At 36.0% G+C, this 72,089-nt stretch overlaps 4 protein-coding genes across 4 annotated transcripts; 2 read left to right on the forward strand and 2 right to left on the reverse strand.

The window, feature by feature from the left end:
- The first annotated feature begins 8,391 nt into the window (after positions 1-8,391).
- On the forward strand, positions 8,392-21,934 carry LOC122042183. The gene is made up of 6 exons (XM_042602172.1): positions 8,392-8,573; positions 8,763-8,939; positions 16,029-17,489; positions 17,857-19,318; positions 19,410-19,476; positions 19,619-21,934. Exons 1-4 carry the CDS (start codon positions 8,556-8,558, stop codon positions 17,887-17,889), a joined length of 1,689 nt encoding a protein of 562 aa, XP_042458106.1. The 5' UTR covers positions 8,392-8,555; the 3' UTR covers positions 17,890-19,318; positions 19,410-19,476; positions 19,619-21,934.
- A 6,252-nt stretch (positions 21,935-28,186) lies between these two features.
- On the forward strand, positions 28,187-34,079 carry LOC122042184 (zinc finger CCCH domain-containing protein 3-like). The gene is made up of 7 exons (XM_042602173.1): positions 28,187-28,664; positions 28,893-29,059; positions 29,271-29,324; positions 29,838-29,954; positions 30,092-30,409; positions 33,263-33,511; positions 33,613-34,079. The coding sequence occupies exons 1-7, from the start codon at positions 28,601-28,603 to the stop codon at positions 33,886-33,888; spliced, it is 1,245 nt and encodes a 414-aa protein (XP_042458107.1). The 5' UTR covers positions 28,187-28,600; the 3' UTR covers positions 33,889-34,079.
- On the reverse strand, positions 33,918-35,152 carry LOC122043966. Its single transcript, XM_042604520.1, has 2 exons — positions 34,283-35,152; positions 33,918-34,217 (listed from the first exon to the last, which is right to left on the reverse strand). The coding sequence occupies exons 1-2, from the start codon at positions 35,150-35,152 to the stop codon at positions 33,918-33,920; spliced, it is 1,170 nt and encodes a 389-aa protein (XP_042460454.1).
- A 3,393-nt stretch (positions 35,153-38,545) lies between these two features.
- LOC122042185 (serine/threonine-protein phosphatase 2A 65 kDa regulatory subunit A beta isoform-like) lies at positions 38,546-58,185 on the reverse strand. Its single transcript, XM_042602174.1, has 13 exons — positions 58,005-58,185; positions 51,905-52,318; positions 50,728-50,974; positions 47,862-47,974; positions 47,617-47,696; positions 47,277-47,418; positions 47,084-47,164; positions 46,106-46,210; positions 43,217-43,399; positions 42,589-42,681; positions 39,206-39,345; positions 39,055-39,121; positions 38,546-38,949 (listed from the first exon to the last, which is right to left on the reverse strand). The coding sequence occupies exons 2-13, from the start codon at positions 52,295-52,297 to the stop codon at positions 38,830-38,832; spliced, it is 1,764 nt and encodes a 587-aa protein (XP_042458108.1). The 5' UTR covers positions 52,298-52,318; positions 58,005-58,185; the 3' UTR covers positions 38,546-38,829.
- Positions 58,186-72,089: the final 13,904 nt, after the last annotated feature.

Raw genomic sequence — 72,089 nt, forward strand, 5'->3', positions numbered from 1 at the left:
TCCTTCTGCTCCTTTGCCAATTCACTTGTTTGTAACCCTTTAATATTTCATTTGCACGTCAGATTTCTTGAAGAGAGAAGGATGGGTGTGGTGTCACTTCCACAACTATCAATGTTAAGGTTTTAAATATAAAGCACTTTGCAGCTTGATATATATCAATTGTAGCTCTAATTGGATGTAACATAGGCACTTTGCAGCCATAAGGTTGGAGAATTCTTTGTATTGATTTCTTGTATGCATTTGAGTTCTTGCAATTAATTCATTCTTTGTATTGCTACATATTGTAAGAAGTTGAGAATTTAGTTAAATTGAGTGATAATGTATAATCTTATTTAACATAATTGTTGTTACTGATGGTACACCATATTTGTTTTCATTAGAACCTTCTTTTTTTGCATTGTTAGATGGGATGTTCTATCTCAATAAAAAGTCTATTTGATTCTACGAAAATTGTGGCAAAAGGAGTTGTTCGTAGCATGGACCAGAATACTAAAGTAGGAAGATAGGTGTTGGGACCAAATTGGTGTGAAATACAAGTTCTAGTTGTCTTAGAAGGGGAAGAGTGCTTGATTAGGTCATATGATCTTTTATAAAAGTTTAAGGATACATTTGGAGGAATGATAGCTTGATCTTGTTATCTGGTATGATATGTAATTTTTTAATTAATTACTATTTATTGTATATGTCTGTCATGTTAGTGTCTTTTAAAACTAATATCAATTATATTTGCAATTGACAGTTAATGAAGAAGACTTTTCTACTAGGTGCATTTGGAGTTTTGTGGCACAATAGCAAGTTAAATGTTAGTGTCTTTTTAAAACAATTATATTGGATGGTGTGGAGCTTTCCTAGTTTATCATTTGCTAAATATTCACTAGTTCAAATTGAATTTTAATCTCTTTATTTTATGCTTCTTTAATTTTATTTTATTTACACAAATATATGAATTTGTATTGCAGGTGACAAGAATATTGGATTTTGTTTAAGATGTGATGGTTGAAGAATGAAGATGCACCACAAGTTTGGTTATATTTTGCTTTACGAGACTTAATATTTTGAGTGTAGTGTGTAATTAGTTTTGGTTGTAAAGAACTTGTCATTAGTTTACATTTGTAACTTTGACTCAAATATTTGTTGGATGAATTTAGAGTATCTATTTGCACTTTAAATTGTATTTTATAATTTTTTTCTATTCTAAATGGTGGATAGATTGCGATAATGTGTAAAATTGAATTTATGTTATATATTCTAAATACATATTATTGACCATTTTAAATGTATTTATAAATTATTATAATGACATTTATTAATATTATTGTAGATTAGTTAAGGTGACATAAATGATCTTATAAATTATCTTTATTGACACTTTTTATTGTCCTTATAAAAAACATAAATGTCATAATAAATGAGTTTTGGTGACATTTAATTTTGTCATTATTATGATGATAACACGACATATATAAATGTCCTTAAAAAAACATTTCCTGACATTATAGAGTGCCATTATATCTTTAAATCGTGACACTTTTGATGTTAGTATTGATATTGTATAATGACATTATAAAATGTCAGGAAATTAAGGGGATCTAAGACGACATCACTTTATAGGGCGTTTTTGGTAGATGTCACTAAAACATTAGTGTCACCATAAATATACTATAAGGACAATTATGTGTGTCATAATAGACTAATTTTCTTGTAGTGAGTGATCTGGAAACTAGATTCTTTCGAATCTCTGAAATATATATCACATTGTTCAGAGTAAGGTCCTTGCCCGAGGTCATCTTCAGCGCCACCTTTTCTTGGCCCATGATGTTCGAGGTTGCTGAGTTCCCCATGAATAGTTTGTCTCTAGTGACTTCTTCAAAGTTGTGGAGCAGCCAATTGTTGCAACACACATTTCTGGTGGCTCCAGTATCGATCCACCATTGTCACGGGTTTGAACTGACTAGGTTCAGTTTTGAGAACACTGCATAGAGGTCATCTATTTATAGTCCCTCATTCAGGTTGGCCTCCTGCTTCTTCTTTGGCTTTTTGCACTCTGAAGATTTGTGACCTACTTTGTGTTGGTCCCTTTGGAGGCCGGCAAGAGGGGAGGGGTGAATTTCCCTGCAAAATAAAATAATCCCTTTCTCGGATTTTCAACTAAAACACTTGCACAAATAGAGTAAACAAAATAGAACAGAAAAGCCGAGGCTCATAATTTACTTGGTTACAACCGGGGAGGTTGTTAATCCAAGACAGATGAAAAGCGTACTAAAAATATCTCCTCTGGGCAGAGAAACCTCTGACAACGTTGACGCGTAAGAAATAGAAGCTTAACTCTAAAATGAAGCGTACAAGTGCTGGAATTGAATTACTTGTGATTATTGAAAAGCTTTTGGACCAAGGCTATATTTATAGCCTTGGTCGGGGCGCCCCGAAAGGGTTCCGGGCGCCCTGGGGGGATAAAACTTTATCCCCAACACAACGGATCACGCTTGACGTGATCTGGTCAAAAAGCCAACTCTGGGCGCCCAGAATGGATCCGGGCGCCCGGACCACTAAGTCAACCAAGTTGACTTTCTGATCCGGGCCTTCTGCTCTGGTGCTGTTCGCCTCGGTCCGGGTCTTCCGCATTCGACTCCGCTTGGTTGGGTGATCTCGACCATCCGGAATAGGGCTTACCCGAACCTAAGTTCCGGACTTCTCCTCGAGCAGCCTTCCTTCTCGGTTTCTCGTCCCTTAAACGTCGCGTACGTTCTTCTCGTCCACTGGTGTACTCTTCCACGGTCACCTCGTCCCTCGGACGCACCTAGCTCGTCGGCTCTCTCCCGTACCATCCTTCTCGCTAGCCGCGTCTTCCGCTCGACTTCCTGTGTTCCTAAGCTCCTGCACATTTAGACATAAGGGTTAAACCACACAGGACCTAACTGAACTTGTTTGATCACATCAAAACACCTTAGAGTTCCAACACTTTGTTACAGTTGAAGCACTTCTCAGAGAACTTCTTCTTTCTGATGCCTCCTTTAGGTCCCATCTTGGAAGACTTGGGGTTCTTTCGTTTTGAGCTTTAACCGTGCTCGACCACGTTGGCTTCACAGTAGCCTGAGAGAATAGTTTCTTCTCTGAACTCTTGTTGTCTTTTTCAATGCGAAGTCTAACAATGAGTTCCTCCACATTCATCTCCTTCCGCTTGTGCTTCAGGTAGTTCTTGAAGTCCTTCCAACCGGGAGGCAACTTCTCAATGATAGCCGCCACCTGGAAGTTTTCACTTAGAACCATCTCTTCTGAGTGGATCTCGTGCAAGATTACTTAAAGCTATTGGACTTGGCTGATCACCGTCTTGGAGTTAACCATCTTGTAATCCAGGAATCGACACACGATGAACTTCTTGGCCCCTGCATCCTCCGTCTTGTACTTTTTGTCTAGGGACTCCCACAGCTCCTTAGCCATTCTCTTCATGCTATATATAGCCTATAAGGCAGTTGAGGATGTAGTTTTGGCAAAGGATCTCAGAATGAGTCCATGCCTCCACTGCACTGATAGTTTGTGCATCAGCTTCCTCAGCACGCTTGGGAGGGTCCTCGGTTAAGAACCGAGCCTGATTGAGCATGGTCAAGTAGAAGAGTATCTTCTGCTGCCACCTCTTGAAGTTCAGTTCACTGAACTTCTCTAGTTTTTTTCCATGACAGATTGGCATAGTTCCAATCGGGGTGGAAGGGGCCTACACGTGTTGAGTCTGCTGTACCTCAACATTCTGTTCTGTGGTTATCTCAACAGAATCGATTCTGTTTTAAGATTGTTGGACGAAACAATCTGTTGTAGGAGATTTTTGAGGGGTTAGCTGAATTTAAATATACAAACTTAAATTCAACTTATCTGTTGAAATGACCTGAGCTGATAATCTCAGGTTGTCAGCAGGGGCTGATGTCTGCCGAGTGCCGACCGCCGAGTGTCGATTGCTGACTGCCGAGTGCCGACCGCCGAGTGCTGACCGCCGAGTGCCGACTGCCGAGTGCTGACTTATCTGTTGAAATGACCAGAGCTGATAATCTCTGGCTGTCAGCAAGGGCTGATGTCTGCCTAGTGGCGACCGCTGAGTGTTGAGTGCCGACCGCCGAGTGTCGACTGGCGAGTGTCGACCGTCGAGTGCCGATCGTCGAGTGTCGATCGCCGAGTGCCGACCGTCGAGTGCCAACCGCTGAGTGCTGACCGCCGAGTGCTGACTGTCGAGTGCCGACTGCCGAGGGATAAGGCTGACCGAGTGAGGAGGCCGACCGAGTGAAGAGGCCGACCGAGCGAAGCTTAAGGCCAACTGAGTGAAGAGGCCGATCGAGTGAAGAGTCCGACCGAGCGAAGCTTAAGGCCAACCGAGTGAAGAGGCCGATTGAGTGAAGAGTCCGACCGAGCGAAGCTTAAGGCCAACCGAGTGAAGAGGCCGATCGAGTGAAGAGTCCGACCGAGCGAAGCTTAAGGCCGACCAAGTGAAGAGGCCGACTGGGCGAAGCTTAAGGCCGACCGAGTGAAGAGGCCGAGGCCTGCGATAAACATAGTTCCTTGAAACAGATTCACCCCACCTTCGGCTATGCTTCGAAGCTTTCTTGGTTCGTCTGTTTTCCAGGATACAACGGCTAACCGTGATTCCCACCAAGCATTGATGGTTACGGCGAACTGAGAGGTATCCGACTGCTATCACGGGCACTTCGCCGAGCAGGAGTTGCATGACAAAGTCGTGGGGGGGGGGGGGGGGGACGTAGGTGGAGAGCTTTAGCTTTTCGCCTGTGTAACCCTTTTGCCTGTAGTCGCAGCCTCTTTTTATAGGAGATCAAATGAACGGCAAAATTAATGATCGATTAATAATCATTACACATCGAGCTGAGAAACGCCAACGTTTCTCTCGATCGTTTTGATTCTGCATTAATCTTCCTTTAATGCATTCGTTACACCAGTAGCAAAAATGTTTACGGTTCAAATGTTGGTTGTTTCACTTGGGTAAATTTTACCTCGATCAGTCTGGCATTCAACGTGCGCAGGTCGCGCTCGAGTCAACATGGTTCAGTGGAATCCGAGCCTTGGATTTGCACCTCTCTGCTCACCCACGCGTGAGAGAGAGCCTCTCCCTATATATTTGTTCACATTATCAAACCATGTGAATCAATATAAACCAACCAATATGTCAAGAAACTCCCAATGTGAGACTAAAGTTTTATTCACAATGGAGCTTCTATCTTCTTCCATATCTTCTCCATTCACTCATATTCAACACTATAATCTCCTTTGTGAAATTATAGGCTCTTTTATATGCTTCTGTTATTTGTCGGAAAAAACTTGTCATAAATTGGATGCCCTCATCTTATCTTGAACAAACTTATACCGAAGAGGTTTACTTTCGCGGTCGACCGAACCTCGGGATCGGTCGACCGAACCCCTAAGCCAGCAGATCAAATTTCCAGAGGTTAGACCGAGCTCGACCAACTGATCGGTCGACCGAACCTAGGATGAACGTTGACTGGATCAGGCCAGGTGGACTAAGTCAGAGCAGCTGATCGGTCGACCGAACATGGCTATCGGTCGACCGAACATGGCTATCGGTCGACCGAACCTCGGATAACAGTTTGACCATATCGAAGCGGAGCGAGTGGATCAGATGAGGTGGAGGTCGTCTGATCGATCGATCGAATCGGTGATCGGTCGACCGATCCGCTTCAAGTCAACTCTGATCCCGAAGTGATCGAATCTGGATCAGTGCTGCAGAGACTATAAAAAGGAGCCTCGGGGTACTGCTTCAGAACAACTCGAACAGAAGAACTTGTGATCTGGTGTGCTGCTCCGAAACCTTCGACTACACGCTGCTGCTCCGACAATCGGCAATCACTTTCATCTTTTGTAGTTTGTCGGTATAACTTCTCTTTTAAGCTCATATTTGTATTCACCTGTTTGTAAAGATTTACGAACTTATAGTTGTTGTCCACCGAAAGCGATCAACGATCGCGAGTCTTGGAGTAGGAGTCGTCACAGACTCCGAACCAAGTAAATCTTGGAGTCTTTTGTGTGTCTGTCTTTTACTTATTTCCGTTGCGTTACTTGTAAGATTTTCGAAACGAAAAGTGAAAGCCACGAGCGTTATTCATCCCCCCTCTAGCGCTTTCGATCCAACAAGCCACACCAATCCTAACACCTCCTTCGACTGAACATAAAAGGGGGGATTAGTGATGAGGAAGTATTTCCTAAGGGCCACTTGGCCAAGAGGGTCAATAATTGAGCTAGGATGAAAGACGTGGTCAATGAGGGCCGACTCATGACTCCCGGCTCTTGGTTACTCTTGACTACTCCCTGACTTCCGACTCCCAGCTATTCCCCGTGACTCACATTTCTTACTTCCTTAAACTAAGCTGAAACAACTCCAACTGTCAATAATTAAAGCAAAGAACCATTGTTCTTTTAATGCAACCGTTATCACAAGAACGACGAAAAACACAGCTAATTACCTCGACATAAATGGGTCGTAATAGTCATTTATTTCAAGGAACGTGGCCACAATAGTGAGAAATGAGGAGGCATGGAAAGAACGTGGAGTAGAGTTTTGATCCTATTGATCCGGTGGTAAGAGTCCGGGACCCCCTAACGAGGGGTCAATGCCACGTGGAGGTCAGAGGGCCAGGTGGTCCGTCGAAGAAGGGTGAGCCGACCGGACGCATGAAAAAAGGGCAGGCCGATCGGCCTGCCCGTAAACGTCTGATAGTGAAAGACGCCCTGACAGGGGTCGGGGTTCCGACGCTCAATGAAATAGTAAGTAATGACCAAGCGGAAGGCCTAAGAGAAGGCAGGACATAATGGGCGCTCCGGCCGGCCGGCGCAGGGAATTAAAGCCGTCCGGACGACGCTCTTCGCATCGGCCGTCCGGACGGACATCCCGGCCGGGCGGTGGATGAAGGATAGGAACATCTTCTGACAGCCGTCAAGTCCTATGGCTAGGCCATACTCTAAGTCTGACAACAAGGTGTTCTGTTGTCCCATCGAAGACGTGATTGAACTGTAGCAGTATGGTGTCAGGTAAGCTCTCTGACAGGTACATACCGAGGTATGGGCTGCGGACACGTATGCGCCTCGGTGGACGTGCATTAGTTCTTTCACCGCTCTATATAAAGAGCCTCTTACTTCGCCGGAGGTACGCACTCTACAAGCTTTGGAGCCACCTTTTGCTGTCCGCTTACCTGACTTGAGCGTCGGAGGGTCGCCGCCGGGAATCCCTTCCCGGCCCGACTTCTGTGCAGGTTCGCCGGAGATCCGTGCGACCAGACGGAGGCCTACACCCTCGACTAGGAGTGCGCCACGTGCCCAGCGTCCTTTGGTTCGGCGATTCAGACAGGATCACCTATAAATGATAGTGAACTCTCATGAACAAAGGTATGTGTACATAACATTCCAAATCATAATTTCCATAACTATCTTTTTCACTAAAGGTTGACTTAAGCGTTAGAATGACCTCGACGGAGACTTTCCTTACTATCCTTCTAACATGTTCTCTTTAAGTATTCTTCCTCATATGATAGAAGCATCTCCATCCTCCTAACTGCCCATAACAATAATGCAATACCGGTAAATCAGACTTCTCTATTATCAGATAAGATCATCATTGATGATGTTAGTTAGTGAATAGCATTGTTCTAAATTTTATAAAGTTTGTGATAATTTTTTTTAAGACTTTGTAAATTTAAAATTCATTAATCTTAATTTATACAATCGAATTCAGATCTAAGGAGATTTACTAAAGTACAGGCTTTTGTTATTTGAAGTGATTGAAAAACTAATATACTTTGCTAACTTTCTTAATTTATTCATGTCCTTGTTTTCGAATTTGATAAGTATAAATTGAGAATACTAAATAGATAGAATAAAAATTTGAAGACACCTGCACAAGTAATTATTTCGTGAGGATAACGGAAGGGAAATAGTGGAAATATGAATTGTTTTTAAAATTATAAAAGTTAGGCATTTCATGGGTAATAACAATTCCCTTCAACATGAGCAAGACAAGAAAAACCCGGTCCACAACGGTCTTTCCGAACCGCAATGGTTCAACTTTCAGTTTGGAAACTGACAGCCAGGCCTCTATTACTCGGACACGAAACATATTTTATACTCCCTACAAGCGCGCCACGTGTACTCGCTCACCATTAATCTTAAAGACCGACGTGGACCTTGCTTGACCCAACACACCGAGGGAACTTAGTTTCGGACCCATTCACTTTGATGTCCAATGGAAATTTTCCACGTGGCGCTCGCTGTGGGGTAATCTTGTGGGGCCGGAGGGAACGGGCGTGATCGAAGCTGTATTCTGTCTGAGAGCAGAGTAGGATATTTTAGGCCGAATCAAACGGCGAGGGTAAAAGCGTAAATAACGTCTGCGGCTGCCCACTCCGCGTCATAACAGACAAGGGCAGAAAACGGAAAGAGAAGGCGAAAGGAAACCCGCAGGCCGTAGCAGTCGTTTCAACCTCTCTTCCTTCTTCTCGTTTCTTCCCTGCTCTCTTGCGTCCGCCGCCTCCCTCAACCGCCAAGCGCCGCCGATGTCCGACGAGGCCCAGGTATGGCTTTGTTACAGCTAAATCGGGAGAGAAAGCACCCACCTTTCGCTCGAGTTTTTTTTTTTCTTTTTCTTTTTCTTCCTCTTTGGTTGCCCTCCGCGATGCTGGTTTTTGTGATGGTTTCGATTGATCGTTTGCCACGATTGTGGTTCTTTCTTATTATGCTCGTGTTTTACGGAGGTTTGGCAGAGAATGACGGCGCTGAAGAGGGCTTACGCGGACATTATCTTCAACACGACAAAGGAGTCGGCGACTCGGATTCTAGCCTCGGAGCGGAGGGCGCTCCAGCTGCAGCAGAACCTGTCGCTAGTTAAAGAAGAGTCGTTGGCGATGCTTCTTCGTCTGAAGGCGATCATGGAGGCAAAGGTGCCGCCTTTATCTTATCCTAGCTCACACTGCTTATTGTTGTTCAGTTACGTTTTCTGGCAAGATCTCTCTTCTTTGGATTTCATTTCTAGATGTACAAGATTTTCTGTGATGCGATTTCTAGGTCGAAATTGGCTCATTATTTTTGGCCATTAGGGCCTGAGTTCTGCTGTTTTCTCTCGTCACTTCCAACAAAATGTTTGTTTTTCGAATTGTAAGAAAAGATCCTAACATGATGTTCTTGTTACGCTCGTCATATAAACCCTTCTTTTACTAACTATTTCGTCTAATGCTAGTTGCCTTTTCAAGTTCTTAAGCAGTTGAATATGTGTTTGTTCCCTACACATGTTTTTCAAAGTGTTTTATTAGCTTTAGTTGCCAAATTACTTATCTTCCATATTGTTGTTGTTTGCTCAAGTCTATTAAGAGTTAGAAGAAAGGTTATGAATGATACTTAGAATCTGCAAAGTTTAGTCAGAACCTAAATTTTAAGTACTCAGATGTCATCAACTTATAATGTTATAGTGATCGAGAAATATCTGTCCTTTATAGTTCCTGCAACCACAAATAGGCCAGGTAATCATTGAGACATTTAATTGGCCAAAATTACTTTGGTCATCTATCATCAGTTGTTATCTCATGATGTTTAATTGTGTTTCTGTTAAATGTCATTCCTTCATTTTATCTTCTAATTCCTAGATGAGTTTTGAGGGAATGCAATCTTATTTTATTTAGCGAGCAAACATTTTGGATTCAAGCGGTCATTCAGTGGGTAAGGTATACAATCAGAAATGCAAAGGTTTATATTTCTGTGCATTTTCAACACATTTTCAACACATTTCTTCAAATTATTTAATTCCATCTCTCAACATTGTTAAACTTGCAATCTGATCTGATTCTAAGGTTCATTTGCTACTAGACAAGAAAGTTTACACATTGATTCTATCTCGAATTACAACAGAGTGTTATCTTGAATTGAGTTGGTATGCTTGATGACTTTGTGTTGTTCAAATTGAGTTTTCCTATTTGACTCTGGTTCATTTAGATGTGTGTGAGGATTGAGGTTGCAACATAGAAAGACTTTGCCTTGAAGTGGTGGATAACAAAGAATTTGGTCATAGTTATTAGATTGGAGTCGGACATCCCTGTCAAGTTCTAATCACTAGATTATTTGACAGATTGATGGGTGAACTAATTGGAACTCATTTAAGTTCACAATATTTGGGGCATGATCTACATGAAAAATAACGTACTGTTATTGTACATAGTTTGAGGAAGAGAGAAGAAAATAAGGTAGAAGAGAAGCACATTGTAGTTAAACATCATTTTTCGTTTTCCTATTGGATCATTTTTTGTCTCCTGCTGGTTGCCATCCCTAGAATAATTTGTTAAGATACAATGAAGTGTTTTGACATATTGTAATATTGAGCAAATGACCTTATTTCAGCATGCTCTACAAACGTTAGACATTAGCACAGACAACCATGATTAATCTTTTATTCTCTTATGAAAAGATGATAATTGAGTTCATAGACATATTATGACATGTTTTGCAAAAAGGAAGGCTATCTAGTAATTAGATTGATGCTATAAAGGACAATTGTTATAATATAGTTTAGTGTTGGAACATTTGAGGATGTATCTACTGAATTTCCTATTATTATATTGTCTTTCCATCTTCCGGAGAGGGTTGCACTTTGGCGAGAGCTGGAGTTTCTCATTCTAGTGAGCATGGCCTGTAGACCAAACCCTATGCAACAAAGCCCATGAAGGAGAACTAGAGGCCTCAGAGAAGTCCTTGGATAAGAGGCCAAAGCTGATTATGCAGTAGATGCCATGGAAGGAGAAGCTGGAATTTGTACTTCCGAATGCAACATAATGGGTTGAAGGCATACATGTAATGTATTGTTTAAAACCTTGAGCTTCCTATGGCAAGAATGTGCCAACTGCGAAGATAATAGGGAATTTAACTATGGATCGACTAATGTTATAAAGCACATTTATAAGTTCAATGCACCAAATTGGAAAATTTGAAAGTTCAAGCTACATCTGTATTAGAAACTTAAGAGTTTAGGTTACTTGGGATTTTTCCCTTCTATCAATGACTGACAGAGCTCATTCCAAGACCAAGGGCCATTGTTGGTGACAACACCATTTTATGTTGCTGTCTGATAGTTTTTCTCAGAATAGTTGTTTCCCCACGAAAAACTTCCATTGCCTATTATATAATCCTACCTTGGTAAAAAAATGTTGATCAAGGCAAAGCTACTTAGTTTTTATTTTGTTTTATTTTATGTTTTTACATTTTATGTTGTGCATCAACCTTTTCTTTTCCCTTCATAGCTTATAGGTGATTTGGATTCTAAAATACTCTATAATTGGTTGTATCTAGAACTTTACCATATTAGACTATCCCCTCCGAAAACAAATAAACCTCGTTCAATAACCAGAAAGCATATGCTTGTCTGATTAGCGAACAGTGGAAACCTCCATCAGCTAATTACTATCTTCTTTAGCCATTAAATATTTCTTATATCTATGTCTTTCATTGCCCTGCCTAATTAGACATACACATATTTTGCCTCTTGGGATGGCCTAGAATGCCCACCCTTGACCATGCAGAATTACGGGTGTGGAGCAACCTTGTTTCACCATGCCTTATTCCTATGAAGTTTAGAGGTACAATTTGAAGCTCTGGTGTGTGATAAAGGCTGGTCCTAAATCCAGATAAAGGAGGAGGGTTGTATTAGATTGCCAACTAGCGTTAAAACTATAGCAAATATTCAATGAATGGATTCATTAAACTATTGTGCTAATGCTAAGTTATTCCCCGGGAGGAATCTATTGCAGGGTTCGACTGTAAAGTCTCAGCAAGGACCGCTACATCTCTAGAACTCGGGTGTAGTGCTACATATGCAAGAATTCGCGTTACAGGCTCTGATTGTAACGTATCGGCAAGGACCGTTATATCTATATAAGAACTTGGGTGTAGTCTTAAATATGCAAGAATTCTCGCACCATAGGTTGGATAAAACAAATATGATAGGAAAACTAATAATCTAAGATTTGGAACATGAAACATGGAACATAGGAATCCTCACTGGTAAATCAATAGAGGTAGTAAATACGATGATTATGAGAAGAATTAGTATTTTGGATGTACAAGAGACAATGGGTAGGCGAGAAGATAAAGATAATAGAGAACTCAGGTTTTAAGTTATGATACACAGGAAAGAGTAAAGTAAGAAATGGAGTGAGTATTGTTGTAGATAGTTCGTTAAAGAATAAAGTTATAGGAGTAATTAGAAAATGGGATAGAATTATAGCCCTCAAGATAATAGTGACGAAAGAAACTATGAACATAATTAGTGTATATGTACCTAAAGTAGGATTAGATGAAGCTACCAAATCAAGGTTTTGGGACGGCGTAGATAAAATATTATAAAATATTCTGCTAAATGAAATGATTTTAATAGGAGGTGATCTAAATGTGCATGTCAGAGTGAAAAATGAGGAATATGAGAGGGTACATGGGAGTTATGATTTGAAACGAGAAACACAAAAGGGAAAACTATATTAAATTTTGTGATAGTACCTTATATTAGTTAATATGTTTTTTAAGAAAAGAGAAGAACACTTAGTCACGCTCAAAAGTAGGAATAATAAATCGCAAATTGACTTTCTTATGGTTATGAAGAAGGATAGAAAGATTTGTAAAGATTGTAAGGTCATCCTTGGAGAAAGCTTAACTACCCAACATAGGTTAGTAGTGTTGGATATGCACCTCAAATATAGTATCAATAGAAAGAAAATATATACGACTCCTAAAATTAAGTGATGGAAGTTAAAGATGAGAAATAAAATACATTTAAGGAGAAGGTAGGAGTACAAGCATTGGGTGAAATATACGGTAACTCTAATACGACATGGGATAAGATGATATCAAAGTTGGAAATAGTAGCTAATAGTATACTTAAAGGGACATGCACCATTGAGTAAGGAATCTTGGTGCTGGAATGAGAAAGTATAAGAAAAGTGAAGGAACAATGAATAGCTTATAAGCAATTATATATATGTAAGAACGAGAAAAATTTTAAAAAAATATACAATAGCCAAGAAAGGAGCTAAGAGAGTAGTAAATGAAGCAAAGAATGAAACTTTTGAACAATTATATCAAAAATTGGATACAAAATAATGGGAAAAAGATATTTATAGAATAGCTAAAATGAGAGAAAGGAAGACAAAAGATCTTATCCAAATAAAATGTATTAAAGATGAATGTAATAGGGTACTAGTAACGATGGAGAAATAAAAGAGCGGTGAAAGAGATATTTTCATCAATTTTTTAATAAAGGTTTAGGTGACCAATTTAACTTAGGTAATTTAAATAGGTCAAATGAGCATAGAAATTTAAATTTTTATTGTAGAATTCAAACTTTAGAAGTAGAACAAGCTTTAAATGGGATGCATAATGAAAAAACCGTTGGACTAGATGATATTCCGATAGAGGTATGGAAGTGTCTAAGGAAATAAGGTATTAAATGACTTATAAAATTATTTAACATGATATTGAAAATGAAAAAAATGTCTGATTAATGGAGGATAAGTACTCTAGTTCCCTTATATAAGAACAAGAGAGACGTATAAAATTGTGCAAACTATAGGGGTATTAAATTAATGAGTTATACATACCATGAAACTTTGGAAAAAAGTAATACAAAAAGGATTAAGAAAGGAGACCTCGGTGACCGAAAATCAATTTGGGTTCATGCTTGGAAGGTCGACAATACAAGCTGAAAAATATCGGGAGCAAAAACAAGATCTACACATGGTATTCATTGACTTAGAAAAAGCTTGTGATAGAGCTCCAAGAGAAATTATATGGAGAATTCTAGAAAAGAAAGGTGTTAGCGTAACATATATTGAACTAATTAAGGATATGTACGAGCATGTAACGATCAGAGTAAAGACTTTAGGCAATGTAAGTATTTCCAATAAAGATAGGATTATATCAAGAATCAACTTTAAGTCCCTATCTTTTTACATTAATTATGAACGAACTCATTGCACACATTCAAGACACAGTATTGTGGTGCATATTGTTTACAGATGATATTATTTTGGTAGATGAGATACGTGAAGGAGTAAATACTAAACTAGAATCTTGACGGAAAATACTAGAAGGGAAAAGCTTTAGATTTAGTAGAATAAAAACAGCATATATGGAATTTAAGTTTAGCAATATTAGACGTAATGAGACAATTGTTAAGATAGGAGATGATGAGTTGCTCGGAATCGAGAGTTTTAAATATTTAGGATCATTTTTGCAAAACGATGGAGGGATTGAGAGAGATATCTTACATAAAATACAAGCAGGATGGTTAAAATGAAGAAGTGTGTGGATGTTTTAATGTGACCGTAAAGTATATTTAAAACTTAAAGAAAAGTTCAATAAAATCGCAGTTAGATCTGCTATGTTATATGGAGCTGAATGTTAGACTATGACTTGAGCACATGAGCAGAAGATGAGAGTTGCAGAGATAAGGATATTAAGATGGATATGTAGACATACGAGGATGGACAGAATAAAAAATGAGAGCATTAGAGAGAAAGTCGGAGTTGCATCTATTGAGAGAAAATTCTGAAAGACACGTTTAAAATGATACGGGCATGTACTTAGACGATCAATAAATGCTTTCAATTAGGCGATGTGAAGCTATGACAAATACACATATCAAATGAGGAAGAGGAAGACCAAAAAAGACTTGGTTAGCAACAATAAAACAAGATAAAATTTATTTAAGTATAGATGATAATATAGTAAGAGATAAAGTTCAATGGCATAAAAGGATCCATATAGCCAACCACTAAGTGGGATAAGGCTTGATTGTTGTTGTTGTATGTGATAAAGTAGACAAACCTAGTTAATTCCATAATAACTACCCACATATGTGTGAGGGGTTCCCCTTTAATATAAATACATACGAGATGCCCACCACATTTGACCATGTGAGACTAAATGGGAATGAATCAACCTTGCTTTAACACCTAACATTTTATTTAATAGAGTATTGCGCACTATAGTCTGACAAGGTATTCTTGTTGATTTGAAAGGTTCTTGGTGATCATGCAGCATATTTTATATAACCTCTCTTGTTTGAATTATATGAGCATTACCTTTCCATCGTTGCCTTGTCTTTTTTGACTGTTGGCTTTCGCTGTAGCCCATTCTGACATCCAGTGAACTTTTATGTTCTTACTAGAAAACTTCCTGGAACTTTTAAAGAGAAATACCGTCAACTAAATCAGACCTAAATACTTGTTTGTTTCTTATGCACAGACCAGTGATGTTAGCGTGATTGTTGTATATTTTCACTTTTGCTATAATCTAGCAAACCGAATATAAAATGCCACGTTATTTTTTTCTTTTTCTTGAATTGTATGTCTAGTCTGCAATTTGGCTTGTCTTTAAAATCCAAACTAGCAAGCAAATAGGCCAAGGCATTGATTCATTAATTTTATAGTCCAAACATCCAATTATATTTGCTTAAAAGGAGTTTTCATGCCCCCACGGGCGGGATCAACTGGTTATGACATGGATTCTTGCAGCATGAGTCGAGAGGTCGAGGGTCTGCGGCAGCAAATGCGATAACATCAATATCTGTCCGTGCCAAACACCTGAGACCGCCATGTCATAGCTGGGCCCGTATTCACCGTGATTTACTCCCTCTCATACTTGTGGGGCCGGGTTGAGGGGGCCGCTGGGTTGGCGGTTCCAACCTTTTGCAGCATTAAAAGGAGTTTTCGTTGGAGAAAATTGAGATACAGGTTAATAGGTTTGAGTCACTCGGGTTGGATTGTTGTCGATCTATGCACAGATTGACTTTTCTTGGTTTAGCCCTTGGAGCTGACTGGTCTTGGAATGGATCCTCATTTGAAGTGTTAGTTTGTTATATTTAATTTTATAGTATAAAATTGTTTTTTGTTTGAAAAGAAAGTGTTTTTGCTATTGTCAAAAGCTAAATACTTATTCTCTCTACCGAAGTAGAGGCTGAAGGATGTCACTGATAAAGAGTATTGGCTTCACAGATCACTGAATCAGAAAAGGCAAACTTGTCTCAGGTAAAGAAGATTCAAGAACTTGAAGTTGAACTCAGAGAAGCAAATGATAAGATACATTATCTTAAATCGGAAGTAAGGAGACTGAATTCTGAATTGGACCGTAAGAGCGATATTGAAACCAAATTTATTGATGAGAAAAAACCTGGTAGCAGTGTAAGTTGCAAGAAGTATAATATTCGTGAGGACATATACAAATCGGGTTCACGCCTTCACTCTCCAAATGGGCTTAAAATTATAAAGAATTCTAGCCGCTACTTCACCAAAGATGTGACGAGACATGAACCCATGAAAAATTTGGTCAGGTCGAATCATTACGGTGGCAATCTGGACTTTGCATCAGTGACACAAAGCAACAAAGAGCCAGAGTTTTATCGCGATGGTTGCATTCATAGGACACAAGCATTTGAAGAAATTCATGATCAGGAATCAAATTCAACAACAATGTGTGTGAACAAGAAGGCTGAAGGAGCACCCCCCGGGCATAGCCGAGCTAGTAACCATGTGGCAGATTTGCAGCACAAGAAGGCTGAAAGGGCCTTTCCCCAAAAGTTTGGTACCACCAAAAAAAGGTTAAGAAGAAATACGAGACAACGAAAATTCCTTACGTGGCCCACAAGTTCTGATACCCTTCATGACATGCTGCCTCAAGGATTATTAAAGTCCAGTTATTCCAGTGTTAGGCAAAGTGATCTAGATCGATCTGCTGAAAATATGCATAGGAATGGCAGAACAGCTTCTCCAGATTGTTCAGCACAAATGCCTGGAGAGGACCAGGAATCAGAAGAAAATCGGAAGACTAACTTGAACAGATCTTTCAGGAAAAAGAACTTGGGGCTTTCCAATGGCAGTGGAGTAATGGCAAGTGGAACCATCCTAAAGCCGTGCAACTCTTCGAGCAGCGGAACCACTTGCCAAGAAAATGGTCTAAAAGAACCACTCATGATGAATGCAAGAGTGTTGATTGATGATTCTGTTTCAGATGATGATGGTAAAAATAGCAGAACTACAGAACAGAAAATGCCAGCAAAATCATATTGTAATTTAGAACAGAATCTTGATACTTCTGCAACAAAGGAAGAAACAACTAATGCACCACCAAGTGATCATAAAGATGAACCTTGCAAACCAACTGAATCTGATGTAGTTGAAGGTGCCAAATTACTCAAATACACTTTTCAGAGGAAGCGGAAGAGGGGATGCATGGATAGCAAAGTTGGTTCCAAATTCCTGGAGGAAAAAATGTCTAAGAAAAATGTTGACAAAGGTACTGTGGAAAACTTGTCTCCAAGGGATATGGATAAAGAAAATGAGGAAAATGTGTCCACAAGAAAAATGGACAATGATAATGTTTTGGTGGAGAACCACAAATCTAGCATGGTAGTGGAATCATCTAGAGACAGCAGGAGGATGGCACAGGTTGCTCGTCAGGTTAGTGAAATTTTCTCATCACTTTATTGTTAGAATGCAGTAAATTGAGATTTGACCTACTATAGAAATGTTGTATTACTTGGTTTTGTGTGCTTAAACATTTCTATCAAATCTATAAAAGAGAAAACAACAGGTGCATTGTTCAATCGAAAGCACAAGTCAGGTTCTAGTGCCTATTATCTGGATATCATAACAAGGATTGTATAAAAATAGAAAATTGTATATTTTGCAGTATTCCTAGGCTGACAGTAAGTACAAGTTTGATCTTGTAGCAAACTTGAACACAATAAATTCTTGTAAAGACTTTCTTCGCATAGTCTGCTGGATTTCAGTTGCAGGATTTAATTTCCCCTTCATTGAATTTCAGCTCATTTCCCTGTCTGAGAGGAGATGGTGGTAGATCTACTGTTTTATCCAAAATGAGGCTAATCTTCGATGAGGACAGAGGACAGTTATTCATCCTGCAGATTCCATATTCAATATCCATGCGGCCACCTTCAAGTATGTATCTTTACTTCGATAAAATAAAGAATCGCAACTGAATGAGCAAAAAGAAGAGACAAAAAAAACTGCTTTATATTTAAGAAACATTTACATTTCCCTCTTCTGTTAGCTATTTCTACTTAACTGGCAAAGCCTCACTTCATTGATCAACAAATTATTTCTTCCTTTGGTTTTAGTTTCTAGTTATGCTCAAACATTGGCTTTGCCAAAACTCTAAGAAAAGAAACACAATTAGCATATTCTACTGAACCGTAGTGCTTTCGTTTACGGCAAATGGCCATTGTGAATTGTCATCCATGCTTATTGAGAGTATATATATCCTCTCATCATAGACAGATATTCTCTCAGAACATTGTTTAGGAAACTAACTTGGGCATCAGAGTTGAGGACCTCATTATCATTTTCAGTATTCCTTCCTCTTTCAATATGTTTTTGAGTCTAGTTCAGTCCATCCCAATCACCTTGTGTTATTGTGTACAATCCTGATCCCTGAAAGATGATCCATTTACACAAGAACATCTCTTTCATGGAGGGTTTAAATATCCATGTCGTGAAAAGAGCTCATTTCTACCTTGGAACAACTTTAGTTAAACTCACTCTAAAGTGGAGCACAAAGGGGTATCTCGGCTTTTAGATTATGGATCACAAGCAAATATCTTTAGTCACTCAAAAATCTGAAGAAAATAAAAGAAAAATAAATAAATAAATTTTGATTTTCCTCTATAGTTTGTTTAACTTTTTTTTATTTTATTTCACCTTCCCAATTTTGATAAATTACACTTTGCATTTACCTTATTTATCATATCATTCATCACTAATAAATGTAAATTTATATTTTTTTGGAATTTATTTTCTGAGGGTAAAGATATTTTTTCCCAATAAGGCTAAAAATCAAATTTAGGATCTGAAATCTTAAGAATAAGCAAAGACAAATTTTTCAACAAGAAAAAGGAAAACCCGCAGCACAATCGGGACCCAAATTCCGACTCCAACAACTGCACCCCCACCGTGGCCCATTGCAATACATCCAATCACGATGTGGGTAATATCGGTATTTATTCTCTGTTTACTCAAATCGTGGGACTTAGGGCATTTCGGTAATTGTGCCGCTCTCAGACCAAACTGCGGAAATGTAAAGGCGGCGAAAACCGCAAGCATGTCTGGTTATCCTTTTCGCTTCGCTCTCTCGTCGTCTCTCGGCCGCTGCCTCATCCTCTACTCGCTTCGTCTCCGGCGCAGGAAGGAAGGGTGTTCTCTTCATGGGTTCCGACTTCGTGTCTGACGGCGCTGTTTCCCTCTCGCGCGACATCGCCAAGAAAAAGAAGGTGCGAATACGATTTCCTTTTAGTTCCTCCTTAATTCATGCAATTCGATCCCAATTTGCATGCCTGACGATGCTCTTTTTGGGGGGATTAGACCCACCGGTCGGCGAAATTGAAGCAGTGCAAACTCGACGCTCGGCGCGAGCAGTGGCTCTCGCAAGGTACCTGCTCGATTTGGGGATATAATTGTTTTTGAATAGTTGATTTTTCGGATCTTCCGGTCTCTGTTTCCTAGGGTTTTCTTGCTCGTTGTGTGGCCTTAAAATTTGATTTTTGCCTGAGGTCTCTGTTCCCGATCTGCAGTGAAGAACAAGGATTGCGTGGTGTCGGAAAGGAGATCGCCGGCAGCGTCGCCTCACCTTCATCCGGTGCTGTCTAAGGAGATGGATCTCGGACTGAAGGAGGAGGAGGAGGTGGAAATTCGGGTTTCACCAGACCGTGATGGATCCAATTCGCACGACAGCGAAGGAGGTTCTCCGACTCATGGGGGCACTGTTGATGGATTCCCTGCGAATAGTATTAGTAGCGGAAGCAGTTTTGCATCCTCGTTGAGAAGCCTCAGCGACGCGGAAGTGGAAGGGGATGATCACGTCGAGAGAGGGGAAGAGGGAGTTGACGATTGGGAAACCTTAGCGGATGAGTTAGGGGATGATGGCAGCCAGCCTGATCCAAACTCTGTTGACACCGTCCCTGATTCTTCTGCAGTACCAGGTCACACTGACAAGGATACCCAGGAGAGTTTGGAAAAGCCGGAGGTTAAGCAGGCTATCAGTAGGGCTTGGAGGCCGGATGACACTCTCCGACCTCAAAGCCTACCCAACCTCTCGAAGCAGCGGAGCTTCCCCGTTAGCATGGCACGTCGCTATGCAGCGTCCAGGTGGTCTCAGAGCAACATTCTCTCTGCACCTACTTCATGCCCTATTTGCTGTGAGGATCTAGATCCAACGGACTCGAGCTTCCTACCCTGCAACTGTGGCTTCCGCCTCTGCCTGTTCTGCCACAAGCGAATTCTTGAGGCAGATGGGCGCTGCCCAGGCTGCAGGAAGCATTATGCTCCTGTAGCAGGCGGTGAGGTTGTCATTTCGGGCGGAATACCATCCTTGGCTCTTCGCCTCTCTCGTTCTTGTAGCATGAGTTCAAGAACCTAGGAAGCGTGTTCCACTGGCTTCTTTTCATTTTTACCTATGACAGTTTCTTAACTGTGTCTTTTGAATTTCATTGTTATAGAGCAATCATTTTATCATAAGAAAAGATGTGTGAATATATGCCCTAGGTCTTGAGTGTATAAGAAGTGTTTTTGGTAAGTTAATTTGGAGTAATGTGTTCTTCAATTGTACGATGAGTGCATTCTCTATATAATTAAATGAAATTTTCAACTATGTTAAAGTCAATAGGGCAAAGTTCAAAGTACAAGTGTTATCTTAAATTTGTTTTATATTTGCATAAACTACAATGCCATTTACATATGTCCGTATGCTTTTATTGCGTTATTAATTGTCTTGCCATTAGCCTTTAAGGTAACAAGAACATTTTCTATGACATTTTCTTTATTCAATGTTGTAGATATGGTACCTTATGTAAAATGTAGGCTTCTTTAATGATCTTATTTATCTGATATGATTTTAGAAAGTTGATAAAGAAGTTTTTCATGTAGTCATTAATTTCAAAGATGTTAAACACTTTCTTTGTTTCTTCTCTTGATGATAATTTTTGTTTTCAGAAAGTTCAATATACTCTTTTGACACATGCAAAAGTAAGTCCACCGAATAATTGAAGATACTGGTAAAAAGATATTGCTGTTGCATCATGAAATATCACAAAATAGAAAGGGTCACTAATGTGTGCTTGAACTATTTGTTTCAGCAAACAGTATTCACCTTGTTCCATATGATTTTGTTACCACATGCATGCTCTTTTAGTCAAAAGAGATTTTTTCCATGAGACATGGTACATACAGTGGTTAACATATTTTGCTTCAGAGACTGTCATTCTTTACACGTTCAAATGAACTTATATAGCTTAATTATTTATGATCTTACACTGGAAGGGGATATAATTTTGCTGTGGTGCTAGTCTCTGAAAATTGTCTGTATTTTTTTTCTACTAGTGACCATGAAATCTGAATGTTGAACTGATTAGTATGCTACTTGCGAAGTTCGAGTACTGGCACTTCACTTGCTTATTATCTTCTAATTAATATAATCAGTGTTCCTTGAGATGATACAGATGTCTCCTTTCCTGTCTTGAGAAGGAAGAAAGGAGGGTGGAAAGAACAAGAGCAGAATAATCAAGGAAATGATAAACTTGATATAGAAGTGAAGGAATATAGCAATAATACATGTGACTTTCTCAGGGATGCCTACTGTCTTGTCTTAAGAAGATAAGGAAGAAAGGAGGGAGGAAAGAACAAGAGAAATATTAAGGAAATGCCTTGTGCTATCTAATGATAAGCTTGATTTAGCAAGAGTGATGAAAGGCAAAAGCAAGATAACTTTCAAATGTTGTCAGACTACTTACATAATTGTTGCAAGTAGATGCAAGGATTCTATAAATGTTATTGTGATCATATCTCACCTTCCTAACTTATTTAACATCAATCAAACATATTCAGTTTTTTCTCATTTTTGGCTTTTCTGTTGCTTTAAAGCCCTAACTCTGAAATCTGCCTTTTTATATGTTTTGTGATTCTGTATTCTCACACCATTTCTTTAATGTTTTATGCGTCTATTCAATTACTCTTAGCCTATAAATGTGCTCCACAGTTAGTTCTGCTTGCTTATTTGAAACTTCACTGTGCACAGTAAACTTCAAAGTCTAGGACTTCAACACTTGTTGATCAAGGTAGTATTCTTTGCATCCTTGATATCTAGCCCTCGCATATATGCTCAGTTATATGGCTGCTCTGCTCAGGCCCTAACAATTTTAAAACTGCTTATGATTGTGATTCCCTAATGCTCCTTTTACATCCCAATGATATCTTATCAATACCTTTTAGAAGCATTGTAAGACCTGGTGATTTTGGTAGGATACTACCAAGGTTCTAAAATTCGCTAGGCGCTAGTCGGGCGGCAGACCAGTGCCTAGCGCCTAGGCCGCCTAGACGGGGACTAGGCGCCGCTAGGCGGATTCCTCGGTATCCCTTGTTTTATGTGGACTATGGACAATGTTATATGTAAATCTAAATGTTGTCTTAAACAATTTCATAGCAATGAAAATCTAACTATGTATGCTGAAATAAATACATACTTTCCAATACAAAAAAATGAACATGCAGTAAGTTATCATAATCATATAGTAAACAGTAGAACATTGGAAAATAGTAGCAATAGTTCAATTCAAGATTACAATGCATTGTGAACTAGTAACCACTAAGCAAAATATAATTGGTAAATAACATAAATCATGTCTTAACAAAATGAGTTCAAAATTACACAACTAATAATATCTCATAGACTCGTATTTATTCTGCTTCTTCTTCTCCATAATTTTCAATAACTTGTTCTTCATCGGACACAAACTCAATATCATTATTGTGATCCTCGTCTTCTTCTTGGATTCAAAATCATCTTCATGGAGTTCTCTCACTCTAAGCTTCTTCGGGGTTGTAGATTTTCATTTGCTCCACTTGCTTCATCAACCATTTGCCAAGTGAGCCGGAACCTAGTTCAACTTCATCATCTTCCCCACCATCCACAATCCAACCTTGTGCATTTGAAGCATCTTTTGCAAGAAGGACATCAACATTTCTTTTTTTTTTTTGTTTGTTCAACAATCTAGCATTAAATGTGAATCTAAAAAAAGAAAGTAAATACTATAGTTAGTAATATGAATATAGACATTAAAAATTATAACTAATTTAATTAAAGAGTGAAAGTTTAAAACTTACTCCTTCAAATGTACTCCAATTTCTTTCACACTCGGATGAACTTGTAGTTAATGAAAGTATCCTCAATAGCACTGTATGTACTCCACCATGCACATGGATCAAATGTATCATCATTTTTTTCACATGCTTTTACTGCCAATGTTTTTCCAAATAACCCAGTCTTATTTCTATATTTTGGAAATTCCTTGTTAATAATAGTATCTTGTAAATCTAACTCATTGGCATGCAAAGTTTCCATGCATTAAAAATCCCCATCGCGACCTCCTCATAAAGAGCAATCGAACTATCTTTGTAGTAAAAATAAGGATTCATGAAAAAGGCAGTGGTATGCAATGATGTATCAAGTCTATCCTTCATTTTTGACTCAATAATGACTATGATAGGTGATAATTTGATTCCACGTTATTCGAGTCACCTTGATATCTTCTTTAGCTTGAAGAAGCTCCCCATATAGAAACCCCATCGATGGCTTTCTATCTCCATCTACCAATCGAATAACTCTTACCAAAGGAGCAAATATTTTCAAACAAAGCGTTACACCATTCCAAAAACTCATGCTCATCACTGTAGAGTAAGCCAATTTTCCTTTGTTTGTTTTTGACCATTTACATTTCTCAATGTGACCCTTAAACTAGTTTTTTTTCAATCAAACTTTGCAATGTGAGGAAATTTGATGAACACCTGTAACTCCTGGTGGGACTTTGTCTCTCTTCTTCATGAAACTTCTCACCAATGAAAGTCTTATGGTGAGCATAGATGAAAATGGTAAAAGCCTTGGACCGCTCAATCACCTTCTTTATATCATGTAAGTTTGCCAATACTTTTAAGTATAAGATTAATAGTATGAGTTGCATATAAACTCCAAAAGATCCCAGGTTGCTTTTCTCTCATCAATTTAGCTGCAGCCATATTGTTGGTGGCATTATCTATTATAATCTGAACAATATTCTGAGCTCCTACTTGTTCACCACACTTGTCAACATACTCAAAAATAAGTTCAGCTATATGTGCCTCGTCTGAAGACTCCTTAGACTCTAAAAATATAGTACCCTCCTTGCAATTAATACACAAATTTAAGATGCTTCTTCTTTTTCTATCACTCCATGCATTTGTCATGATTGAACACCTATTCTTTGCTCATTCTTCTTCATGTTTCTTCAGCAATTGTTTTGTTCTTTCAACTTTGGCTTTCAATAGTGGCTCCCTAAGTTGATATTGAGTTGGAGGCTTGAATCCTGATCTAAATTGACCCACTGCCTCTATTAGTTGCTTGAAGCTATCATTATCAACATCATTGAATGGGACTCCATTTTCATAAACTCATCTCCTAACATATTATTGAACTTGTTGAGTTCTCTCTTTGAAAAGAGTCTCATTTATATTTTTTTGACAAAGTACTTTATTCCTACTTGAACTTATATTTTTTGGAGCAATTACTAATGCATATCTATCCATAATCCATGGGGCCAAGTGGAAGAGGTTTTTTAATTCCATCCATCCCTTCAATTTCAAGACCTTCTTCTTCGTTTAGAGAAATAGTCACATCTGTTCTACAACTTTGTTTTTCTTTCTGTTCCTCCCTTTTAAAATAGCTTATTTTCACTTATTTTTATCTTCTTGAGATGGTTTTCAACAACCAGATATATTTCTAATGTGCTCCTTGATCTTATAGACTCCCCCCCGACATTATTTTTCTACTCAACTTGTATTTAATTTTATCGAGGTTCTTAAAATCAATCAATATCCCAAACTTTCATCCGATGTCATTTGATTTTCTTCTAAGAATTCCAGATTCGGGTTGAGTGACAGATGCTGTCGAAGATGGATTGCTTGCCATTGATAACAGATAATCTGAAGGAAAAAAAATCATATATAACAAGACATAATATAATAATAAAATTTAATTATACTATACCATACAAATATACAATACAAAATAATGAAAATATGAAATATAACATTAAGTCATTAACAAGTCTGAGAATATTTTTTTATATATCTTAATCTAATTAATAAAATTTATTAGATATTTGTTTAAATAAATTTAATTTTAAATATATTTTATTTTTTATATTATTAAATCTGTTATATACTTATATATAAATTAATAATATTTATTAGAATTTTAAAATTTTAATTTAATTTTCATATTTTTAAAACTGATTTATATAAATTAATAATATTTATCAGAATTTTTAAAATTTTAATATAATTTTAATAATTAATATTTATAAATCCAATTAATATACATTTATAATATATAAAATTTCTAAATATGATTTATATAAATTAATAATATTTATTAAAAATTTTAAAATTTTAATATAATTTTAATATGTATAAATCCGATTAATATAAATTTATAATATATAAAATTTATAATTTATAAATAATTAAATATGATTTATTAATTTATTAATATGTATTATATGTTTTTTAATTTTAAATATTTTTATATTTTTAAATCTGATAAAGTGATAAATGGTTATTAGAATTTTATATATAATTTTATATATTTAAATTTGTTTTATATAAATTAATAATATTTATTATAAAAAAGATAAATTTTAAATATATTTAATTGGGATCTTAATTTTATTAGGGTTTATGAACTCAACCTTATTATTAAAATTATCCCCGTTAGGAGTTAGGAATTGTTTTAATTTATTAAAAATAAAAAAAAAAAAAGCTAAGCGAAATATCTTTTCAAGCGCAATGCTTGACAGACCTTATGACTCAACCTCATCCACGGACTGTGAATCGGGATCCCAAGACGCCGGAAGCTTCGCCGGACGAGTCCGATGCGTCCGGCGAAATCCGGCGTTGCTTCCAGCGGCGCCGGTAGCGTCGCGCGGAAAGCTTTTGGCACAGCCATTCAGGATGTCTAATTTATCATTTTCTGCATTTACATTATTTTTGTTTGTATAAACAAGATTTTGTTGAATTTCTAGGACTGCAAATTGATATTCATGGGCAATCTGGTAGAAAGCTCTCCCAATACAATAGTGAGCCCCTCATCAATTCTCTGACGTTTTTCAACAAGATAATAGATTAGCTGACAACATCCATCTTTGCAAGAATTCTTTTTTTTTCTCTGTTTGGAATTGTAGATTGCTACATCATGAGACTTATCGAGATATTTGACTCCATTTGTAGGTCGAATAGCGAATGATATAACATTCATCTTTGTTATAGATCATTGAGATTGGCAAGATAAATTCTGGTGATGAAGCAAATCTGCACTATTTTTGGATGATGCAACCTTGCATTGTGGTGAGCATCTGATTACCATGCTACGATGATCTACCTTTTATAGAAAGTCTGGAGCAAGTTTCATAAAACTGAGTGGCCAAACCTAAATATATAAGAAGAGAAGTGACAAGTTTCATTTGGGGATGATGCAACCTTGCATTCTGGTGAGGGGCGCCACATGCGCTGGTCTCGTTGTCGCTGACTACCTGCAGCAGGAAGAGATGGTGGTAAGGTGCTCTCGTCATCAGGTATTTGCTCATGGCACTTGGTCTTAATCTTGTTCGCGTTAAGATTTCGCCAAAAGTAGCTTTTTTGAAATATTTATTTGTTTATCGAATGGGGTACCATGATTTCATCCCATATAGGGCTATAAACCATCCAAGAGCTAAATTTGACATGGTTTAAATCCTTTTGACAAGGTAATTGACTAAAGTCAAGCCAAGTTGCCAAGTTTAAAATGAACTAAGATGTTGAAATGGGTGTTTAAGCATGATTTGTTTTTTTTTTCCCAACTCTTAATTCGAACTATCTGAATATTTTTATATTTTAAACTTAATATAGTTCATTAATACGTGTAATATTTCGTTTTAAGAGATTGTTTATTGATTTAAAAGTTTGATAAGAGATATATTGATAAATAGTATTTATAAATTTTATTTGTTGATATTATTTATGAAGAATATAATCAATATTAACGAGTTAAACGTGGTCAAACTTGGAATCCGACAAAGCCAAAAAGCTGCACATTTCATGACGATCTCATAATTAACATTGAGCCTTTATTCTCCACCATCACCCCGCACACAAAATTGAAAGGACGCTGGGCAATGGTGCAGTTACATGAGATTAATTTTTTTTAACGACGGTTGATGTAGGAGTTTCGTTGATGGATCGTTTTTTTGATTTATTTGAATAGTTGGTGGAAAATTTTTATGAGTTAAATTGATCATTCTCAGGATTAATCAGCATTAGTTAGATACTTAATGCCAATTTAAAAATATGAAAAGAAAAATCTGAGTGCAACAATAGACGATTCATTGCAGGCTATTTTCTTTAAATGGAATGAAAATCTAGAATGTTAGATGGTTGGACCGCGTAGGCTAATTTCACCCTCCATCTCAAAATTAAAAAAATAGAAAGAAAAAAAACCAAAATAATCGACGTCAAAACTGTCATAGTTGACGTAGATAATCTGTATGCTGACCTACGAGATGCATCCGATCGAGATCACGCGGGGCCCGCGATCCACATCCAATAAACGTGAGCGTCGCCGTCTCTCGTCTCCGATCCACTCACTCCCGCACGCCTGCGCTTCGCGCGAGATTACGCCCCACCTTCGCCTCGACGTCTCGTTCCCACGAACGTCCATACGCGGTCTGCCACGACGCGGCCAAATTCCCAGCTTCAACGGTCAGAGCGCTGCCACCTCGATCGCGTACGTCTTGCGCGTGCGTAATCCAGGTCGCAATGCTTAATTTCTCCATTATCTCTGATCTCACATTCGATTCCTCCCTCTCCGTACGTGTTCGGTTTGCTAGCCCAAATCAAACTACTGACATTTTACAGCGAGTCTAATTGGATCCAGAAAGGAGGTCCCACTTGCTCACCAAATGACAAGCTAGGTAGCTTTTTGTGACGATTTATTACTGGACGGGGAGATATAAATATCGTGTTTATTTAGTTTAATTAACATAAAAAATGAGATTTGTTATGAAGGAATAAATACCTCATCATCGTTCGTTTTCGTCTTCCTCGTGTTGCATTTATCATTAAAGAATGAGCAGAATAAAATAAAGGGGCCAGAGCGAGAGAGCAGAGGAAGAGGACGAGAGTGAGGGAGGACGATCGCCTGAGCGATCCATCGAGATCCAAGACCTCGTCGGAAGACCAGTTTCGCCGTCTTCTCTGCGCCCGATTGGTGGCCTGAATCGAAGCTGATTTGCCCGTGGATTTCCTCCCACGGATTTTTGTCGGTGCGCCGCTTGTTCCGAAATGCTAGAGACCAAATCGCGTGGGGAATAATTCTGATCGCCGATCGGAAGTGTATTCGGCGGTGGCTGGCTCGTCGTTTTCCGCCAAATTTGTGGCTCTGGTTAGGATTTGATTGCTTGCTAAGTAGGGTTTTCTGTTACGCCTGGCGCGCGAGGATGGTCGAAGTCAGGCACAATGTTGGTCCCAATTTGTCAAATGCCTCACCGGATAACCTGGAAGGTGGTTTCTGGCTTTATTGGATTCCTTTTTTTTTCCAATGTTTTTTCATCCGTGAACCCTCGGATTTGCGTTTCATGTCATGGTTATAAGTTATTTTCTCTATATGTACAATCTGTCTCTACTTCGGGGGAGGAAAGGAACTTGTTTAGGGTAAATAGGGAAAATAAAAACATCATTCGGTGCCATTCTGGATAAGCGACTAATTAATCCCTATGGTTCCGATCACAGAAGCTATGTGGCAGTTAAAGATTGATCACAGCCGAGAGGGAGCTGAAAGACTTATGAGTCCTTATCCTGATCGCCCAGGCGAGCCGAACTGTCTTTATTATTTGAGGACTGGTAACTGTAGATATGGAAGCAGCTGCAAGTACAATCATCCTACATACACCGGGGAGGTGAGAGCCATGGAGTGCAATATATGGTTAAATGTTTTTTTGCTTAATCTCCTTTGAATATGATGCTTCTTTGTATTGTATGATAATTTGGTTAAATAGTCCTGAGTCGTCAACGGCTAAAATGGTTGTTTCATTGAAGGACAAATAAAAAAAATCAATTTCTGTCAATTTCGGTTGTTGCAATTAATTTGATTTTATTTGGTTTTTGCAGAATAATCAGTTTGGCTCAGAACTGCCTCAGAGAGATGGTCAACCTGATTGCCAGGTGTATTTTCCTAAACCAAACTGCAATGCTATTTAGGCAGATTTTCTAAATTTGAGAAGATCATTTTTTTGGGTTACTTGGTGACTTAATTTGTATGTGACTCCTCAAAATTCATTTTCCTATTTACCTAAAATATATTTTCCAGTTGGATCTACAACCAAAAATGTAAACCTCATTGAACCTGCACTGGGCAGTACCATTGATTTAAGATTTGATCTTAGTATAATGCCATAAACAATTCAACTTTGATACAAAAGGAAAGCCATGATAAAATTGGACTCTCTTCCTTATTGTTCTTCCTTTTCATAAAGAGAGAAGCAAGGAGAGGAAGAAACTTAAGCTGTGTTTGATATGCAATTTTGTTCTTGTTTTTCTATAGCTTTACTGTAAAACGAAAATTTTCTTGCAAAACTGTGATTGGTAGGACTATTCTTAGAAGATTGGTGCAACTAAAATGAAAGAAATAAAAAGGTTGGTTGTGATCTCACATTAATTGCTCAACTACTGTTGCAGTTTTTCCTGAAAACAGGAACTTGCAAGTATGGAACAACCTGTAAATATCATCATCCACGAGAAAAACACAACACAAAATTGGTTCAGTTGAATGTTTTAGGACTACCTATCCGAAAGGTATCTGTTGCTTCTTGGCCCCTTTTTTCAATTCAATTTTATAATTGCTTTATAATTTCCAAGACCTCTTGTGGTTAATATAATTGGATTTCTATCTAGTAGCTAATTGAGCAGCTTTCATTTGATTTGATCTCCAGGATGAAAAGCACTGCGCCTACTACATGAAAACTGGATCATGTAAATATGGATATGCCTGCAAATTCAATCATCCTGATCCTCAGCCTGCCACTACTGGAGCAACAATCCCTCTTACAGGATCCTCAGCCTATGGTTATCCAAATTCTGTGACAACAACATCAGCACCTCCAGTAATTGGTGGACTTTCATCATGGTCTTTATCAAGTGTTCCTTACATGTCTAGTCCGCATATGCATGCTCTCCCAGCTTATGTACCACTTGTTCTTCCACCAACCCAAGGAACTATGGGTGTACAGCAGGGTTGGAGCACTTACATGGTTAGTAGCTATATACCTCAGACTTGAAACCAAAACTCTTCAAATTAGCTAAATGAAGCTACTACCTCAGGTTTGGTAAAATCTGATTACTACATAATTATTTTCATCTGGTTTGACATGTCAAGTTGTAGTTTTACAAAGTGATTTCTTAAGGTGATATTCATGTTTCACATTTCAAATCACCAAAATAGGAGTATCTTGTTTAACTGATATTGACAATGGATTTAGTTAAAGTAATTAATTTCTCTTACAAAATTTCATTATTGAATGATTTTAGTCTCTTTATGCTCTTGTAGTTGTGTTGCACAACTATATTTTTGTCTTATATGCAACTTACAATCACTTGTCGCTTGCTTTTATGATACAGTTTTGTCATATCATGTTTTTTTTACCATTTCAGTAAATCAATCCTTATCATAAAAGCATACTAATTTGATATTTTTGAATGACTTTTTCTCAATGTCAGTCATAAATACTGAAAAATGTTCATTTTTGAAAAAGTAATTTATATCTCTAGTATACTGTTTGGTACTGAAATAGATTGGAGCAAACCGGCAAACACATTCATGAGTTTGAGCTAGACAGTGTTCAATCATGCTAGATGTTAGAAACAGAGGCACACACAAAAAAATGCAACTCAATTATTAATACTAGCACGCCATAGATTTTCACATGTAGAAGAGTTTACGGCATACTGGAGAAGAATATGACATGTCATTGCTTTGCCAGAATTACCAAGTCTCTGCCTAAATCATGTCAAGACCTGGCTGAATATATATATATCAACACAGAGGAGGTAAATCACGGGTGATTACTAGCCATTAGTACAGGTGGCCAAGGCATGGAGAAGGCATGCTCGGACACGCCGAATTTCCACCCCGAGACCTCATGTGGCAACCCCATGCCTTAACTACCGCATCGCTCCGAGGGGACAACTAGTTAGGAACACATGTTACCGTATACTGGAGATATGCGTGTTGATCAATGAGAAGAGGAAGCTAAGTGATAAACTGGAGTCTAGACTAATGCACCTAATCATTGAGGGCCTAAACTCAAAAACTAAAAAGAAGTATATATTGAACCACTTAAAAAACTTGAAATAAGAGCTCATGAAAAAGGTAGATCTGCTACCTTAATCGCCCCCAGTGCCTGCCCCACCGATATGGAGGGAAATAAGAGCTTATGAAATATGGTCAGCAAATAGTGCTGCTTTGTTATTGTCTTTCCATAGGATAATCAAAAGAACAGAATAGCAAATAGCAATATTGTCTGGTTTTGTAAAGGAAATATTGATTGCAGATGGATAGATGGTGGGTTGATGGTTTTCTGACATAAAATAATTTAAATATTGTTGGGAAATGATAGAAATCAATAACTAATTGTATGGTTTGGCACTGAATTGGCTGCCAAAGTTAGCTGCAAGACAAATAAAATCATGCAGATGTTTCATCATAGTAGTTCAAGCAAAGATAGGTAAAGAATGTGAATACGAAAGGTTTGCATCATAGAGAGCATTGATGGAGAATTAGTGGTTTTGCATCGAAAATGATGAGAACATTGTCCTATTGTTCATATAATGAATATTCTATGAAGAATAAGGCAGGCGTCTTTCCCTATTCTGTAAACCTAGAAATAATAACTCAAAATAGATCTAGACGAACAGGTTTATAATGTTGATCAAAATAGTTTAACTAAGCATTCATGACGGCCATCATGGTTATTGAATTAATTTTGTGAAAAATTGATCCCTAGTATAGGATGCTCAAGGGGTATATATAGTAAAAAGGAGAGTATCATACAAGTAATGGAGTAACTGTCAGAGGCCAGGTGCATGAATTAACTCAAGATCACAGTTATAGATGTGAATGAAGAAGCAAGTTCTATTTCCAACTGAAATTAATGTGTATAGCCTCCCAAAAAAATTATGTATTACCTCCTATCTTGATAATTATTGCATAATTAAATTGAATAAGTATAAAGATGTAATTACTTGTCTTTGACTTTGTATGCAGTTTGTTCATGAGGTTAAGTACGTTACATATTGTAGTAGTTATGCACTTGATGGGTTATAGTCTTATGAAACTCTCAATTCCAAATGTACATAAGTTGTAGCTAGAGATTTTTTGAGCAGAGATTATGGGATTAAGTCATCTTGGATTATTATGGTATTACTGGTCCATACCTTTAGGCATTACAACATTTACAACATTTGGATTTATATATCACACTTTAGTATGAGCCAGCTTTGTTACTAAAGAATTATAGAAGGCACAAAATCTCTTTTCGAGCTTCTTCTTCTCCGAATCATGCTACTTGCAATTTGTCTGCAATCTAAGCCTCTTGCCAGGCATGATAGTTTTATTCTACTGGTATTTGCCTGAAATTAGGTTATCTGGCACTTATCTGGTTGTTGCAATTGCTACTCTTTTTAAACGCATTGAGAAAGAACAAAATATTCTAGGCACTTCGTGTTAAACTTCCAGTGATAGTTGTTTCAGTATATTTAGTTGTTTATTAGGTAATTCCTCATATGCCTTTTATCTGATTTTTTTTTCCTTTCCCCACAATCAATAGAATCCACTCCACACCTTTTTTTCCTTTAGTTACCAGAGAACTCTTCAGGATTTTGAAAATTTGTAAACTTTGGCAAATTATTTTTAACCGTTTACTTCCTAGTTAGATATTTGTACATGATGTTTTTGAATTAACTTGGATGTGATTGCTTTCCTCTTTCAAATGAGTGTTTCGTCCTGTTGTGGTATCCATGCTTTAACATCTACAGAAGTTAATGAACGCTGTTGACAACTCAAATTCAACGATTATGGCACTTAAGAAACTGTAAATCCATGCCAGGGAAGCATGAACCACATGACCTCTGTTGATGGGCATCCACCTAACCAAATATCCAACTCAAAGCATCGAGAACGACCGGACTTTAGCCTGCCACAAAACTTACCTGAGAGACCTGATCAACCAGAATGTCAATATTATATGAAAACTGGGAGCTGCAAGTATGGAATCTCATGCAAGTACCACCACCCAAAAGAGCATAATCAAGCAGCTATTGCGACCATAGGACCACTAGGGTTACCACTAAGACCAGTAAATTTTTTCTCCCTTCATTTTCCTTTATTCGTCTCACTTCAGTTTTAACAAACAGGCCTACATTTTTTTTTTTCCTTTCTGTGTATCTGCTCACACAGGGTCAGCCGGTTTGCACCTTTTACACAGCATATGGAAGCTGCAAATTTGGAACAGCTTGCCGATACGACCATCCAATCATTGGATATTATGGCTATACTCTGCCTTGTTTCTCGTATCCTATCTCCTCAGTAGCACTTTCCAACCAAAACACCAAGTCATTAAAGTTGCCTGGCCAGTTCTCAAAATCCGGACGACACAATCTAGAAAACCATGAGCACGGAAATACTTCCACAGATACTCCTTCGAAAACTGAAGCTCCGGAAGAATCTCCATGATAAGAATTGTTCAGCGCTAACTGCCTCATTCAGCATCCATTCTGATCATCGTTCCGAGATGGAGATTTTGCTTTCTTTTCACCTGCCCTATCGAGCTTACCAATTCTTAGTTTGGGTGTAAGTTCATGGAGGCATGGTCTTAATGGCACGAACTGTTGTAAGTTAAAACAATTTTGTTCCACAGATTCATGGTCGACGGCGAAGGACTCCAACGTGGCGCAGATGTGCCACTTGGTGGCGTGGCTCGTCAGCGCCTGAGCCTTGTGAGTGATCTTGGCGGCGCTGCGCAGGCAGATGAATAGCCCCGTCACGAGGACGATGGAGCACAGCTGCAAAATCTTCAAAGGTTAGAATTTATCGAGTGTTTCTGGTAATGAACGGTGAGGAGACTTACGGCGAGTTCCCCGGTGTTGAAGAGGTTGTCGTCGGAGTTGGGGCGGAGGGTGACGAGTGCGGTCGCGAACTGGCTGGCCGTGACCGTGACCATGCCCAACAGGATGAAGACCCGAAAGCGGTGGCTGATGACCTTGAGCTGCCGCCTCACGCGGAGGTGCTCCCGGAGGACCGCCTCCACGTCGGACTCCTCCTCGAACACCGCCGCGAAGTCCTGCAGCCGGAGGATGTGCAGATGGCAGATCAAACGGAAGAGGACGCAGACGAGGAAGAAATTGGCCGTGCGGTAGATCCACGAGGCCAGCTCGAGGGCGCAGGCGGTGCACCCGGCTGCCACGGGGTGGCCGTCGAAGAAGGGAACCCTCCCCGCGCCGGCGCCGTACCAGGCAAGTTTGCACGCTGTCTCCGCCGCGAAGCAGGGCACGACGAAGGCGGCGAGGAGGCGATAGGATCGGCGGATCTCGGCAGCGTAGGCATGGCGGACGCGGTCGGAGTCGGCGCGGATGTGGAGGAAGAGGAAGCGCCGAAGCCCGTAGCGGCGCGTGAGGGCAGAGAGGGTGATGAACGAGAGGGCGGCGGCCGCGGTGAGGGAGGTCTGGGCGACGAGGTCGTAGGGGCGTCGATCAGCGGCATAAAAGAGGCCGAAGTGGGAGAATGCCGGGACGGCGGCGGCGAATAGTAGGAAGACCAACCAGGAGAACGCCGCACGGCACGCATCCGACTGGTCGAGACACATCCACCGAAGGAAGGTCCGGAAGCCACGGATCTCCGCGTCGCCATTGTCGTCGTCGTCGGCGTGATCGTACAGTGGCATCGACTTCGTGGAAGGGAGGAAGAACGCGGAGTCCCCGCCGCCTCTTCCTCTCGGCATGGAGCTTGGATGGTTGCTACGATGGCAAAGCGGAGGCGATCGGAAGGTAATGGAGAAAGCTCGGAGGAGAAGAAGAGGTATTAAAAAAAGGAATCGAAGAGGGAGAATCGGCCATTGGAGGGGCGTCAGAGGGCGCGAGCGCGGGCGCGGCGCTTTTGTGGATTTGAAGCGTCTGTGAGTTTTTTAATGGAAGAAGAGGGGCGTTGAAGGAGGAGGTGACAGTTATCACTTCATTGTGGCATTCCACAATGGAACGAAACCAATTTTAAATATTTATAAATCGGTCAAAAATAAAATAAAAAATCTTTATTTTTATTATCATAAAAAAGAGGTAAATAATAAAAAAAATATTTTGTTTCACAAATGCTTTCATCTAAAGTCAAAAATCAAAATGACACTTTTTTTTTTGTTAGAATAGTCAAAAAAAACAAAAAAAAATCCTATTTCACGTCAATATATTTTTATTTTCAAAATTATTCTTGTTTCTTTAGACTATTGTAGCAATTATTGATTGACACTTTAACTCTTATCAACATAAGATCATAAAGACATTTCAATTTTAATTAACACTAATAAATTATATTATCGTAGTTATAAATTATACTAGTTATAAAGTATAGTTGCTATAATATGTGTATTTTATCTTAGTTAATATTATATTATAATAATATTTTGACTCTGATCAATATTGTGTTGTAATAACTATAGTGATTCGATAATATATATATTTCATCTTTAGTCAATATTGATTAACATAGGTTAATATTATGTTATAACGGTTACGAACTATAATTGTTATAATAAAAGAGTATTCATATCAATTTTTTTATAATAATTTTAAAATATGAGATAAATCATTCACTTTATTAAATTTAGATAATCATTTTTCACTGTATATTACATAAGCTATCTTAAAATTTTTATTATCTTTATTTTTTTATTATTTTCTCTCTTTCCATCATTATCCAATTCATTCTTTTTTTATTCTTTCAAATTAAATAATATTCTAACTAATTCATTCTTTTTTTATTCTTTCAAATTAAATAATATTTTAATAGTTAGAGAATCGATTTCATTATAAATATATAGATTAGCTGATGTAAAAAATTTTTAATATAAAATATAAAATTTAAGATAAATTTTACATTTAGAAAAACTTATGCTAATAATTTATTTTTATTAATAATAGCTAATATTATATTGTAATAATTATAGGATCATAAATGTTATAATTGCATAACAATTTTTTTAATTGACATTTTCTTAGGTAGCTATAATAACATAAACATTGTCCTTGGGGCTATGGTATAATGGTAGGGTATCTAAGTTGTCACTCAAGCATTCGCGATTCAATCCTCAAGTATAATTTATTTGTAGGAATTTTTCTTCCAAATGAGACGCGCAACCAAAGGATACTAGACTTCTCGACTGATTATCACGAGCACTTCTCGATTTATCCTGATAACTAATAGAAAAATTTTATAAGATCAAATCAAGATTAATCAACAAGATTAACTTGATTTATCATTTGTTTTATAATAGCATAAAAATTATAAGTAATTTTAGAAAGTAAAATGTATCTAAGTGATATGTGACGTGCTTTTGAAAAGGAATGCCCTTTTGACATATTCCAATAAAAAAGCATCTTTTGACAATTGTCTTTTTCTTAATAATTTTAACTTAGTTTTTTAAAAAAAAAACTTGAAATTTAAAAAAACTATTTTAATAATTTTATAATAATTTTGTAAAATGCTCCATTATAATAATTCTAACTAAAATTGCTAAAATAATTTTAGAATAAAAGTATTTTTAGGATAAAAAATATTCTTTTATTTTTTTTAATATAACACATTTTTTATGATAACAAAAATAAAATTCACCCTTTGACCTTTATAAATTTATAATCAATTTATATTATCATATTGTTGCTCATATTTTGTCTATTTTTTTTTATTTTATCTTCATAATTTCTAAAAAAAAATAATCATATTTTTCCTCTACTGGCTAATCATCATTCTTTTTATGGGATTGTACCTCACCTGTTAAGATTAATCGAATAAAATTACATTTTATAATTTTGAAAGAAAAAAAAAATCAAAATTTTGACATCGTTATAAGATTTGATTTGTCTCTCAATTTGTCAAGAGGAGTTGGAGAATACTTATTCTTTTAGGAACCACATTAAAATTTTAACAGAAAAAAATATTTTCCTTTTTAATTCTATCCAATCGTGTTAGAATGAGTATTTTACTTTTATTTTACAAATTGTTAGAAGTAAAATATACAAGCAAAACAAAATTTCTTTATATAATTTTTTATAATAGTAATATGTCAACTTAAACAGATGTATTCTATATTTTTGAAATATATTTCATAAACATTGAAGTATTCAATATGATCTCAATGCAAAGTGTACACTTTTTTTTTAGTAGAGATATATTTAGTTTTTAATTCAATTTGGTTTATAATGAATCAGATTGAAATGGAATCAAAATATTGATTTGATCACAAAGTCATCGCTTTGGTGTCAACTAAAATAATATCCAATCAATTTATCATCGATAGACTTCGACTTTATAATAAGTATAGGAACAATTATACTATTCTCAATACATTGTCATATATAATAAGTTTAGATTGAACAATTATACTATTCTCAATACATTGTCATATATAATAAGTATCTTTTTATATGTTCATCGAGTTATCATTAATAACAGGCATTGACTTAGAATAAATTTGGTTTGGATATTTATAATAAGTATTCTTTTATATTCTTAGTCATCTAATCTTCAACAGATTGTTACCAAAAGAAACAGTCATATTTCCTTATTTATTAAAAAGAATATCCTAATTTTAAAACTATCAAAAACATCAAAAAAAAATAATATTATTTCCTTTCTACCCCTCCCGTCAACCTCCTAAATCCCCTATCTTCAGACGATGTTGATTTTTAATTTATTAATAAAAGAATATTTGATACCAAAACTCCCATAAATATAAAAGGAATTTTAGACCACATTAAATCTATTGTATACAATTTTACAAGACTCTATATTACAAGAAGTTTCTACGACTTAAACTCATGACTTCTCATTGTGAATAATAATTTTTCCATTGCATTAAAACTCCCAATTTATCAAATTTATTCATGATCTCTAGCTTATTGATAATTTAATAAATTTGTCAATATTTATTTTTTGATTATTTATGTATATACTTTCAATTTCACGACAGATTAAACCAATAAGATATAAGGTGTTTATTGACTTTTAGTGGAGTCTTAATTTTAACATGTTTACATAATTTCAGATGAGAGCTTCATAGAAGTTTTGAATGTAGTGGGCACAAAACATTGCATCAACAACTTCTAGCAACCAAAGGAGCAAGCACTGAGATCTAAAACACAACATATGATTTGTCACTATGGCAACATCGCCTTGAATAAAAGATTTTTACAACAACAGATCTTCAGTAGGCGAAAGAAATCGTTTGCAACTGCACAATAACAAATCTCGGTTGCTCAGAATTAACCACGATGGGAATAAAATAGCCTAGGATCGAACCCCTACAGCATCATTGATTTCAAGTACACCAAAAATAGTTTAAACAACTGAGAACCAATACCCTTATTTGTGTAGGGGTTTGGATGTAAAGCTTCTTGATGAATCGATCTCCTAGCTTGACATCATAACTTGATCACATGCTTCCAGTGCTTGGTTCGCGAAATACCTGACATCCACATCAGGGTCCTCGGTGAGCTCAACCAGGCAAGGTCGAATCGTCTTGTCCACCAGCTAACATAAATAGAAAATTGAGCACACAATCAGACCACCAATAATATGGAGATGGTGGCAGCATAGTCAAGATAGACTAGAATTGCACACATTCTATGTACTCACAGATTGGTCGAGTATGGAAACAAGACTGTGTAAAACCTTTGCAACATTGAACTTGATGTTGGGCACCCTACAAGGATTATAATGTTCAGGTAGCTGTGACGATGCAACAACAGTAGACTTCCATTCTCATATAACCCAATGATGCATTTACCTGTCCTTTGAGGAAGCAATCACAATGGGCAATAACTTCTCGCTCGTGATATCAGCACCCACAACAGGGGCAAGAAGAGAAATTGCTCGTAGAATGGTCATACGATAAAGATAATGTGGGCTATTGATCTTTTCTAGTACCTACAAGGGAAATAAGAGCATTGTTGTCAATATTAACATTTGATTGTGGAACTAGAAACATTACTTCTTTTTTTGTTGTTTCAAAAGTATCCATCATCACCATCACCATCACCATCATGAAGCTTAGTTTGTCCCAACTATTTGGTTAGTTGCATGAATCTTATGCCTCTATTGAACTTTATCCATGGCTATATCTTTAGTAATATTAAAAATAATTACATTTTTTTTATTACATGGACTAACAATTTCTTTAGTCTCACTCTCTCCCTCTTACCCTTCACCAGCAAATTCAACTGTTCTGACAATAGAATCTATTGGTTCTTTCAAAGTTGTCTTAATGTATCAATATCAGTTACCCAAAAAGTAATGTCACATAAAATAAGTCTTGAGTTGTCTCAAATTAAACTTCCATGATTGCTTATGATATGGTTGAAAATTTCATTCCGTTCCGCCCGCGCACCGAAACCGACACCAGTTCGTGCACGGAATAGAGGAATCACGCACGCGACAATCGTGCGCTTGTTGTCGCACGACAATCACGCGTGCTCGTCTTCGCGTGACAAAGGCGTGTCGCGATTCCATCTCGACCGCTGCTAGAGGAGTCGCGGGACTCCTCCAGCGGTGCCAAAGGAGTCATGCAACTCCTCCGGTGGTGCCAAAGGCCTCCCCCAAGACTCTCCGGCGCCACGACACGCGAAGATCGGGAATTTAGGATTTTCCTGTTAAAAATTAAATATTTTGATTTAATTAATTCAAATAGAAGGGGAGTCTTGGCGCAACGGTAAAGTTGTTGCTTTGTGACCAAAAGGTCATGGGTTCAAATCCTGGAAACAGCCTCTTGCAAAAAGTAGGGTAATGCTGCATACAATGGATCCTTCCCCGGGACCCCGCATAACGAGAGCTTCATGCACCAGGCTACCCTTTTAAAAATTCAAATATTTCCTAACTTAAGTGTGATATTTCAAAGAAGCTTTTATAAAGTCTAATTAAACTATCCCAGTAAAATATAAATATATTTTAAAAAAAAATAAAAATAATAAATTTTATTAATTAATATTCTGAAAATTAATTTTACTAATTTAAATTTTATTTAAAAATTCTTTAAAAAAAATTAATTTTTTTTTAAAAAATCTAATAAATCAGATTAATATTCTGATATTTTTTAATTATTTTATATTTTTTTTCTAGTTTACTATTTAATTAATATTCTGATTTTTTTAGCATTTTAAATATATATTATTTAAAATAATAATTAATTTAAATAAATAAATAGTTAATTTATATAATTATTATGCATAACCTAGGGTTTTTTAAATTAATTTATATACTTACTATAGAAAAAAATATAAAATTGATTTAAAATTTAGATCCATAAATATTGAGATATTTAGCTTTTTTACTTTTAGAATTTTTATTTTCTGGACATATGAAACATATATTTTTATTTTAAAATATCTCTACTAATCTATTTAGGAAATATTATATGTCCTTTATTTAAGAAATTTGATAAAGATCTGTCAAGTTTATGATTTCTAATAAAACATTATAATCGTGTAAACCTCTTTATCATTCTAAATTGAGAGAGTTGAATTATTATTATTATTATTAGAAGATTATTTCAAATTTAAATTAAAAAAATACCGAAACCGAATCGTTCCGGTCTGGGCCGAAACCTCGACACGAATCGAGATTTTAAACCTTGGCTTATGGATAGGGCTGTAAATGAACAAGCGTTCGTGAACAAACTTGGTGTTCGGTTTGGTAAGAGCTTGTTTATGTTCGTTCAATATATATAAGATTAATTAAACAAACAAGCTTGAACACATATGTGTTCAGTTCGTTAATGTTCGTGAACAACGTTCGTGAATAATGTTCGTGAACAACGTTCATAAACAATGTTCACGAACCATATTCATTAATAAAACTCTTTTCAAATAAACTATGAAGCTTAATAAAACGAACAATATGCTATATAAACAATAAAATAAATAAATAAATTTAAATTATCAAACTTAATAATCAATCAAACAACTAAAAGTTGCAAACAATCAAACAACTTTGAATTGAGAGCTTGATAACATCTAAACGAACTAAGCTCGAACCAAGCTCAAGTCAAGCTTGAATTGAGAGCTTGATAACATCTAAATGAACCAAACTCAAGCCAAGATTCAAACAAGCTCAAGATGATAAAAATTAAACCAAGCCAAGCTTGAACACTCATTTCAAAAGCTTGGTTCATTTTAAGCTCGGCTTGGCTCGGCTTGGTTACCTTATCAAACAAGCTTAAACACCCCAAAGCTCGGCTCGGCTTGGCTTGTTTACAACCCTACTTATGAATATAAATAATAGTGATATGCTTATGTTTTTAAGAAAGAACTGATGGTTCAAAGCTCCATAACAATCACAAATGGGTTTATCAATGTTAGTGTAAGAAATTTTTCAAATTATACAATTCTTCTCTTACGTTAGCTCATAGAATGGACCTTGGCAAACTTCTATAAGCCTACTTATGTAATTTAGTAAAGCAGAAAAGATGAGAGAAAATCTAAACCAGAGAACTTTTCAGAGGACCAGAAATACCCTACTTTCACATTTGCAAAAAACCAAATTACAACTAAAATTTTAATTAGATAAAATATTATGTTAGAAATGGTGCGGGCAAAGGTAGGATAAAATCCACGCACTTAATCCAGTCTATATCAGGGTTCATAGTTTCCACTGCATTGATTTCAGGGACAGTCCGAACATCTCCAAATAAATGCTCAAATTCAAATATCCCCCAGCTTATTTGCTCAGTCCATATCTTCCTGGTCATTCTCACTAAAAGCCAACTATTATATAACTCATGCAATCCGAAGCATCTATATCCAAGTATAGATGATCTCATTTACATATGTAAATGTACCCTATTTCTCTGGATCATAATATTTATAGAAACATTTCATCTGGTATGCAAGGTTGCATTTCAAGATACAAATAGGCATACTATATTTTCTTAGAAGACCGAATGGAACAAACTGATCTAGATCCATAACTAAAGTGCATCGCCAAAAAGTAATATATGGGTCCCTCGAAATTAAAACACAATATTGGTAAAACATCATCATTACAGGCATAAGGAATCCAAAATCAAATTTAAATAAAGATGAGAAAGCATAATTGCAGAATGATGCAGATGCAAGGTGCATGAGGCATTAAAAATCCAGCACAGGAATAATGAAATAAAGTACTCTAAAAGCAGACCTCCGGAATTATGTGTTGCATTGCCCATTCTGGACCAAATTCTTCTGCAAGACGCTTCAAGTTATTAGCAGCTGCCTCCCGAATTGAGAAAACCTGTTGAACAGTTATCATCAAGGTTAAATTGTTCATGGAATTATGACTTCAGCTACCTTCCCAACTGATCTGAAACTTATCAGTACTAATATTGGAAACTGGTATGCAGATAATTGGTTGACGATTTTTCAATGTCAAATTATTGCATAATCTATCAAAGTATTCAAGTCTATAGCTGCAAAGGTACAAAGTGCACTAATTGACTATTACTTACAAAATTAAGAGCTTCTAGATGCATAAACCTTTTCAAAAATGGAAAAATAACAAGAATATAAATAGTAAGATTTCTAGTTGCACAACCAATTAAACAAAGAATCAATATAAATAGGAATGAAAAAACATCAAACTTGTTAGCCAATGAGAAAGTAGGGCAGTGGTCAATTCGAGGATACACTATATAACACCATTTCTTAATGAATGAATGAATTTTCATAAGGTAAAGGAGAAACAGATATTCAAGTAAAAAGTTTATAGGAGCCAATGGAATATGCTTCTATATTCCTTCCATTGTTGCATCACAGAAAAATTCACATACCTTATCTTCCAACCACTGCATGCAAAGAGCGCCAAGTTTATCATCAAAAAATCTAATACCAAGCTGACTAGCCAGCAAAGGAATGTACTCAATTATGGCAAGGCGTACTCGCCAATGCCTATCCTCGGCAAGGGCAACAATAGCAGGTAATAGAGATTGGGATAACAAGTCAATACCAATAACCTGCAATATAACACAAATTCAATCAAAAATAAGAAAAATAATTGGAGTACAGGCACGTGACATAACAAGAAATCCTTACCTTAAAAAATTCAATTGATGCTATTTACAAAGTGTTTTGTAAAAGACAATTTTAAAATCACAACAGAGGCTTGTGACACTCACTTAGAGTACATTTAATAAGAAAAGGCACTAAGCAATTACCAAAACACAAACAGGCTCATTGAAGAAAAGTCATACTTCGATTTCATCTCACAAGAGCAGACATTTTCCATCTGCCAGAAGTTTCAGTCAAATTCTTTCAAGAGAGTAATATGTATATCTAATACTTAGTGCATTTTTATTACCTATTATCTGCTCCTGAAAATCTATCAAAATTAATAACAGAACATACAGACAACTAGCTTAATGTAACTTGATAAATTAGTGCAACTCAAATAATCTGGGTTTATGCCACCTTAATTAAGTCAATGGAATAGAAAATAAATAAAATTCAGTTAGTATAGATTTCATCCTCAATTCAAAGTGGAGGAAGTGCAGTTGCATTCTATGGATATTTTTCCTGCAATTTCATGTCAAAAGAGGAAAATTTTCCTTCTGCTAGTAGTTTAAGCCAAATTCTTTCATGAGTGCAATATATATTCAGCAGTATTACCTATTGTTTGATCATCAACATCTAACAAAATTAATGCCAAAATGGCATATGGTAACAGAATGGTATCATATTCCTTGTAGTAAGCACAGGAAAGAAGGGGAGAGGTCAGAGGAAAACTTTCTTTTTCCTTTCCCTCAAAATTAATCTGTCTAAAACAAATTAAAAAAACCAATGCAATTGTTTAACGTGCCCTTGCAATCACTTCACCTCTTTCCCCAAGTCTGAGCCTAGTTGCTGCCTTTCTGTTGGTCTGATGTAAAATTACCTCTAAAAAAGATAAGAATTTAATTAAAAAACTTAACATGCCAATTTTTTCCTCTTATGTTCAGTTTTTATCACTATCCTTCTTTCTTTCTCTTGGATTTGTATGTTCCTCCAACGCAACCTAAAAGTCCAACTACATGCAACGACAATTAGCTGTGCTAATCCAAATTATTTGAGGTCAGCTATGCGACTTTAATTCCCACATTGAACTCTATGCAAGGCTCTATCGAGAAACAATGAAATTTCTTAAAATTACTTTTAAGCAACATCTTTCTGGAAGAAATTATGCCATGTCTCTAAGATGACTTAGGTGTTGTTTGGTTTAGAGGTTTGGGAATGAGGGAATGGATTCATTCCCAAACCTTGTGTTTGGTTGATGGGAATGGAATCAAGATTTTGGAATGAAACCAAAAAATTTAGATATGGATGAAATCCACCCCCTCCCTTGGATTTTGATGGAATGAGAATAAGAATTAAGTTTTGGACGAAAATACCCTTAGTATATTTGTTCAATTTTTCTTTCATTTCACTCTCTCTCCTTGTTCTCTCATTATACTTTCTCTCTCCTCATTCTATCATCATATTTTCTCTCTCAATATACTTTCTCTCTCCTCATTCTCTCTTATCATACATTCTCTACCATTTTCTCTCTGTATTCTCTCTCATCACACACTCTCTCATTATTTTCTCTCTCTTCATTCTCTCCTCATTTTTTCATCATACTTTCTCTCTCATCATTCTCTCTTACCATACTCTCTCTATATTTTATCTTATCACACTTTCTCTCTCTTCATTCTCTTCCATCACACTCTCTCTCCTCATTCTCTCATCACACATTCTTTACTATTTTCTCTCTGTATTCTCTCTCATCACACACTTTCTCTCATTATTTTCTCTTTTTTCATTCTATCATTTTTTTATCATATTTTCTCTCTCATCATACTTTCTCTCTCCTCAATCTCACTTACCACTCTCTCCATATTTTCTCTCACCACACTTTCTCTCTCTTCATTCTCTTCCATCATACTCTCTCTCTCCTCATTTTCTCTCATCCCACTTTCCCTCTCATCATTTTTTCCCATCACACTTTCTCTCTCATCACATTTTCTCATCATACTTTCTCTCCTCAATCTCTCATTTTCTCTCATCACACTTTCTCTCTCTTTATTTTTTCCCATCACTCTTTCTCTCTCAACATACTTGCTCTCTCATCATACTTTTTCTCTTCTCAATCTCTCTTATCACACTCTTTCTCCTAATTTTCTCTCATCACACTTTCCCTCTCTTCATTTTTTCCCATCACACTTTCTCTCTCATCACACTTTCTCTCTCTTCATTCTCTCTCATCATATGTTTCTCTCACATTCAACTTTATCTTCCATCTAATTTTTTCTCTTATTTTCCTCTAAGGGTAAAAAAGGAAATTTAGGTTTATTCCGATTGAAAATATTCAACTAACCAAATATTATTTTTAAGAATGATACCCAAGCTCATACCCATTCTCATTCCACAATACTATGATACTCATTCCCATTCCGATTCCTAAGAGAGAACCAAACGTCACCTAATGATTTCAAAGAATAAAAAAAAATCTGGAGTTCTGGAAAACAAAATTTATCTTGCTGCATGTTTTCCTTCACAAGAAAATAAAGGAAAGAAACTTCATGGAAATATCAAAAGAAAAAGAGTTCACTAAGGACCGAATACATTGTGCAAAAATCTAATAATATGAATATGGATCTCAAATTTTGAATCAGATCTAACAAAGCCCTTGCAGAGAGAAGGTTTACCTGATTTACTTGATCAAGTTTGCTGATTATATTCAATCGGACATCTGGAAACTCATCTTTGAGCAAAGAAAGGAAAATGGGAAGAAGTTGTTCAATGGTTGCATCCTACAAAAAATCAACAAATTCATTAAGCTTATGGATAAATCAAGGAATAGAATACATTATATTTGAATCAGCAATAGAATATACAGCTCGAGGTTCTACTAGAATGTTAACAGCAACAAACTATTTGTTTATATTAAAAAATGCAACTAGAGAACTAATTCTTCAAAAATCAAAAGAGAACATGTCAAAAAAATATGTTCATTGGTATGCTGTTCCCATGGGTAAAAGAATAAATGGTCAAGAGAAATAGATCTTTTAATTAATAACTAGCATATTTAAAAATGACTTGAAATATGTTCGTTGGTCTATAGATGTAGAAGGCAGAAAGTAGGAATCAAGCACACTAATTCATGCCAAATGAAAGAAAAATAAATAAGTTTCCACTGGTCTCATTTGGTAGAGGCTAGTGCTTCATCTGTAACGCAAACATCAAAATTATACTGTTCTAATAGTTCCACATAGGATCAAATCATGAGTTAGATTGATATTATATGAATTCAATGGACTATTGCTAGTAAAGTAGTAATTGAGGCTTCAGAGTTGAAGCCTTGTGATCAAAAGATCTTCCTTGTCATTCAATAGGTGACTTGATTTGGACTTTCATGAGCTAGGGATTGAATTAGTTTGCATGATGCTTATGTGTTCATAAAAGGATATCATGTGATCCTTTGCCGCACAGGACGGCTGCAAAAGGGATTGGCATTGAAGGCTTTTCAAAACAATGCATATGACAATGCCCGTTTAACTTGATGGTTATGTAAATACATTTATTTTATCATGTCAAATTAAAAGGTAAAAGGAACCTGCACCAAGAAATTGATAATATTATTCATCAAATGTTATATGTTACATGCTGAACTTATGTTTAAATACCTTCCCTAATGTAGGTGCCATGCCCATGATTACGGAAGCAAGAGCTGCACGAACATGCTGAGATGAATCTGTCGATAATTCCTGGATATAGTCTCATTGATTAATATAAAATTCACAAATACAACCTTGAGATGCTAAATATGATTATTACGTCACTTTGAAAAGTTGTGGAATCTTGTTAGCATATATATACCTTAACACATGGGAGAATATGCTGAATTGCAAGTTGTGGATTCAGGATCCGACAAAATTTTGTCACCTTTCCAGCAGCAGCAATGCGTACTTCAGCCTCATTATCACGAAGAAGACGGACATATGCAGGTACCAAATCAGCCCTTGATCAAGAAAGAGAATCAGGTACAAAATAAATGCATGTCATGATATATCGCACACAAGTCCTATATCAGCATGCAGAATATACTTCTTGTACCAAGATGGAGACTTATAATAATAGAAAAAATTGAAAGCTTCATGACAAATAAAATAATAGAGTGAATATCTAGCAATCAAACACAAGGCAAAGGATTGTTAACCTTGTTGCTTCAGGACCAACTGCTTCGCAAAGCTCATACAATTGATTTGCAACCATGTAACGTACACGCCAGGACTTATCCTGTTTAACACATTTAAGTATATAAAACTTCTAATCATATATATATATATATATAAATTATTAGCTCAATAGGGAAAGGAAGGAACATATACACCCTACAACAACAAAGTACAGTTAGGCAATGAAACATCTATGCAATTGACTAGCAAGCAATAAGCATCATACCTGTGAGAAGTTAACAATGACAGGAAGGATATGTGCTATACAGTCCTGGGATTCCAGCAACTTCCCAAGTGCTGCACAACCCTCAACCGCCAATAATCGCACAGAATCCTGATCTGAAACACATAAACACACAAGCCTGCTAGAATATTTATGAAAAAATTGCTGCCCAAATATCTATCAGTTGTCATAACAAAATGTAACATGAAAAAGGAGTGTGCTACCATGTAACAAAAAACAATGTAAACAACTCGTGAAAATCATGTCAATCTTTTAATCCACGAGCAGTATGAAAACATCATCCATCTCATTCCTTGAGAATCCCCACCTTGCATTAGGAGCATGACTCTTGAGGAACAGTGCTAGAGAGATTACTATTTGCACCTATTTGCTTGATTAACAAACTTTTACTTGTCACCTGAGAGGCTCCTATCTAACAACAATCGCAATTATTCAGAATTACCATTTACCCACTTGATGTAGTTCGTCCTTGAAGTATGTCAAAACGTACTTCTCTTTTAGTTGAGGTGTCATCTCATGCCAATGTGAGATATGTGATTCCCTTAATTGTTCTATGTTGGCTTGAATGCTTTGCCAAAAATTCTTAGTCACTCTAACAAATTTCATTTTGGCAAATTGTGCTGTGTTTGGTTGGCCAAGAAACACCAATCACAATAATTTTGCATATTAGTTAACCAATCTAGCATTTGAATCTAACTACTTGACAAAACTATAGGAAACTCTTAACATTGTTTTGTGTTATCTCCTAACTCATGTGAAATTCCACGTGCATTCCTATTATGACATTTAAGGGAATAAACTCAGTTATTCTCTAAACATAGGATGGTAAGACAGAGGGTCTCGAAGCATGTAAAGATTGGTGATACTCTTGATGGGTTTATGTTGATCAAGTGATCCATGTGTGAAGGATTCTGTCCTTATTGTCAATTTATCAAATGACTTATTAATATTATTCAAAACTTTCAAGATTGTCCAATCTAGTTCTCATGATCTAAGATCTTCCTTTATAATGTAGCATCTGATTTCAAAATTCTCCAACCTAAAATCTATAAATCTTCAGTGGTGGTAGTGGTGATGGTTGTTGCAATACAATTTACTCAATCTTCTTCTCGAACTAGAACTATTAATAGTTTAATGGATTCATTCATGAAATATTTGCCATAGTTTAATGGATTCAAACTAGAACTATTATATAATTAAAATTGTTGGCAAACAATTTACTCAGGTAAACACAAATCTGAAATTAAAGTTTCCTGCCTTCTCTCCCACTCATGTAACTAGAATTATTGTGAAAATCAAATTCCAAATGATATCTTCTTCCCTCTGTAGAAAAAAAAATCTAACTCCAATTTTCTTTACATATAGCCAATAAATCATAAATTTCTTATTCCCATCCTCAAAGGAAGATGAGAAAGAGCATTAAGAAACACACCACATTCATACCTAAGCATTTTGCATTTCATGTGAGGAGAAAAATGGCTTAAGTTGAATGAGAACTCTCGAGCCAATTAGGATTACACTGCAACTCATAAGAAATTAAGAATATAATGTGAACACCACTAATTGCAAGCTTATTTGGATGGATAAATAGGAGAAAAGAGAGGAAGGAAAAAGGAAAAAAAAAGTTGATGAAATTTTTTATGTTTGTGCTTGTCTCCCAACACACACACACACACACACACACTTCTTCCCTCCAATTCATCCACCACCTAAATGGCTCCAAAGACAAGATGTTGTTAACAAGTCATGGTCATGATAGCCCCCAACTATTTAGGGTTGGTTACATGGATTTTATCTCTTCATTAAACTAATGCTGTATCATTAACAGCATGTGATCTTTTAAATGACCGCTAAAAGTATTGCCTAGAATTTTCTTGGTCTTAAGTACCATTCACATATTCAACCATAGTTGATTGCCATATATAATATATCTATTAATGGTATTATTATAACTAACTATAGAATTATCAGGGTCTTTGAAAATACTGATATTATCTTAACCTATTCTTTGTCAGTTTTTCATTTATTAGAGTTACACCTAACTATACCAAAATAATAATATTTTTTTCTATTTTATCTTTTCTAGTAATCTAACACATGCATATTAGTGTTATTATCTTTGTTATATCATTTTTTTATGCCACAATTCTGACTGCCCATTAATTAATTGATAGCAAACTGGCATACTTATGAATATCAGTATAAAGTTCAGGAAAGTTGAGCATACTGAAACGAAAATGACTCACCATCTAAGATTCTACAATTGGATAATATTTTAGAGGTATAAAACACCACTTCGTTTGCTTCAAACTAACGTGCATTTTGCTGATAAACTAAAAGATGAAAGAACTTCCAACAAAGAATTGTGTTTCATACGAGGCGACTGAGCATGATGTAGCAAGGTTGTAATGCTAAGCCATCTTAGGGCATCTCCTGGGAGGTTTTAAAGAGGTTTGTAAAATGAAAAAGCTGAAGAAAACAGCTCTAACCATTATGGATGCAAGGTTTGAGGTTTGTAGTTTAAGAGCAGTAATGCAATTTCAAACCTGGCTCTTTCATCTCAAAATTAATAATATGGGTAGAACCAGTAATTAATGATGTACAAAAAAAGTTGATAACATAGGGTCCACAAAACAATTATAGGGAGGTATTTTTGGTTGTGGAGAGAGTGGTAGATTTTTATACTTTTGATGTGACATATTGGAGATTCCAAAAAAGCTCATATTAGCTCCAACCATTGAAGATGCCCTTAGTCTATCCTTATCCAACAAAGCTAGCTGATGCTGAAATGGAAATAGAAATGGAAAAATGATCTCCTGGTGATCAAATCAGTGTCTAATAGAATTACCATCCTGAGTTAGGTCCTCGAACATGGACATGATGTCTGACTTTAGATGGCTTTGTTCAAGGGTAGCTGCAAATTTTCCAAGATTGGAAGCAGCAGCTCGTCTGACCATAGGTGTGTCATCTTGGCACAATTGTGCAAAAATGGATCTAAGTTCTGCTTTCAATGGATCTGTGGCACTTGGATAAACAACATGAAAGAGACCACAGGAGGAGACACGAGCAGTGAACCACTCACCAGCCGCTAGCCTCTGAACATATGGGGGACACAATGAAAAAATGAATGAGAAATACAAGAACATAGAGTCTAAAATGTCCTAAGAAGTCGAGCGATAAACTTAATGTAAATCCCTCAAACAAGTCAATAGCAAAGAAATTTAGCCTTAGATGGCTTAAAACAATGATCTGCTGGGGAAAGCTTATCAGAGCATCACATTTATCTACAATATTTTATGTGAATGAGCAGATATGGCACTCCAGAATAATATCTTAGATGCAAGAATCACATAGATAATTTTTACAGAACATGTAACGAACCATAAAGTATAAGAAAAATAATGTAACAACACGGCTCATTTCAAATTATTCTCTTTTTACAATTAAAAAGTTATCTTTTTTTATCAAAGCTGAAATTGATTTTACTTTGTATCAATTAAAGAAGATTAAAACAAATTACAAATTTATGCTAAAGTAAAGTTTTCAACAGTGAGACAAGAAACTGTCTAGCCACATGTCTGATGTTTAATTGTGAAAAAAGTTAAACTAACTGACTTCCTTGTTGAATGTTGTAGAGTCTATAACCTCTAATGAAAAGATAAATAAATAAAACATACGAATTTATTAAAAATGATGTGGACGAACCAGAGATATAAAATAAATAATAAATATATAGATCTTTGTGGGTGTAATTTCAGTTCTGTAATACTCTTTAGTCTTTGCAATTTTCATGTCTCACAAATTTTATGTATGATCCCGAGAAAAAATTAATATGAACCTACATACTATAGAAAGAACTTCCCTGCATGTTGAATTTCTCATGAATGTTGCGACCTGCCAAATAGCTTCATGTAATATTAAAGGTGACTTTTTGAATGAACAGCCAAAACTAGGGAGAATTATTAGTCATTAAGTCTAATGGAAATTGCTAATAGCCCTACTATTAGTAGAATACCTAATCATACCTTTGCTAAAGGAATAAACCATTCTGCTAAATCACTTTCCTTCATTTGTGCTCCAATACGGCAGAGTGATTCCACTGCTTTCTCCCTAACACAAGTTTCCTCTACAGTGCATAAAGTTTCGAGGGGTGGAAGCAACACATGAGCATGTTCCACACCGCCAACATAAGGAATAAAAACACCCAACTCTTCTGCCATGGCAAGAAGAACTTCATCGTCATCATCATTGTTTTCACTGAGAAATGGAATTAATTCTTTTCGGGTCCTTTCCTCCCCAAGAGCACGTGCAATGATAGAAAGCCTACGGATAGAGTTTAGACGCAGCTGAATGTCTTCATTCTTCAATTCATCAATCAGTATAGCAATTGGGTATAATGGCTCATCATTCGCAGCCATATGACTCCACTGGCCTTCAAACTGTTGAAAGAGAAAAAAAAAAAAAAAAAGGAAAAAATGAAGTATCAGGACAAGATAAATGGCATTATAGAAAGTCCAAAACCACTCAACAAAAGTTACCAGATCCTTCTTGAATGTGTTTATTCAGTCTTCAGATTTATCAGGTGCCAAAATCAGCATTAAAAAAAGTGCTTTTTTAACATGAATTTATCACATCATTTTTTTTAAAGCTAGCACCACGTATCCAACCATTCGAGCCAACTAATCCTGGGATGCTCGGCCTGGCCCAGCCTGACCCCATGGAAGTTTCCCCCCGGCCATCAATATAAATCTAAAAATGCTCGCAACAAGCGGCCAGCAGCCCAACATCCTAGGTTTGTTATTCCACTAGAGGAAAATGTCCTGCAGTGCGCTGTAGTGGGGAATCAAACCATGGGTGCTTGGGAGACTGCATGGGCGCTGCCGCTACAGCATGGCAGGGAGTGAAGTGGCTTAGGGCATGATTAGTCATCTCTGTTAATTTATCACATCACTGGACTATATGCAAGGGTATTAATAATAATACTTAGATCTTTTAAATCATTGTTTGTTGCATTAAATGGAATTTTCTTAAATTTCCCTCTAACATCATGCCATTAACTAATAGATTCAACTTATCTACCTATACATCCTTAAATATGTCTATACAGTTTTGATATATTTTCCCACACTTAGTCACATCTTGGAGTTATAACTAATTGCCTCTGAATAGAAATACTTTATCTTATCTTTTTCATAGTGTTACACATCCATCTTATCCTACTCGTGTCTATACACTAACTCTTTGAGTGTGAAATTTCCTAACTACTTGACATTCAAACCCAAGAAATATGGCTAGATATACCATATTAGCCCACTCATGTTTAGTATACTAACTTTTTTAAGAGTAATGATATGCAGAGGGAAAAATATCAAGGAAAAGCTCCGGAATAGACACATAAATTCATGGCTCACCATTTTCACTTTTGTGAGTCCCATCACTTGATGTGTCTATCCTGAGCTTTTCCCTTAGATTTTTTCGCTCTGCATATCATTTTTCCTTTTTTAATGCGAAATTTCCTACCTACCTAACATTCAAACTCACAAAATACGGCTACATATACCAGCTTAGAATTTTTTCACCACTTTTAACCTATGGGGCATATGACAATAAAACAAAACACCAAAAAACTCTACCTGTTTTAACACCTCGCACTATTTCATTAACAATATCTCCATTTAGATGCAACATAAAATCGAACATTTCTTAAAATCTTGTTTGGAGGGATCTCCCATCCATCCATCCATCCATTTATTTTATATTGTTGGATTTACATTTACATTTATATTTATTCCATAGTTATATTTATATTCAGTTCTATTTATTTTAAAACATTTGATTTTTGAAGTTTCACTCCAGAATTTAAAGTTAATGCAATTCATGGGTTCAGAAGTTATAGATACTCTTTAAATTTCCCTACACTCCTCTAAAGATTAAATTGAATTGTTAGAGTTATCGATTTTAAATCAGGTCCCAAGCCCGGATAAAGGAAGAGGGTTGCGTTAGGTTGCTAGCCAGCGTTAAAACTATGACAATTATTCAATGAATGGATTCATTAAACTATTGTGCTAATGCTAGGTTGTTCCCCAGAAAGAACGTGTTGCAGGATCCGACTGTAACGTCTCGGCAATGACCGCTACATCTCCAGAACTCGGGTATAGTGCTAAATATGCAAGAGTTCGTGTTACAGGGTCCGACTGTAACGTCTCAGCAAGAACCGCTATATCTCCATGAGAACTTAGGTGTAGTGTTAAATAGGCAAGAGTTCTCACATTATAAGTTGGATAAGAACAAATATGATAGGAAAACTAATAATCTAAGATTTGGAACATGAAACATAAGAACTCTCACTGGTAAATCAATGGAAGTGGTAGATATGATGATTAGGAGAAGAATTAGTATTTTGTATTTACAAGAGACAAAATGAACAAGCGAGAAGGCAAAGATGATAAAGAACTCAGGTTTTAAGTTATGGTACACTGGAAAGAGTATAGCAAGATATGGAGTGGGTATTATTGTCGATAATTTGTTAAAGAATGAAGTTGTAGAAGTAGTTAGAAAAGGGGATAGAATTATAGCCCTTAAGATAATAATGACGAAAGAAACTATGAACATAATTAGCATATATGTACCACAGGTGGGATTAGATGAAGCTACCAAATCAAGGTTTTGGGAGGACTTAGATGAAATATTACAAAATGTTCCACCAAATAAAATGATTTTAATAGGAAGTGATATAAATGGGCATGTCGAAGTGAAAAATGAGGAATATGAGAGAGTACATGGGAGTTATGGGTTTGGAACGAGGAATGAGGAAGAAAAAACTATATTAGATTTTACGATAGCATATGACCTTATATTAGCTAATATGTTTTTTAAGAGAAGAGAAGAACACTTAGTCACATTCAAAAGTAGGAATAATAAATCACAAATTGACTTTCTTATGGTTAGGAAGAAGGATAGAAAGACTTGTAAAGATTGCAAAGTCATCCCTGGAGAAAACTTAACTACCCAACATAGATTAGTAGTGTTGGATATACGCCTCAAACATAGTATCAACAGAAAGAAAATATATACAATTCGTAGAATTAAGTGAGTGGTGGAAGTTAAAGGATAGGAAGCAAAATATATTTAAGGAGAAGATAGAAGTACAAGCATTAGGTGAAATATACGATGACTCTAATACAACATAAGATAAGATGGTATCAAAGTTGAAAATAGTAGCTAAGAGTATACTCGGTGAGTCAAAGGGACATGCACCACTAAGTAAAGAATCTTGGTGGTGGAATGAGAAAATACAAAAGAAAGTGAAGGAAAAAACGAATAGCTTATAAAGAATTATATATTTGTAAGAACGAGGAAAACTTAAAAAAATATACAATAGCTAAGAAAGAAGCTAAAAAAATAGTGAGTCAAGCAAAAAATGAAACTTTTGAATGATTATATCAAAAATTGGATACAAAAGAAAGAGAAAAAGACATTTATAAAATAGCTAAAGTAAGAGAAAGGAAAACAAGAGATCTTAGCCAAATAAAATGTATTAAAGATGAATGTAATAGGGTATTAGTAAACGATAGAGAAATAAAAGAGCGATGGAAGAGATATTTTCATCAACTTTTTAATGAAGGTTTAGGTGACCAACTTAACTTAGGTAATTTAAGTAAATCAAATGAGCATAGAAATTTTAATTTTTATCTTAGAATTCAAACTTCAGAAGTAAAACAAACTTCAAATGAGATGCATAATGGAAAAACCGTTGGACCAGATGATATTCCGATAGAGGTATGGAAGTGCTTAGGGAAACAAAGTATTGAATGACTTATAAAATTATTTAACATAATATTGAAAACGAAAAAAATGTCTGAACAATGTAGGATAAGTACTCTAGTTCTCTTATATAAGAACAAGGGAGACGTACAAAATTGTGCAAACTATAAGGGTATTAAACTAATGAGTCATACTATGAAACTTTGGGAAAAAGTAATAAAAAAATATTAAGGAAGGAGACCACAGTGACAAGAAATCAATTTGGGTTCATGCCTGGAAGGTCGACAATAGAAGTTATACATCTTCTTAGACAATTAATTGAAAAATATCGGGAGCAAAAACAAGATCTACACATGATATTCATTGACTTAGAAAAAACTTATGATAGAGTCTCAAGAGAAAGTATATGGAGAATTTTTGAAAAGAGAGGTATTAACGTAACATATATTGAACTAATTAAGGATATGTATGAGGATGTAACGACAAGAGCAAAGACTTCAGGCGGAGTAACTGAAGCATTTCCAATAAAGATAGGGTTACATCAAGGATCAGCTCTAAGTCCCTATCTTTTTACACTAATTATGGACGAACTCAATGCGCACATTCAAGACACAGTACTATGATGTATGTTGTTTGCAGATGATATTATTTTGGTAGATGAAACACGTGAAGGAGTAAATGCTAAACTAGAATCTTGGATAGAAACACTAGAAGGAAAAGGTTTTAAGCTTAGTAGATTAAAGACAGAATATATAAAATTTAAGTTTAGCAATATTAAAAGTAATGAAACAATTGTTAAGATAGGAGAGAACGAGTTGCCCGAAACCGAAAGATTTAAATATTTAGGATCATTTTTGCAAAACGCTGGAGAGATTGAGACAGATGTCTTACATAGAATACAAACAGGATGAGTGAAATAGAGGGGAGCGTCGAGTGTTTTATAAGACCATAAAGTACCTCTTAAACTTAAAGGTAAGTTATATAAAACCGCAATTAGACCTGTAATGTTATATGGAGCTGAATAGTGGACTATGACTCGAACACATGAGCAGAAGATGAGAGTTGCAGAGATGAGGATGTTAAGGTGGATGTGTGGACATACGAGGATGGACAAAATAAGAAATGAAAGCATTAGAGAGAAAGTCGGAATTGCATCTATTGAGGAAAAACTCCGAGAGACACGTTTAATATGGTACGGGCATGTACTTAGACGACCAATAAATGCTCCATGTGAAACTATGATAGACATACATATCAAACGAGGAAGAGGAAGACCAAAAAAGACTTGGTTAGCAACAATAAAACAAGATAAAATTTATTTAAATATAGATGATGATATAATAGGAGATAGAGCTCAATGGCATAAAAGGATTCATACAGCCGACCTCACCTAGTGGGAAAAGGCTTGGTTGTTGTTGTTGTTGTTGTTGTTATTGAACTAAGCCTTGTAAGTGCAATGAGATTATTTTCTGACCAAACAAAAATGAGCTTATATGCAAACAATTTTGAACAAGTTAAATAGATAATACTAACCATACTGCTTGGTAATAACTTACGAGTCTGAAAAAGAAATGATTTGCATTGAATTTCTTAAGAACGTCAAGTTTGTAAATTTGAGCATAAATCTAGTTTGCTAAGTAAAATTCATCAGATTGCTTCCAAGGGAGAATATTTATGTGGATGTTTGTGCAAGAAAAGGAAAAAGACAATTAATTTACTCATTTCTCAACATCAGCTTACTAATATCAGTATCTTGAATTCAGCCTCCCATACAATTGATCATCAAAATGCAGTGAAATTCAATAAGGCACAACTGACAGATCCATTGATTGACTTAATTTTGACTTTGTTGGACTAGTCGTTATACTCAAATTGATCAGATTTTTTTGTGCATTCTTTTCACTAATTCCAACTACTGGTGCTTCAGAAAGAGTTATTCTGCAATTAACATTACAAAATTGAGGTTATGAAATCGCATGGGAAATCATCATACTTATCGTTGTCTGATTAGTATTGCATGATGAAATTCTTAATTCCGTCGCAAATAAACCGAAAAGCAGAAACCAAGATAAACTTTCCAAGGTTATTCCCTTCACTATGATTGATTCAGCCATTCCTTCAGAGATAAAAAATAGTGATACACTTATAATGCACATATATCTTGAGAAAGAGAAGAAAAACGTTCTCCTCTTTAATAATAAACCATTGGAGTTATGATCAACTACTGAAAAGCAAAATAGACATAAAAATGTACGAAATCTACCAAAATCGAAAACATAGGCAAACAAAAAAAAAGGAAAACAACTAGGAAAGGAATTGATGGCCTCCCTAATTTGATAGCTCATAAGGACTGATTCTTACCCCTTGATCCAGATCCTGTCGCTGTCGCAACGGGCCAGCCTCGCAAGCGGCGAGGGGAAGAGGAGACGAGGAGAGAAAGATTGGCGGAGGGAGGACGAACAGGAACGCTAGGGCAACGACGAAACCGTGGCGGACTGGGAGGGAGAGCAGTGGGCCACTCTGTTCCTTTTTTTCTACCTGCTCGAGATTGACCTTGAAATTTTTCTGATTTTTTTTTTCAAACAAGAAGTTAAATTTTAAAAAAATATTTTATTATTTTAATAATTTTTATTTTCTAATAATTTTAAAATGAGACAAGAAATTTTGCGTCCTATAGATTCTAATTGTTCTTAAAATTATTTTAATTTTAAAAAAAATTTAATAATCTCAATTAGTCTTATTGACTACCCTATATGACTGATCCGGTCCCATGAAAGTTTCCAACGAATCATCAGGATAAATCGAAAAATACACGCAGTGATCAACCCAGAAATCTAGCATCCTTTGATTATACTTGCATATTTTAATTTTAACAACGTTTAATTAGTTGGTATAATTGTAGCAGCCAATTAACGGTTGTTATAAACTTATAAATTTCATCATGAAGTTTGAATAATAATAATAATAATAAAAATTTGCGAAGATGTAAAAAAAATTGACCAAATAGAATTTATTTATCTATACATGTTAAGGCATTTTTATTAGCGGGTGTTATGATATCCATCAACTAATTAAAAAGTATGAGATCCATATATAATATACATATTATAACATCTTCATTCTCTCATATTCATTTTAATATTAATCTTTATTATTTATGGGTCTCGTTGTCCATTCATTTATTTTTATTTTTATTATATATTAAATAAGTATAATTTCAATTATATTTACACAATTTAAATGATTATTATTTAAAATAAATAATAATTTTATTTTTAAATATATATTTGTATGTAAAATTAAAATATATTTATTTAAAATTTAATAAATAATAATATTAATATATTTTTTAAAATAATAAAATATTATTATAAATTCAAATTGTTGTTATATTGTGACCAAATATAGGGTCGTAAACAAGCCGAGCCGAGCCGAGCTTTGGGGTGTTCAAGCTTATTTGATAAGGTAACCAAGTTGAGCCGAGCCGAGCTTAAAATGAACCAAGCTTTTGAAATGAGTGTTCAAGCTTGGCTTGGTTTATTTTTTATGAGCTTGAGATTTTTTGAAACTTGGCTTGAGCTTGGTTCGTTTAGATGTTATCAAGCTCTCAATTTAAGCTTGGCTTGAACTTGGTTCGAGCTTGGCTTGAGCTTGGTTCGAGCTTGGTTTGTTTAGATGTTATCAAGTTCTCAATTCAAGCTTGTTTGATTGTTTGAAACTTTTAGTTGTTTGATTGGTTATTGAACTTGATAATTTAAATTTATGTATTTTAATTTATTTTATTATTTATTTAGCATATTAAAAAAAGTTTTATTAATGAATATGGTTCGCAAACATTGTTCATGAATGTTGTTCACAAACGTTGACGAGCTGAACACATATGTGTTCAAGCTTGTTTATTTAGATTAACAAGCTGTTCAAATTTGTTTGTTTAATTAATCTTATGTATATTGAACAAACATAAATAAGCTCTTACTAAGCCGAACATCAAGCTTGTTCACGAACGCTTGGTTCATTTACAGCCCTAACTAAATATATTCAACTAAGTCTACACGAAGTTGGTGATGTACATGACTATCACGTAGTTCGAAATTTATCTAGAGATAATCATAAAATCCTCGATTTGAACCTTAAACGGGTTGTGTGAATTTGTCACCTTTATCGTTGTACCAATTTGTCACCTGACCCCCCTTATCTTTAACAATCATATTGTGTAAAATAATACATGTTGACATAATATGTTATAACTTTTTTCTATACTAATAATGAACTGGATCTCTGACAATTGACCATCAAGCTTGGAGCACCCCAAATGCTCGTTCAACATCTTTACTTGTAGTCTCTTGTCTTTCCTTAAACAACCTCCTCTTGGGATCTTCTAGACAAGGAAAAGCCTTCACAAAAGTAGCTCATTCCGGATATATTCCATCTGTTAGATAATACCCCTTTGTATATTGAGTCTTATTGACCGTGAAATTAATCTCTCAGGTATTTCCATGCAAAACGTTATTAAACATGGGAGATTCATACAACACATTAATTAATATCATTATGTGAACCTGCGACACTAAAAAATGCATGTCATATCCACAAGTCTTGAGACACGACCACTTCAAGCACGATTGTTGGTGATCCATGACCTCTTGTAAACTGATCTTTCTAAGCAATTGGATAATTTTTTCATTCCCAATCTATGCAATCAAGGTTGCCTAACATTGCAGGGAAGTCATGTCTCTTATCATGCATTTGAAGAAGACGTTGAACATCATCAGCATTCGGCCTTCTCAAGTATCGATGACCAAATAGTTCAACCACAAAACTTGAAAGACACTTGTTGGCGGTTGATTCACTCATGCGTAGATACTCATCAAGATGGTTGGCTGGGACTTCATAAGACAATTGGTGAATTGCAGCCATGCATTTTTGTAGTGGTGACTGTTAGAATTTGAGAGATATCCTAAGGCAATCGCTTTACGATTTTTTCTATTTATTTGATAAGTATAGATTCACTATTTAAGTACATATTATATGTTTGATTATCTTAAACTCATTTATTGAATGTCCGTAATATAATTCATACCATAAGAGAATTTATGATTAGATCGGAACTAGTGATTATCTCTACATGTGTAATTATGAATATATTGAAATTTCTCTAGTCGTCGAATTGATGCATTCTGACTCATCAATTATGTAAGACTAGCATGGGTTATACTCCTTGGTTTGGCCATGCAGCTATTTTCTCACTGGCTGGAGACATTGGGATATTGAGAGTTAAACGTGGATGCTGGTTATGGTAACTAGTTCATTGGAGCAACTCGTTATAAGACTTTATATGGTTCTCTACATATATATAGATATGTCTGTGAAGTTCTTACTACAGCACGAGTGCAAGTTTCCTTCGACTTGAGGTATACAAGTCATCTTGATCATGGAGACATATACTTTGACATCTTAAGCAAGCATCTCATTGAGGTGTGGACCTAGGGTGATTGGGTATAAGTTAAAGTGCCCAAAGGTGTTTAGATAGCCCATAGAGAATTCACCGTTCCTTGCGAGGAGGCGTATACCCTATGATCACTCATTAGGATTATTACTCAAAGTCTTTGGCTAAAGCATCACATATTAAGAGTGCGAGACTTTTGTACATATGTACGAGTAATTTGAATCCGTAGAATGAGGAAGTATTAATTAGGCTAGGTGTAACATAGTCAGTTTAGTGGGGGCATGACACATAGACCATGTCTTGAATCAAGTGGGTATAAGACGAGTGAAAGGAACGAGGCATGACTCACTGTAGCTGTTGAAGGGTTTAGAATTAATTCTAAGATCAACTATGATTTTTCGGCTAATTGGGGATCATGATGTACTACTAGGTGCCACTCATGATCGTTTTATAATTAAGTAGTTAATTATAGACGACTAAGATAAATCAAGAACATATTGGGCACACACACTAACGAGTCTCTAAAAGATGTAAAACAAGTTAAAGAATAGGATTCTTAGATCAAGAGATAAATATTTGGTTGAACCATACATAAGACAAATATGAAAATATTTGTCGCAATGGAAGTACAGATGGGTCACATCTCTTATGAAAGAGTTGGACCATATTTAGTTTAATCATGAATTAGTCATGAACCAACTTGGTTTAGTTGTGAACCAAACCAAGGGGTTAATGAGCTAATTTTTTATTAAGGGATAATGGGTTAGATTTGAGCTTTCTAATCCAACTCATTAATGAGGGTTATATGTTGATATGGTTGAGAGAAGATTATATACATGAGATCATTAATTAGCTTATAAGGTTTTTGAAAAATTTTAACCCAATTTCTCTTCTCCTCTCCCTCTACCCTCTCTCTTTACTGCCGCTAACAAGGGGAAGCTTTTCCCCGTGTTGCCACGACCACCACAAGGGAGAAAACTCTCCCTTGTATGCTTCTTTTCTTCTTCCTCTTGATCCATCTTCTTCGCTTGTGGCTAGTAACTTCCGAAAGAGAGACTTGTACTCAAGGAGTTATTTTGAGGAGCTTAACGTGGATATGAATAGAGGTGGGGGTTCAACAACGTCGCTACGATTGATGCCCTTCTCATTACAGGTTCTTTGTAAGGTACACCTAGCATAAATTTACTTTCCGTAAAAATTTAATTATGTGATCATGTTTGGCATGTTGTATCATTGTATGCATGTGGTGCGTGTGATGTAATAATTTAGGAATTATTATTATTTTATTTTTCACTACGCATATTTACGAAACATGTTTTAGCACACACCGCATTGGGCATATCCCAACAGTGGTATCAGAGTCTGATCATGTTTCGACATGATCGTAAAATTATTTTATGGTTCATAATTTGTGTTATAATTAATTTTAGAATTTTTCTGGAATTATTAATATTTTTTTATTTTTGGAAAGTTTCCTAAATGGTTAAGAAATTTCATTTTTGAAAAATTTCTGATATAATTTCGAAAAATTAAATTTAGAAATATTCTGTTAATTTAGAAATTATCATTTATAGAATTTTTTAAAAATTAAAAAAAATATCCTATTTTTAGAAAATTTTCTAATTTATTAAGTAATACCAAATATGGAAAGATTCTGAAATTTTTAAAAAAATGAGATATTCTAAATTAAATTATGGAATTAATCTTTTCTAGAAATTTTCAATTTATTAAAATATTCTATTTTTGAAAATTTTTCTAAATTGTTAGGAAATATCAAATTTGGAAATATTTAAAAAATCATAAAAATCCAGATTTGAGATATTATAAATTAAATTATAGAATTAATATTTTCTGGAATTTTTGAATTTATTATAATATTTTATTTTTAGAAAGTTCCCTAAATTGTGAGGAAATACCAAATTTGAAAAGATTTAAAAAATCACAAAAAATTTAGATTTGAATTATTCTGTAATAAATTAAGAAATATTAATTATTTATTTCTTAAATGGTTAGGAAATTAATTTGGAAATATATTTCCAAAATAATTAAAGATTCTTGATTGATAGAAATTGTGGCAAAAAAAGGCGAATACGCTCGCCCTCGGCGCTCCCGCCAACCTGCCCCAAGACCAATACGGAGGAGGTAAATCACGGGCGGCTACTAGTCTTTGGAATAGTGATTAGCACATAAGGGAAGCATTTACCTCGGCTTTACCGAGATTCGAACCCCAGACCTCATTGTGGCAACACCTCATGCGCTAGCCACTAGACCCATCCGAGGGGACTTCTTGATAGAAAGATTCTAGATGAGATGTGTTAATTAAATTTGGAAATTGGTTTCCTAATTTGATTAGATAAATATTGATTTATTAAAATCAGATTTATAACATATTTTTATTTTCAAAATAGAATTATAACATATGTAAATTTATGCCATGAACATACCATATTGTATGCCATGTAGATACATTAATTATAACATGATTAGATTTTATCATGGTGTGATGTGATTAGATCTTACCATATGTATGATGTGTCATGTTATGTCATGCGTGTGATGTATCATGTCATCATTTCACTTCATGTCATTATTTATGTCATGTGTGTGACGCTTCATGTCATCATTTATGTCATACGTATAATGTCATGTACTTGATAGAATTTTACATGATGTAGATGAGACCTAAATCTCTTACTCAATATTAAAACTTACACCTTCCGTTAATATGGTAAGAATCAGCGTTTAAGTTCTTGTTTGAGTTGTTGGCCAAAGTTAAACTCAACTTGAAATTAAACATGTTCAAACCATAGAGATACAATTTCATGATTAATAGGTTGGTTTTAAACTTGAAGCGTTGATTTGTTATGCTAAAGTCATGATCAATATGGATAGAGGTGAAGTTGGGTGATGTGCATTTGATGTATACTTGTTAATGTGTTAACAACCCGATGTTTATGCGAAGATCAATTAGTTGCTAGCATAATGTGATAGTTGCATATAAGTGATATGTAATCGGTAAATATGTTATCTACCGCTATAGCTAAGAATGACTTGTTGGTCAAAGTCAAGGTTGTTCTTATTTATGGTGGATATCAACCCACTTGGAGAAAACCTACCATTTACCAAATTCAAAATAAGGGTATTTGAATTTGATAAATAAGTAAACTTTTATGTAATTTTTTACATAAATAAAATCATGTCTCTTATACATTCTTGTTATTATATTTCTAGGCTAATCATTTAATTATGACTTCTGTTAATCCGTGTTTAATTTTGGATTCAAACAAACTAATTGGGTCAAACTTCTTAGACTGGTTTCAAAATTTGAGAATTGTTCTCAAAGCTGAGTAGCTAGCTTATGTCCTTGATCAGCCTCTTCCCACCAGTCTTGGTGCCGATGCAACTGCGGACCAACTGTTGGCTCTCCAGAAACATAAGGATGATTCTATACTTGCTAGTTGCATCATGTTAGCCGCTATGACTCCTGAATTACAGAAACATCATAAGTATTTAGATGCTTATGATATTGTCTATCATCTTCATGAGCTATTTGATGAGCAAGCTAGATCTGAAAGGTTAGAGTTCTCCAAGTTTCTTTTTTGCTCAAAGATGCAGGAGGGTTCGTCTGTAGTACAATACGTATTAAAGATAAAAGGCTATATAGAGCGTTTAACATCACTCGATTTTACGATGGATCATGAGTTAAGTATTGCCTTAATTCTACATAGTTTATCGAAAATTCATTCATAATTTGTGATGAACTATTGGATGAATAATTTAGAATCGACCATTTCTAAAATGATAAATATGCTCAAGACTATAGAGCCTTCTATTAAGGGTGAATAGAAAACTGTGATGTTAGTAGACTCCTCTAAGAAAGGTTCAAAGAGGAAGTTAAAATATCAGGCTAAAAGGAAGAGCAAAAAGGCCAACACAGTAGAACCAACACAAAAGGGCTTATGCCATCATTGTGACAAGATGGGATACTGGCGAAGAAACTGCAAGATTTATCTTGAGTCCATGAAGAAGAATAAGGCATCCGATGCCCCATCCTCTTTAGGTATTTTCGTTATTGATTGTCATACTATTTCCTCAGACACTTGGATATTGGATACTGGGCATGGCTCACATGTATGTAATGGCATATAGAGGCTAAGGAATAACAGAAGACTCATTAAGGGAGAAACAAGCCTGCGAGTTAGGAATGGAGCAAAGGTTGTTGCAGTCACCATCGGAACATACTTGTTAAAGTTTCCTAATGTTAGGGGTGTCAAAAATGAACCCGACCCGACGACCCAACCCGAGTCGACCCGAAAAAAATCAGGTTCGGGTTGGGCATTTTCGGGTTTGGGTCGGGTTCGGGTTGGAGGGTTGGAGAGTAAAAAAGTTTCGGGTTGGGTCGGGTCGGGTTCGGATTGATCGGGTTAACCCGGGTTGACTTAAATATAGGGTTTTGTGGGTTTTTTTTGGGGTTAAATCAAATTTTATTTTAAAAATTTAGATGTTTTTATGTATATTAATATCATGTTCGTATGATAATGATGAAGTATTGAGATAAAAGTCAAGAATTATAGGGAAAATAGCAAAAAAAAGTCATTTTGAATAGGATTTTCGGGTTATATGGGTTGGGTTCGGGTTGATCGGGTTGGTCGGGTTCGGGTTGAGGTGTTTTGGGTTGAATTCGGGTTCGGGTCGGGTTCGAGTTGGGTTAAAAAAAAAAAAAACTCAACCCAACCCAACCCGACCCGACCCACCCGAATTGACACCCCTACCTAATGTAATTGTCTTAGAACTATATAATTGTTATTTTGTTCCAGCATTAATAAAGAATATCGTTTCTATTTCTTGCTTAAATAAAAAGGTTTCCATTTAACTTTTAGTAACAATTGTTTTTATATAACCTTAAATGACATTCTTTATGGCACTGGAACTTTATGCAATGACATCTACGTGTTTAATTAATAAATCAATCTAGGATTGATTAATTAAAAGGAAAGAAAAAGAAAAAATTAAAAAGAAATAGGAATGAGCCTAATTTTTTTATAAAACTCTTTCCATAATTTTTAGTTGGGAAACTAATATAAAAAGGGGGGAAGGGGAGGCCTTGAAAAACATAACAATTGATATTGTGTTGTTGGAGATCATCAAGTGGCCGACCCCTCTCCCTCTCTTCCCTTTGCTCTCTTTTGCTCCTTTGTGGTGGTGGTGGCCGAATTCTAGAGAAGGAGGAGAAGCTTTCCGGGTGGTGTTCGTCTTGAAGGATCGTCACCCACACGACGTCTAAGAGGAGGCGAGGGATACGGCAGAAGATCTCGAGGTTTTAGCATACAAGGAAGAGGTATAACTAGTATTTAATTTCCGCATCATACTAGTTAATTTTTCTTTGTATAAATACCAAATACAAGAGGCATTCGATTCTTGTTTTTCGAATTTAATTTCGATGTTGTGCACATTCTCCTAAGTCCTTCATATCAAATTGTTTGGACAACCATACCCTTACGTCCGATAATACCTTGACATTGTTGCCAATTAACAAAATATCATCTACGTATAGTACAAGAAATACCACCACATTTTCGTTACACTTCTTGTATACACAAGACTCATCCGGACACTGAATAAATCCATATGACTGGATTACTTCATTAAATCGGATATTCCATGATCTTGAAGCTTGCTTCAGTCCATAAATGGACCGATTGAGCTTGCACACTAGATGCTCTTTGCCTTTTTCAATGAACCCTTCTGGTTGTTTCATATGGATGTTTTCTTCAAGACTTCCGTTAAGGAATGCTGTCTTGACATCCATTTGCCAAATCTCATAATCCATATCAGCAGCAATGGATAAGAGTGTCCGGATAGACTTTAGCATAGCTACCGGCGAAAAAGTCTCCTCATAATCGATTCTCTCTTTCTAAGTATACCCTTTCGCAACAAGCCTTGCTTTGAAGGTTTTTACCTTCCCATCTGTCTCACTTTTCCTTTTGTAGATCCACTTGCATCCAACGACTTTTACACCATTAGGTGGTTCTACAAGTTCCTAGACCTTATTAGAATACATAGATTCTATTTCAAAATTCATTGCCTTTTGCCAAGATACTACATCTATATCTTGGAGTGCTTCGTCATATGTTCGGGGATCAGGTTCATGTTTACCCGGGATCAAGTCCGAAGACTCTCCCATAAACATGAATCTCTCAGGTTGCCTTACAACCCTCCCACTACGATGAGGCACTGCTTCTAGTTGTGTATCATGTGTGACACGTGTTGCAGTTTCTTGTGGTACTTCATCTTGTACTGTTGGTACTAAAGTAGACGTGTCCTCTCTTATTTTTTCTAAAACAATTTCACTCATGAACTTATGGTTCATTACATAATCTTCTATCTAAAAATCAAGCATTGGTGCTAACAATGATCTTCTGATTTTTAGGATTATAAAACAAACCACCTTTCGTTCCCTTAGGATATCCCACAAACATACAAACTTCTGTATGTGATTCCAACTTGTCAGTATCTCCCTTCAGCACATGTGCTAGACTACCCCATATCCGGATATGATTCAGACTAGGCTTACGCCTATTCCATAATTCCATGGGAGTAGAAGGAACCATATTCAGAATGTACACTGCTATTTCCAGAGCATATCCCCAAAACAAATTTGGTAATTCTGAATAACTCATCATTGATCTAACCATTTTCATAAGAGTCATATTCCTTCATTCTACCACACCATACTGTTGGGGTGTACTAGGTGCCGACAATTGGGATTGAATCCCGACTTCTGATAAATAATTCCTAAACTCTCCAAAGAGGTATTCGCCACCACGGTCAGACCGTAGTGTCTTGATACTTTTACCAAGACGTTTCTCCACATCAACCTTATATTCTTTAAACTTATCAAAGCATTCAGACTTGCGGCGTATCAAGTAAATATATCTATATCTTGAATAATCGTTTATAAAGGAGGCGAAGTATTCATAACCACCTCTTGCCTGGATAGACATAGGACCACACAAATCAGAATGAACCAATTCTAACGCATCTTTGACTCTATACCCCTTGACCTTAAAAGGTCTCTTGGTCATTTTACCTTCCAAGCAAGATTCACAGGTTGGAAAGTTTTCCAACTCTAATGAACCCAAGAGTCCATCGGCTATGAGCCTTTGAATCCTACTTAAGTTAATATGACCAAGCCTTAGATGCCAAAGATACGTTTGGTTCATTTCCGAAGGTTCTTTTCTCTTATTAGAGTTAGAAGATGTGTTATTAATTTCCATATTTTACTTTGTGAGAGAAATTGGATTTAAAATATATAAATTGTCAACCAATGCACCAGAACAGATAATCACCTTATTTCTCTTTATAACCACATTATTATTAAAGGAAACAGAATATCCATCCAAATACAGTTTAGAAACTGAAATTAAATTCTTTCTAAAACTGGGTACATAAAGACAATTTCTTAAAATCAAACTTCTATTCCTATCAAAAGATAAGTAGACGTCTCCCACTGCAACAACCGCCACCTTAGTAACATTGCCCATGTAGACAGTTATCTCTCCTTCAAATAATCATCGGGTTTCCTGGAACCCCTGCAAAGAATTGCAGACATGATCAGTGGCTCCCGTATCTACACACAAGGTGCTGGTAGATAACACCGCTAAACATGTTTCAACTACTAGAGTATGAGATATACCTTTATTGTTCTGATTCCTACGAGGACAGTCCGCCTTCCAATGTCCTAACTACTTGCAGATGAAGCACTTGTCCTTCGGCTTCTTGATTCCAGCTTTTTGTCCTGTACCTTGAGGTTTATTCACTCTCTTTGCTGAAAAGACCTGTTTCTTCTTCTTCTTACCTTTTGACTTAGAAGTAGAACCATTTTCAACATAGTGAATCTGAGAACTGTGACGAAATATACCTTCTGCTACCTGTAGTTCTGTCAGAAGTTTCGCCAACGTATACTCTCTTTTGTTCATGTTATAGTTCAGGCGGAACTGCTCAAAACTTCTGGGTAGCGTTTGGAGAATTATATCGACCTGGGTTTCCCCATCGATTTCTCCTCCAAGGACTTGTATTTCGTTCAGATAAGCCATCATTTTGAGAATATGACCCTTACGGGTGTCCCCTCAGATATGGTGGTTGTCATTAACTTTCTCATTGCCTCTTGCCTAGCAGTCCGACTCTGGTGCCCAAAGAGTTCTTTGAGATTATCATTATATCATAAGCAGTTAGTAAATCTTGATGTTGATGTTGCAATACATTTGACATTGAAGCCAAAATGTAACACTGCGCTATCTCATCTGCTTTTACCCATTTCTTATGATACTCAATCTCCTCAGGGGTAGAGTCACCATTAGGTGTATATGGGCATACCTCTGACAGTACACAAACTTATAACTTTCAGCAGTTAAGACAATATCCAGGTTTCTTTTCCAATCTATATAGTTGGAACCAGTAAGTTTATTCTCTTTCAGAATAATAGCCAGTGGGTTGAAAGTCATCCTAAAAATCACACAAATAACTTTGGTCAAGGCTCTAAATTTAGAATAATATTGATTCCTCAAACAATACTATTTAAATTTACCAACACCTTAAAACACCGTGAATATTACATGCCACGTTAGTGTGGACGTATACAAATTCAACATTTGTAAGAGGAGGGAGTAACCCATTAATTTTATTATCTTGTCATCCTAACTTTATGATAAATAAAATTAATAGTTGGTTTTCCTTTGGTCACACAAAACAATAGCAGTGACTCCGTTGGGGAGGATACTATTGAATGCGTCTAAGTGTATACCATTACTTGATACTTAGTCCATTAAATAGGATTGTGCCCCTTCAGTTGGAGAAGATCACACACTCCTAAATAATTTTCTATAACCATCCATAAAGGAAGTTTGATCTAGTGATCCACAACAAACCCATCCGTTGTGGAGGGAGGCACTCAGAGCCAATACACAAGTTTGTTGCATCACTTACAAACCAGTAATGGATACCGTGGAATTTATTAAAATCCCTCTCCCACTTAGTTATTTAAAAATGAGGATTTTAACCGATGCTAGCATACATCACATGCACATAAATATCATAGTAAATAAAAGCAATAAATTTGGAAATTAATTTTTCAACTATTATGGCCTTTTTCATCACTGTCTTCAGTATGCTCCAACCCTAGCTGCTGTCATCTTTAGCCACCGCCATCGAGTTGAGTTGTCGCATCTATCTTGCTTCTTATTCTGCTGCGTCTCTGGTCTTCTAAAAGCAACACACCTCACAAAGATACGATCCGCGACAAATATAGAATTTTACATATATCGATCCTATATTCCATAAAGGAATGTACATGTATTCTAGATCGAACAAAAATAAAATTCTAAAAATAATACAGCTCCTGCTGTATTTGATACATACAATCATGCACACAAAATAATGCCCTTGACATGTCCAAGGGTCCAATCACACACAATATCTAAATGTCATAATAGTTGGAGTCTGCAACCACAAAGTTAGCACATCTTACTATTATCCTGCCTAAATTATGTATGACATGTGCATAATTAATTTGAAAACCAAAACACACAGAGGCAAACCCTAGCTCTGATATCAATTGTTGGTTAGTTGACAACCATGATTTTACTACACTATTCTTATTCATACAATCATGGTTTGATGTAGTTTTCATATATAGAACCCATATTTACATCCCATTTTTATACATTGTATCAATTTTGGACTTAATTGCAAAATTATGTTATTACGGCTTTATTTGATGCTAATATTTATTTGTTATTTTGTAGGCATCAAAGGTTCTTGGATTGGGATGAATCTGAACCAAAGTTGTGCTCGGATCGGAGTTTTAACGAGGCGATCAAGCTCCAAAACAGTCGTAGCCGTCCATTGAAGATCAAGCAGATCTGATCCATTCGTCAAGCATTTGATCCATCCGACCTAATGAGGAGCAGATCTGGGTCGTAAATGAAGATCAGTACTGTTGGATTTGGATTTTAGGCTATTTTTCACCGTTGATTAAGCTCCAATGATTCTCAGCCATTGGATCATATCTGAGGAGATTTAAAACCCGCGAGAAGCTACAGTGCTTCCTGGGCTCGGCATTTCCGCGACAAAAACACTGTTCCTCCTTCTTGTTCCTTGCGGCGCCGTTGCTCCCATTCCGATTTCCAGATCCGGTGCTTCTTCTTCTTTAACGACAACAGTCATCCAGCTGCCGGCGTTCATCTTCCGATGATCAGAGAGCTATTGAGGAGGTTTCCAGATGCGATTTTGATTCTGTTCCGCCGTCGCATTCTTGAGGGAGGTTTCCCGATCAGCGAATTTCACATCCACCAGGGCTTCGAGGGAGGTTTCCTGAAAGCTTCTGATCATTTTCCGATCTTCATTCCACAACGAAGCTAAGTAGATCTGATCAACCGACTTAGTTTTGTGAATTTACATAATTGAGCTATGTTTCTTCGGCCGATGAGGTTTCCAGTTGGATGGAGCTTGAATAGAGGTTTCTAAGAGCTGTGAGTGCCTTCTGGTAATAGTTGGAAGCTTCGGGATTGTTGTTGAATGCTTATAGGGGTCCCGAGGGCATTTCTGCTTCACGGCAGATTGTGAGGAGTTGAGTTCGGGGTTTGGATTGTGGAATGTTAGGGTTTAGTTTTCTTTATCTTGTCCTTGAATTGTTCATCAATTTGCTCAGATCTGAAGATCTGATAGATAGCTTGCACTTAATTCCTTGTTTGCATTTCATATTTCAATTTATGATGGAGTTTACTTTGGCGATTTAGTTTCTGAATGTTTTAACTTGCAAAAATGATATTGTTGAGTTTTAATTTTGTGTTAGGTTTTAATTCTTGGATGTGTGATGAAACTTCTGCTTTATATATAACACGCAACTAACGTTTGGTTACTAACTAGTGTTTAGTTAATGTTTTGTTTTGAATATTTGGACACTAACTTAGTTTTCCTTTATTAGTGTTGATTTGATTCTT

This window comes from Zingiber officinale, chromosome 2A (assembly GCF_018446385.1).
Source record: "Zingiber officinale cultivar Zhangliang chromosome 2A, Zo_v1.1, whole genome shotgun sequence".
Classification (NCBI taxonomy): Eukaryota; Viridiplantae; Streptophyta; class Magnoliopsida; order Zingiberales; family Zingiberaceae; genus Zingiber; species Zingiber officinale.

What these genes read in the sequence shown, in the direction of transcription:
- LOC122042183 (XM_042602172.1), top strand. An exon ending in AGGCGATCATGGAGGCAAAG is followed by an intron (nt 8,940 to 16,028) that starts GTGCCGCCTTTA and finishes TTGGCTTCACAG; the next exon opens with ATCACTGAATCAGAAAAGGC. An exon ending in TGGCACAGGTTGCTCGTCAG is followed by an intron (nt 17,490 to 17,856) that starts GTTAGTGAAATT and finishes ATTGAATTTCAG; the next exon opens with CTCATTTCCCTGTCTGAGAG.
- LOC122042184 (XM_042602173.1), top strand. Translation starts at nt 28,601, where the DNA reads ATGGTCGAAGTCAGGCACAATGTTGGTCCCAATTTGTCAAATGCCTCA. An exon ending in ATGGTCAACCTGATTGCCAG is followed by an intron (nt 29,325 to 29,837) that starts GTGTATTTTCCT and finishes CTACTGTTGCAG; the next exon opens with TTTTTCCTGAAAACAGGAAC. An exon ending in TAGGGTTACCACTAAGACCA is followed by an intron (nt 33,512 to 33,612) that starts GTAAATTTTTTC and finishes CTGCTCACACAG; the next exon opens with GGTCAGCCGGTTTGCACCTT.
- LOC122043966 (XM_042604520.1), bottom strand. Translation starts at nt 35,152, where the DNA reads ATGCCGAGAGGAAGAGGCGGCGGGGACTCCGCGTTCTTCCTCCCTTCC. An exon ending in TCAACACCGGGGAACTCGCC is followed by an intron (nt 34,218 to 34,282) that starts GTAAGTCTCCTC and finishes AAGATTTTGCAG; the next exon opens with CTGTGCTCCATCGTCCTCGT.
- LOC122042185 (XM_042602174.1), bottom strand. Translation starts at nt 52,297, where the DNA reads ATGGCTGCGAATGATGAGCCATTATACCCAATTGCTATACTGATTGAT. An exon ending in TGCAGTGGTTGGAAGATAAG is followed by an intron (nt 42,682 to 43,216) that starts GTATGTGAATTT and finishes ACTGTTCAACAG; the next exon opens with GTTTTCTCAATTCGGGAGGC. An exon ending in TGCAACACATAATTCCGGAG is followed by an intron (nt 39,346 to 42,588) that starts GTCTGCTTTTAG and finishes TTTCCCTTGTAG; the next exon opens with GTACTAGAAAAGATCAATAG.